This window comes from Hemitrygon akajei, chromosome 17, assembly GCF_048418815.1.
Source record: "Hemitrygon akajei chromosome 17, sHemAka1.3, whole genome shotgun sequence".
Classification (NCBI taxonomy): Eukaryota; Metazoa; Chordata; class Chondrichthyes; order Myliobatiformes; family Dasyatidae; genus Hemitrygon; species Hemitrygon akajei.
Window position 1 is genome coordinate 60443782 of NC_133140.1, and position 70717 is coordinate 60514498.

At 41.8% G+C, this 70717-nt stretch overlaps 2 protein-coding genes and 1 long non-coding RNA gene across 3 annotated transcripts in view; 2 read left to right on the forward strand and 1 right to left on the reverse strand.

Moving 5' to 3' along the window:
• Positions 1-4650: 4650 nt before the first annotated feature.
• On the reverse strand, positions 4651-48365 carry tmem231 (transmembrane protein 231). The gene is made up of 7 exons (XM_073070264.1): positions 48145-48365; positions 28596-28762; positions 26626-26754; positions 16884-17027; positions 10336-10417; positions 10108-10218; positions 4651-8249 (listed from the first exon to the last, which is right to left on the reverse strand). Exons 1-7 carry the CDS (start codon positions 48281-48283, stop codon positions 8092-8094), a joined length of 930 nt encoding a protein of 309 aa, XP_072926365.1. The 5' UTR covers positions 48284-48365; the 3' UTR covers positions 4651-8091.
• Positions 9794-19638, forward strand: LOC140740765 (uncharacterized). Its single transcript, XR_012101919.1, has 3 exons — positions 9794-9902; positions 12815-12994; positions 19501-19638. It is a non-coding gene; the product is annotated as an uncharacterized lncRNA (long non-coding RNA).
• A 14929-nt stretch (positions 48366-63294) lies between the features above and the next one.
• gabarapl2 (GABA(A) receptor-associated protein like 2) overlaps positions 63295-70717 on the forward strand; it is a 17504-nt gene continuing 10081 nt past the window's right edge. Inside the window, exon 1 of the mRNA XM_073070265.1 lies at positions 63295-63456. Within this exon, the coding sequence (XP_072926366.1) occupies positions 63423-63456 (34 nt within the window). The 5' untranslated portion in view covers positions 63295-63422. The remainder of the gene's footprint in view (positions 63457-70717) is intronic.

Here is a 70717-nt window from a genome sequence, read left to right on the forward strand (position 1 = left end):
GTCAATACTCCCCAATGCCATTAGGCTTTACAATTCTACCGCCAGGACTTAAGAACTTTTTAAAAGCTATTATTAATGCTTTTTGAGATAGTGATTTAGATGTATATCATATTTTTTACTGAGTTAAGTATTGTATGTAATTAGTTTTGCTACAACAAGTGTATGGGACATTGGAAAAAATGTTGAATTTCCCCATGGGGATGAATAAAGTATCTATCTATCTATCAGTGTAGAGGATCAGAGGAATCTTGGGGTCCAAGTCCATAGGACACTCAAAGCTGTTGACTCTGTAGTTAAGAAGGCATATGGTGCATTGGCCTTCATCAACTGTGGGATTGAGTTTAAGAGCTGAGAGGTAATGTTACAGCTATATAGGACCCTGGTCAGACTCCACTTGGAGTACTGTGCCCAGTTCTATTCACCCCACTACAGGAAGGATGTGGAAACCATAGAAAGGGTGCAGAGGAGATTTACAATGATGCTGCCTGAATTGGGGAGCATGCCTTATAAGAATAGGTTGAGTGAACTCGGCCTTTTCTCCTTGGAGCAACAGAGGATGAGAGGTGACCTGATAGAGGTGTATAAGATGATGAGAGGTTTTGATCGTGTGGATAATCAGACAATTTTTCCCAGGGCTGAAATGGCTAACACAAGAGGGCACAGTTTTAAGGTGCTTGGAAGTAGGTACAGAGGAGATATCAGGGGTAAGTTTTTTACGCAGAGGATGGTGAGTGCACGGAATGGGCTGCTGGCGGAGGCGGATGCAATAGGGTCTTTTAAGAGACTCCTGAATAGGTACATGGAGCTTAGAAAAATAGAGGGTTATGGGTAAACCTAGGTAATTTCTAAAGTAAGTACATGTTCAGCACAGCATTGTGAGCAGATAGGCCTGTATTGTGCTGTAGGCTTTCTATGTTAAATAATGTAAATAGTGTTACAGGTAACTAGGATCAAAAAAAAGAGTTTTTGGCACATAGCCTTCCATAAACTGGAGTACTGAGTATAGGAATTGGGATGTTATGTTGAAGCTGTAGAAGACTTTGCTGGTACCAAATTTGGAGTATTATATGCTGTTCTGGTCACCTGCCTATGGGAAAGGAATCAGTATTCAATACAGAGAAAATTTACAAGGATATTGCTGGAACTTGAGTACTTGAGTTATAGGATAAAGTTGAATAGGTTAAGACTATTTTCTCAGGAGTGTTGGAGAATGAGGCACAGAATTATGAAGGGTATAGATAGGATAAATGCAAGCAGGCTTTTTCCACTGAGGATGGGTGAGACTAGAACTAGAGATTATATGTTAAAGGTGAAAGGTGAAATATTTAAGGGCATTGAGGGGGAACGTCTTCACTTAGCGGGTCCTGCAAATGTGAAACGAGCTGCCAGAGGAAGTAGCAGATGCAGGTTCAAATGCAACATTTAAGATAAGTTTAGGTACTTAGACAGGAGGGGTATGGAGGGCTATGGTCTAGGTGTGGGACAATGGGAAAGGCAGAATAACTTCAGGACAATGGGAAAGGCAGAATAACTAAAGGGCCTGTCCTATAGTTCTTTATGACTGTATGACTCTAAATATAGAGCATAAGAAAATATGAAAGGTACATATAAAGGAAGTGGGTGTCTAAAAGAAATGTCGAACATTAAAGGACCTTCAGAGAATAGAAATTAACAAAGGGAATTTATATTATTAATAACGTTTAGATTCTCTTGTATTGAATATGGCAATTACTTTAGTAGTGTCAATATTCCTCTCATGTATCAGCCCATCATGTATGAATGTTGCCTTGGTCTCACATCTTCTCTTGTTGAGAGCTACCACCACTTGGTTTGTGAGTGATATCACTCCAACCATTCTTTCCAGTTTTATTGGGGCTCCTCAATGCCCACTTGGCACTCTCATTTCATCTCTGGAATTCAGCTTTCTGTCCATCTTTGGTCCAAGACTACGATGAAGTCTAGAGTGGCAATAGCAATACCACAGGCACAAGAGCAGGAGAAAGGCTGGTTATTCTGGCGAGTGACCCACCTCCTGAAATCTCAAAGCCTTTCTATCATCTTCAAGGCGTGTCAGGAATGTGATGAAATACTTTCCACTTGCCTGAGTGAGCACTGCTTTTATGATACACAACAATTATTCAGGATAAAGCAGTCCACTTGATTGGCACACCATCTACCATACTAGCCATTCATCCCTTTCACCAGCTGCAAAGTACTGTATATCACTTATGAAGTACATTTACTCCCTGAAGTTGCTTCAATAGCACCTCTCATGATAGAAACTCCACCCTCAGTAATAACATTGAGTATAGGAATAGAATCACTTGCATTTTCCCTCTGAGTCACACAGCATGATGACTTAGAAGTTTATCACAATTCATAAATTGTTTCTGAGTATAAATCATGTAACTCCCTAGCCAACAGTATCATGGGAGTAATTTTACAAAAGGAACTACCTAGTTTGAAGTGCTCAGCTCCATTTTCTCAAGGCAAAAAAGACTGGCCAATAGATCAAACACGAGGAAATCTGCAGATGCTGGAAATTCAAACAACAACACACACAAAATGCTGGTGGAACACAGCAGGCCGGGCAGCATCTATAAGGAGAAGCACTGTCAACGTTTCGGGCTGAGACCCTTCGTCAGGACAAACTGAAAGGAAAGATAGTAAGAGATTTGAAAGTAGTGGGGGGAAGGGGGAAATGCAAAATGATAGAAGACCGGAGGGGGTGGAATGAAGCTAAGAGCTGGAAAGGTGATTGGTGAAAGTGATACCGAGCTGGAGAAGGGAAAGGTTCATGGGACGGGAGGCCTCGGGAGAAGGGGGGGGGGGGGGGAAGCACCAGAGGGAAATAGAGAACAGGCAAACAACTAAATATGTCAGTGATGGGGTAAGAAGGGGAGGAGGGACATTAAGGTAAGTTAGAGAAGTCAATGTTCATTGCATCAGGTTGGAGGCTACCCAGCTGGTATATAAGGTGTTGTTCCTCCAACCTGAGTTTGGATTCATTTTGACAGTAGAGGAGGCCATGGATAGACATATCAGAATGGGAATGGGACGTGAAATTAAAATGTGTGGCCACTGGGAGATCCTGCTTTCTCTGGCGGACCGAGCGTAGGTGTTCAGCGAAATGGTCTCCTAGTCTGCGTCGGGTCTCACCAATATATAAAAGGCCACACCGGGAGCACCGGACGCAGTATACCACACCAGCCGACTCACAGGTGAAATGTCGCCTCACCTGGAAGGACTGTCTGGGGCCCTGAATGATGGTGAGGGAGGAAGTGTAAGGGCAGGTGTAGTGTCGTGGAACAGAAGGACCTGTGAGTATGAGTGTCCATTTCACTGAAGCTGGCTGAGCAAGTAGACAGGGAGGAGAACAAGGTGCTTGGCATGCTGGCCTTCAGTCAGGGCACTAGGTTTAGGATTAAATGCATTATGTTGCAGTTATACAGGTCATTCTTGGTGATACTCCACTTGGAGTATTATGTGGACAGTTTTGGTATTTTTGTTATGGAAAGGCAGTGTCAAGCTGGAGAGGGTGCAAAAGAGATTTACAAGCATGTGGCCTAGACTAGAGGGCTTTATTTGTAGGGAGAAGTTGGTCACACAGTATCTTTATTCCTTGAGGGGAGTGTCTGGAATGAACTACCAGAGGAATTGGTTGAGACGGGTACAATTGCAACATTAAGTAGTATCGTATAAATACATGGATGGGAAGAGCTTAGAGGTTTATGGGCCAAACATGGGCAACTGGGTTGGCGTGGACCAGTTGTGACAAAGGACTTGTTTCTGTGGTATTACTTTGTGGCTCTAAGGCATCACCAATGTTCACAATGCCTATCCTGGTCCAACCACAAAGATGCACAGCCAAGAAATCTCACCTGCACCTCTACTTAGTCAGGAAGCTAATGAAACTAGAATGCCCCTTTGACCTTCATCAAAGCATCTTATCTGGATGCATCAAACTTTGGTATGCAACTACTCTGCCCAAGGCTGTAATACAGAGTGTTGTGAACACTACTCAGAACATTACAGTAATCAGCCTCCATTCCGTGAACCCTGGCTATATTTCTTACTGCCTCGGTACAGCAGCCGACATAATCAAAGACCCTACCCACTCTGGGCATTTTCTCTTCTCCCCTCTCCCACCAGGCAGAAGATAAAAAGCCTGATGCCATGCATCATCAGGCTCAAAGACAGCTTCTACCCCTCTGTTACATGACAATTAGACAATCCCCTAGTACGATAAGGATTCTTGACCTCAACCTACTTCATTATGGCCTCATTCTTTCCTTGTGAGGCACTCTCTCTGTAATTATATTCTTACAGAGAGTGCCTTGCAGGTAGATAATAAGGACACAATATTATTCTGTTATTGTTTTACCTCATACTACACAATGCACTGTTTGAATGAATTAATCTGTACGGATGGTATGCAAGACTTTACATTGGTCCCTGTGGTAATAATAAATCAACTTACCATTGCTTCAAAGTTTCTACCATAATCTGAACTGTTCAATGCTGACAGTACCCAAATTTAGAAGCTGCCAGTTTGCAGTGCTCAATTGTTTATATATTAGTATAAAGTTGACCTACATGTTGACCCTTACAACTGTACCATTTGTCAAAAAAACCTTACTTCACAAGTAATTTCACATACAGTATAGGATTTATTACACATAGAACAAACAATTAACATGTAAAAAGAGATACACAGGGTCATGCAATTTCCTATAATATGAAAGCAAAATTTCAGTGATTTGCATCACTATTTAAACCCTCAATTGTGCTTTTACGCATTAACATATACCAACCTGAAAATCCTAAAAATGTATTCTTATACAGAATAAAAATTAATGTATAAAAGCATAAATTTTAGCTGAGTTTTGCTATTGTTTGTATTCGTCATAAATACTACACAAATATAGCATTTTCCCTCAATTATTTGCTAAGCATACTCAGCAGTCCAATCCACTGTCATTTTGGCCAGCAGTACATTTTTACACGTTGAAATACACTGATAGAATTATGTACCTTGATCAGTATTTTCCTTTGGTTTTTGAACAATGAAGATTAATGTTGCAAAGGTTTATATTTTTTGTATTTTTTCCAGTTATAGCACTACAGATCCAAACATATTCATAAACTGGTGGCAAATTAAATAAAAATTACATTTGTTTACTCTTTTCTCCAGTTGCACCTCCTAAGGTCCCACAAGTGTGGGGTAATACCCAGGCTGCAATGATTGCACCATCATTAATTTTCAGCCAGAGGTAAACAACAGTTTAATTTTATATTTCACTATATTTTTCAAGGTGAAGATTAAGGGAAATTGGTTTGGGGATACCATTATGAAGCAATAAAAATGGAAGAAAAACAAAAATAAGTTCTGTGGATAGAACTATCAGTTAATTCATTGTACTTAAAGGATGATATGTGGTAAAGTGAATCCCAAATGGATGATTAGATTTTAATTTGTAAATGCATATTAAAAAATTATAAGTTAAAATCAGAAATTATGTTCATATGAACTTAAACCATTATTTTAATCAAGGAAGTAAAAATGAGGATTGGAGAGAGATAATAGGAAGTCAGAAAGTTCTACATTGTTTATGTTGGAGAATTATAATACAACTAAGACTTTTAAATGGATACTTTTTATATGGTGTCATTATTGAAAGCAATTCTAAATTGTCAGTGGCAAATGAGAGAAAATTAAATCCTTAAAAATTAATAAAACATATACCGATACAGACTGAGAGCAAAGCTCATCAACATTGATAGGAAATATTGTATCAAATAAGTATTTCTGTAGCCTTTCTCATTACTGTGCAGAAACTGTAAATGTGCAACACTCATCTATTTTTTCATCATCTGTAAACCAAATCAATTAGGCAAGTTACAGAGCCACAGCTGAGCAGGAAGCCATCAGTTAGTTCTTCATTTTCACAGTTGTTTCAATCAAATGTCACTGTGTAACAACCTTGGTGCTGAGATCAATTGTAGTATAATCAATGTGACTTTGACAGACATCCATTAGGTAAAGACTGATCACAGATCAAATCTCAGATTACCTCATAGTAATAGTAAAATACATAATTATATAGGAAAAAGAGAAACCAATAAAAATATTAATGATGCACATTTCCATTGCTGTAACACTTCCTACAATAGGTTTATCATTTTTGTACTTTTATTGCATTTGTTGTCTACAAAATTGAAATAATTTTGACACAAGGCTGAGTGATATTTCTTTTATTTCCTTCAAGATGATCACCAAACACAAGTGAAGAATGTCAGTAGGCTATGAAGGCCAGTCTTCTAGCTTGGTCAAAATTCCTATCCCTGCTATATCACTTCAAACAATGCTCAATCTCTCATCTCAATTTCAATAAACAAGAGGACATATTGCCAAATTCCATTCTAGGATTCCTTGACTTTAAGCCCAAATTGTTTAGTTATTTAAAACATCAAATACAGTTGTAACTAATAAAATGGAACCACAGGGAAGAGTTAGCTCACATCTCAATTTTGCAAAACTCTAAAATAAATCAATATGCAGGGACTTAAATGACTCCATAAAACAGGAAATCCTTCTCTAGCATTTCCAGAGACACAAGAACTTATGAAAGAGAAAAACAGACTGAATGGCCCATTACCTTGCCATTGAATTAAACAATGGCTGTTTCTTTACCTCATATCCACCTTTCCACCCAGTTATCCAGGGTTTGATTATCCCTTGTGCTCAGAATAGAAACATAGAAAATAGGTGCAGGAGTAGGCCATTCGGCCCTTCGAGCCTGCACCACCATTCAGTATGATCATGGCTGATCATCCAACTCAGAACCCTGTAACTGCCTTCTCTCCATACCCCCTGATCCCTTTAGCCACAAGGGCCATATCTAACTTCCTCTTAAATATAGCCAATGAACCGGCCTCAACTGTTTCCTGTGGCAGAGAATTCAACAGATTCACAACTCTCTGTGTGAAGAAGTTTTTCCTCATCTCAGTCCTAAAAGGCTTCCCCTTTATCCTTAAACTGTGACCCCTCGTTCTGGACTTAACCAACATCAGAAACAATCTTCCTGCATCTAGCCTGTCCAATCCCTTTAGAATTTTATACGTTTCAATAAGATCCCCCCTCAATCTTCTAAATTCCAGTGAGTATAAGCCTAGTCGATCCAGTCTTTCTTCATATGAAAGTCCTGCCATCCCAGGAATCAATCTGGTGAACCTTCTCTGTACTCCTTCTATGGCAAGAATGTCTTTCCTCAGATTAGGGGACCAAAACTGCACACAATATTCTAGGTGCGGTCTCACCAAGGCCTTGTACAACTGCAGTAGAACCTCCCTGAATCTATTCACATGCTCAGTTACTGAGCATCAACCTCTCAATGGAATTCTTGATAAGAATTTTGGAGTTATGTACCCCTTGATGGTACAGAATTCCAAACATTTTCAACTCTTATCCCAGTACCTGGCCCTGTGGTTCTATGTTCTCTAATTTCCTGCAATATTTCTGTGTATTTATGCCTTAAAAGCCACAGCATAAAATCAACATATACCTAAAAAAAATACATCGTTCAGTTAAAGTATTGTACAAAGTATCATCAATCTCTTCTGCTCTGCGCATTTTTTTGTAATCTAATCAATTCCGGTAATGAAATGTGGAATTACTCTCCAATCATATAACTTATATACAAAAAGGTATCATAATTATGAACCATTATTGCTGTGATAAGTGGAACCATAGCAGTGCAAAAACAATTATTTGTCAGTGTTGTTTGCCATCATTGCTCTGTGTAGGATGTTAACAATTTTCAAACATCAATGCAATTAATAAAAAGATAGAGAACTATTCTATACGAGAGTATGTTGATAATACAAGATGAAATAAGGGGGAGAAGCCTCCTGTGGAATATTAGCACCAAATGTTTGATGCAGATTGCAAGATTAATTAATCTTCAGTTCACACTGGTATGCAAGTAATAAGTTTGAATTTACACTCATCAAGTGGCAAGATGTAACAGTATTGTTATTGACTACTTCTTATGGTTTTAGAACTCCTTACCAGCTGTCCTTTTTAATTGATTATGACTGGTGCTGCTTAAATGGTGGTATCATTATTGTAGTTAATACTTTATTTTCAAAGACAAATATCTTGATCTTTTCAAAGACCCACAAGAAGATAAGAAGAATACTGACATACTGGATCCACGCAGTCTTAATCAATTCCCAGAAACCAGGTCGATATGTAAAAACACTGTTAAGGAACATAAAATAGCAAGAAAATAACCGTGAACTAGGGAAATATTAATCACATAAGAATCAGCATTATTGATCAGTATTAATTAGAAACAAATTTAACTCAATGGTATCTAGGGCAGTTTACTAAAGGTACAAAGTTCACCATAATTTTTATTAATGATCTGAGTTATATACAGCTAGAGATTGTCCAAGCATTTTTTCCCCAAGGCAGATAACTTTTAAGTTGTTTCACAGAAAGCACAGGGGGAATATCACAGGTAGTCTGTCTTTTTCTTAAATAGAGAGTGGCAAGTCCATGGAGCATGCTGCCAGGCACAACATAGTGAGCTGAAGTCCTGTACTGTTCTATGTTCAAGGAACAAGTTATCTGGTTGACAATAAAGCAGAAATTATTCCAAATCCATAAATGATCATGACAGATGCTAAATAAATTTGAAAAGCCCTGTAAAGTGGTAATAGGGACATTTCAAGTTTCTTTAGCATACTTTCCTACTATATTTTGCGTCACTGGTATGCAAAGTTTATCACATGCTTATTTTCATACATGGACATCTGGTAATGTAAGGGTGCATGAACATGTAATGTGAATGCGCCTGATTAATTTGTTCTAATAAAAAGAAACATTAACATTAATGTTCATATGTTTGTATCAACCCCAATCCTTAACAGCTTTTCCTTCCTTACAGTTTTTGACAGATTTTTTTTTGATTTGTGGGAAAAGAACTAGAGTTAGGGAAAACAACTGCAATTCAAGTAAAATGTAGTTTAAAGATGGATTTATTCTGTCCATAGGCAACAAGGTAATTCACCAAAATTTTAAAAATGAACTTCTGTTTGCAGAGGCAGCAGAATTAAAAAAAATATTCATGGTAACACTTTCAGGAAGCACTGTACTGCTGCCAAAATAACAAATTTCATGACATGAGTAATAATTAATCATTTTGAACAACAATTGACAATTTAGCCCATGATTCCTGTTTTATCATACAATTATTTATGATGGAACTGTTCTTCACCTTCTTTTAAGTGCATTTTGCTTTACACTTTTGTAAATAAATGTGTTGGAATCAAGTTTATTCTATAATCTGAAACTTTTTAAGATAGAATTCCAGATGTCTACATTTGTTTATAATCACTTACATAACCCTTGCTTATTACAATACAAAATTTGTGCAAGAAAATGCTATCCAGTTCTCCCTAGCAAATTGTCCATCCTTATTTTCCAAATAACACTCTTCTAAGGGAAACACTTTATCGTATCAACGTTTAAAAATACCATTTACACCTTAAAACAAATTTAAGAGATTACCCAATAAATTCTTTAGATAGAAGAGTATACATTTACCCTCCAAGTCCCCAAAACATTCTAGCAAACCAGTGCTTTATCCCCCTCAATGTTACTAAATACTTCATGAAGTGTGGTGACTAAACTGAATGCAACGATCTGGGTATAGTTTTACAAAATGTTTTTTAAACAATCCATCATAACCTCCAGCTCAGCAAACATTCGTTACAATGAATATTATAACAATTTCATCACCTTTGTTTTTGCCTCTCTCAGATGACATAATGGTTGATGGAGAGGATAGGAGGGTGTCAAACCATCATGAATGTGGAGCAGGCCTGATGATCAGGTATTCCTTTCTTACCCTTCCCTTTTCTGTGTTGTTAACTTGAGTGCTAATAATCCTAATAAAATTACATGCAACATAAATTTCACTGAAAGAAACACATTCCCATCATAACCTAATGCTTTGGGTTTTAAAGTGAGCTCAGATTTAAGTTACTTAACATCAATTTTCAGTGTTAGATAACATTACTTTGCAATTACAAAAAAAGGATATGTGATAATTTCCACTGGATATTTCACGACAGCCTTAATAATAAATGGTACATTAGCAGCTCTCACTGGAGTCCACACAGCATACTGATTGGCAAGAATAGTTGTTACTGAAAGCAAGAGAAAGTTAGAAATAAAGTTGGATTCAGAGGGCAAAAATGAAGTACAAAACCGATAATTTTGTTTTGATTATTCAAAGAATAATGCCATAGTAATAAGAATCTCACCATTTCTATCTTGATATGATGCAGTGATATCTGCCAGGTCAAAGGAACTTGCAAATGGGCTGTCATCATTAACTACTGAAAGCTGTGAAGTAAAGATAACCTATTTTTTAATTTTTAATTTGTTTTTTCATCCATGCTTGATATCTTTTATGGCTCTATAAAACTAATCTGCAGTAATAACAATAGCTTGGTCATTGGATCAGTCTTTCTTCAAACTCCCTATCCCTCATTTTGGGTTTGAGATCCATTTACTTAATCACTTTTATTTTAAGATTCAGCTCTTTAAACACCTTAACTTCTGGCTTTAAAGGCAGGAATAAAAAATATTAAGTAGAACACAAATAACCAACTCTGTTGATACTGAAAGTTAGGTCGGAACATAAGCCACAAGGATATAAAAATATGGAAAGTTTAATTAGTGGTGACACAGAAAATCTGAAGTTAGCTTTTATAGAATAATACAAACCTTTTTTAAAAATTGCCAACATCAGAAATAGAAGCATGGGTTAGACCCTATTCCTAGCTAAAGAAATGATCCTCAAGAAATCCACCCTATCAGTTTTTTTCAGAATCTCACTTAACTCCCCCATAAGTTTAAGGCAACCTATTCAGCACGATTTCCTGATCTTTTTAAAAGTTATCCAGTTAGCATCTCTCACTCGTTCTATGACCCTAGCTCCAATAATGCCCTCCAAATTTAAAAAAAAACATTTTCAGATCTGCATCATTTCAACTCCAACCTCAGGATCATTTTATGAACTCCCAGTTTTGTTCACTAGCTGCCTTCAATTAACTTTGGATGCCAGTTTAGAGCGTATACTATATTTTGTCTCTAATTTGTAAATCAATGTTAAACCTCACAGCTGGAACAAAAGATGAACAAACTTTGGCTAATCAAATTCTAATTGAACACTAAATTAAAATCTTCCCAAATGAACGTACAGCACAACATGTACATACATATCTTTATACAGTCTTCTTCGTGCAGAATTCAGTGAAGAAGCACATACAAATCTGCTTCATAAGACTGCCTAGATGGCATCTGTTTACGCAGACAGAATAAAAGGACAGTTTTGGGCATCAGTACTTTTAACTAAAGTACATAACACCGATTGCAATCATAAGATTGGAATAGCATTTAAATGTACAATTCACAAACAACTTCATTGTGCTACTATTTTGTCTATAATTTGAAATCAATTTTTAAAAAAAGAGTCAATTCCTGGAGGAAAATCAGGGATTTGTTGCAGGTTATGATTTTCATTTGTTACGTACCAGCAGCAATAAATCACAAATTGAGTCCAGTTTTAATGTTAAAACCACTATATTTATTACTATCTACTTAAAATATAAGAGATTAAATGAAATAAACAGAAGTTAACCAGTGTTATGTATGTGTGTGGCTCCCAAACTGTCAAGCTTAGGAACAGTTCTTAAAGTCTTAAGATGGTAAACTAGAAAGGTCCAGTAATCCACAAAATAAATGAAGGGAGAAACTTATAAATCCACGTTATTGTGTAGAGAGGAGGATCACAAAGAATTCCACAGGTTCCACGCTGGGAAAACGAAGTAACAGTTGCCGAAGATCTTATCCATCAAGTCGTCCCGAAATCCACATAGAACTATCACAAGGTGACAGTCACACATCCAATATGCACTGTGTGCCGTTAATCAACCCAATCCTTTGGGCATGGGAAACTACTGTATCAGACTTTACCCACTGTCGCAGTAAGCTCCGGTCAGCAGCTTGCGGTCCAAAACTTCCACACTCTCTCTCTCTCCCCCCAAAAGTCCCAGCGGTCTGTCGCAGCTTGTTACACTGATGTCATAGTCCCGCCTCATCCAGGCATTTTAAAGTGACACCCACAGTAAATGATACCTGGCTGAAATAATGGTTGATTTAAAATAGACCTCAGTAGGATCAACTAATAAATTCCCACAGAGTTCAGATTCATTGTTACTGACAACAACCATCACGGCTGCTGTCTGTTTCTCATGATACCGCTTAAGCATGTTTATGTGGCAAAGCTACGTTGGCCTTCATCTATCTGGTATTTTGACTACATAATCCACATCACTGACTTTAGACACAACTTCATAGGGACCACGAAACTTAGCCTACAGAGGGTTTGTTTTCAAAGGGAAAAGAACCAATACCTTATCTCCCTGCTTGAATGACCTCATTCTGGCTTCCTTATCATACCAAGTTTTCATTCTTTCCTGGGCTGATTTTAAATTTTCCCTTGCTAAGTTGCAAGCCCTTTGCAATCTGTCCTTGAATTTTAAAACATAGTCCAACAAATTAATATGCAGGCCATTGTTAATCCACTGCTCTCTTAACAATGCCAAAGGACCTTGGACCTGGTGTCCAAACACAAGTTCACAGGGGCTACAACCTAGGGACTCTTGCACTGACTCCCTTACTGCAAATAAAAGCAAGTGAACTCCCTCATCCCAATCCTTCTTATTTTCAAAACAGAATGTCCTAATCATGGCTTTGAGGGTGGAATGGAATCTTTCTAAGGCCTCTTGGGATTCTGGATGAAACGCAGATGACTTAATCTGTTTGGCTCACAGTTCGTAAACTACCTGCTGAAATAATCCTGACATAAAATTACTTCCTTGATCGGACTGGATTTCTTTAGGCAGACCAAATAAGGTAAAAACTTTATGAAAGCCTTTGACACAGTTGGAGCTTTTATATTCCTGAGAGGTATTGCCTCGGGAAATCTAGATGCTGTACACATGATGGTTAACAAATACTGATGGCCAGCTTTAGTCTTTGGCAATGGGCCAACGCAATCCACAATAACTTTAGAAAAGGGTTCACCAAATGCAGGAATAGGCTGCAGTGGGGCCACTGGGGTGACCTAATTAGGTTTACTAACAACCTGACAAGTGCGACAAGTCCAGCAAAATGTCGCAACATCTTTCCTTAAACCAGGCCAGAAGAATTGTTTCAAAACCTTGTTCACAGTTTTATTCACACCCAAATGGCCACCTAAGGGTATATTATGGGCCAAAGTTAAAATCTCATTCCTATAGACTTTAGGAACTACAACCTGGTGAACAATTGCCCATTCCTTACTTGCCAGAATGTCAGGTGGTGTCCACTTCCTCATTAACACTCCAACCTTGATATAATACCCTACTGTCACTTTCTCAATCTCATCACTTCAGAGTGCTCTTTCTTTCAAGGCTGCAATCTCAGGGTCTCTGGTCTGTTCTGCTATAAACTCCTTCCTGGACTAAGACAAATCTTTATAGTCAGACTTAATACAAGGATCCTGGTCCAACAATGAAGGCAGGAAAGTCACTGTCAAGTCATCAAAACCTGGGTCATGATTTGGGCTATCATGGGTAGCAGAACCATGCTGCACAGAACCATCCGCTTTGGCAAGCTTCTTGGCCATAGCTCGAGTTACTGTGCAGGAGGAATAAACATTAGAATCCATCTTTGGGTCATCAGTGATTGGCTTCGTTGTCAACTGCATTGCAGGGACAGCTCAGCCACTTGCTAGGTCATTCCCTAACAACAAAGAAACACCTTTCACTGGTAAACTGGGCCGTAGTCCTATTTTAACCAGTCCTGAAACTAACTCTGACATCAAAATTACCTTGTGCAGAGGTACAGAAACAATGTTGTCCCCAATGCCTTGAATAAAATTTACCTCACCAGTGGCAGTCTCATCACTAAACTTTGAAACATTGTCTGACAAGAGAAACTGAGAAGCACCATTATCTCGAAGAATTTTCACTGGTACCGGGGATGAGCCCTTCATTCACTGAAATAAACCCCACTGACACAAAAGGAATTAATTCTTTCCCTAACCAGGTCAGACATCTCAGCCCCGACAGAGCTTCATCAGAATGTCCAGAACCCTGTGGGTTTATAGGTGTTTCAAGGTGTTGAATACAGGCATCTAGAACTGCCTCCTTTTCCTCCTTCTTCTTTAGGAGGAAACAGTTAGCCATAACATGACCAGGTTTCTTGCAATAGTGACAAGTAGAACCAGAATGTTTCTCCTTTAACTGCTTCTCTTCATCCTTACCTTTGTCATTAGTCCCATATTTGATTTCTGGTTTACCCAGACTATCCATACTACTCTTTTGGAAGGTCTTACTCGGGGTAAACTTAACCTTGTGAGTTAGAGCAAACTCATCTGCTAACTTAGTAGATTCTTGCAAAGTGGCAGCATCCTTCTCATCTAAATATGTCACTATGGATGAACCTTTCAAACTCTTCAATTAGAATCAATTCTTTCAATTTGTCGTAATCATAGTTCACATTTTGAGATGTGCACCATCGTTCAAAACACACAGACTTTTCATAAGCAAATTCCACATGACTGGCTCACAGATTTTCTCAAATTCCTGAACCTTTGGTCTAGGGGTATGGTTCTCGCTTGTGGTGTGAGAGGTCCTGGGTTCAAATCCCGGATGAGCCCCCAATTTATGTTACATACCAGCAGCAATAGATCACAAATTGAGTCAGGTTTTAATGTCAAAACAATTATATTTATTAGTATCTACTTAAAATATAAGAGATTAAATGAAATAAACATAAGTTAACAACATTATGTACGTGTGTGGCTCCCAAACTGTCAAGCTTAGGAACAGTTCTTTAAGTCTTAAGATGATAAACTAGAAAGCTCCAGTAATCCATGAAATAAATGTGGGGAGAAACTTATAAATCCACATTATTATGTAGAGAGGAGGATCACAAAGAATTCCACAGGTTCCACATTGGGAAAACAAAGTAACAATCACCAAAGATATTATCTGTCAAGTCGTCCCGAAATCCACATAGAAATACAACAAGGTGACAGTCACACATCCAATATGCACTGTATGCCATTAATCAACCCAATCCTTTGGGCATGGGAAAGTATCAGACTTTACTCATTGTCGTAGCAAGCTCCGGTACACCCACAGTAAACAAAACCGTGGTCACATAACAATTTTGAGACACTCTTGCATTTGATGCATAAATGCATAGACAGTAACTTCCAAAAATAATACACATCTAGATATCTCTTCTGGGATTTTCATTGATCATACACACCATTCATGGAGAAGGCAGCTTTCATAGCAGTCATAAGGTATGCTCTGATGTCAGTAAAAGAGGCTGTGCCTGAATAGGTTGTTGCTATTGAACCTATCACATAGAATGTAGGATTGGTCTCTTTAAGTTATAGACTTGTGTCATAATAACTCCTCTCAGACTTCCCCCTTCTCAACAAGCTTGTGATATTTTCCTCTCATACTCCATACGCTAACCACCCCACTAGATAAGTGACCCACAAGCTACCAAACTGATGTCTCATCCACCTTCTTCAAAATATGGTGGATTCCAGTTAATTGGCCCAACAGTCAATCAGGGCAGACACTCTTAAAGAACAAAACCAAATAGAGAAAATAGCTGAGATTTCCTTCATTTATTTGGGACACCATCCTGCTTAATTGGGACAAGAGACTGTTGGCAAACAGTTTTTAACTAACATCAGTTGCATGTACATATGTGGCCATTAGACACTACAACTTTTGAATGGTGTCGCTTGCATATGTTTGGATTCAAAAAGCAGTGATTTTTGTCACTGATGGCTGGCGAATAATAAGCAGTAAGACAATTTAGAACTTAGTGTTTTGCTCACTGCATTTTCAAACATTCAGGCTTGGAGATGTCACAAATGGCCATGAGCGAAAATGAAATTATTTCTCTACTTCAAAACGTTAGTAACTATGAAGAATTAGAATGATGCAATTGTTAAAAGCATTGGTTAAAGGCAATACATTACCTGCACTAGGTGTCTGTGTTGATTTTGTTCATTTACAATCAATAAAAAGAACACGGCAGCATACAATGGATTAATTCTTCTGTCAATAACCATTAGGAACTAATACACAGTTTTATAGTACTGTAATAGTATTGATAGTGTTCTAATTTGTTCTGTATTTCATTTAAGTGCATAATTTGTTATTCAGTTAAGTAGTACTTCCATGAAACTTCAGCTAATTAGGACAGCCTAACTGGGCCAAAATGAACTGGTCCCAGTGTACCCCAATTTAACTGGAATCTACTGGTGCATGCATTAATCCTATTCCCAACTATTGATCTATCAGCCCTAGTCCTGCTCTCCCCACTTCCCAATATAGGAAACTGACCTCCACGCCACTATTAACCACCGACCTCCTCGCCTGACCCAAAGCAAGCTCTCCATCAACTGCTTTGCTCTCATTACCCATCCTACTTCTCTCTGATGTCTTTACTTAAGAGTCCAGGCTTCTCTCTGCCATAATCCAAACCTAGACACTCAACTAATTGTCCTTCTATGCCCCATAAAAATTAAACTTGCCAGGGAGGAGGACCATCCTTGTGTAAAGTCTGTTCATTAGTGCACAATGTTTTGGATTTTGGGTGCTGCTTAATTTTACATGGACGGGTTATCAAACATAACATTTATTTGCTTGCTAAACTCTATCTCATTAAAGCACTTTTACTGGCAGCATAAAACCTTTCTGGACAAATTTTTGTTAAAAAGACTTACGTTGTAGCGTGTGTCAAGTCCTCTGTGTTTAAGTGGCTCTCGTTGATATAGCTTTAAGTCACCAATCACAGAAAGCTGAGCCCCAGATATGGGAGATGAGAAGTGGATATATGCCATGCTCTGCATAATGAATGTCGACATCCTCTGAAACCAGAAGGTTAAAAGATTTAAGCTACCATGATGTTATTATAGTACTCAGTTACACTGCTTTGTGCAAAGGGAAGACTTGTTCAGATGCAGACCAACTGGACTGGGTCACAATTGCATTGTGTTATTTGAGAGAGGGAAATCAATACTTCTTAATTTTACCTGCTCTGTCTGGAGGACAGCAGGTGGAGAAATATTAGCAAGGGCAATTAGAGAGATTAAAAAATAGTGTTTCAATGGAAATTATAACATTATGAAAGAAAAGAGAATGAGCTGAAAGAGATGTACTAAAATGCACACAGGCACATACATGGCACAGTTCACATCAACTGCCACATTAAAAAGCACATGGATTGAAAGTATGCAGAGTACAACTGTACGGATCTAACAAATGTGTATTGCCCACTTAGCAACAGTGAATGATACTGACTTGAAAAACTACACCCCAATAATGCAGCTAATGGCTGCTATTATCTGACCACACAACTTGTTTGGAAAGTGCACAGCTTAACTACAGAGAGAACCCTCAAGGTTGCTATTTAAATGGGCCATCAATTACTTCTGATTTGTAGATGACTGATTTGAACTTGAGTTGATTATCAAAAAATACAAATTACACCTCTGTCCATGTCCCTGATGGGCCGAATTAATGCTGTCAAAATGAACATCCTTCCTAAATTCTAATACCTTTTTCAATCCATACCAATTTTCATTCCTAAAGTCATCTTTGACTTGCTAGACTCAGTCATATCATCCTACTTACAGAAGGGCAAGTGTCCCCAACTGAATAAAGTCCATCTTCAAAAATCTAAAAGTGTTGGGGGCATGGCTCTGCCCAATTTCCGCTTATATTACTGGGCAGCTAACATACGCTATCTCATCTTTTGGTCTAATTTCCACAACCAATCTGACTGCCCAACATGGGTGGGAATGGAGCTGAACTCGATATAAAGAATTTCTCTATTTCCACACTTCTTGGATCTGCACTCCCTTTTCTTACGCCTAAACCAATTACTAATCCGGTTATCAGGCACACCCTGAGAATATGGGCTCAGTTCAGAAAGTATAGTGGTCTCTATGGCTTCTCTCTTTCAAGTCCTATTCTACATAATCACCTATTCCAGCCTTCTATATATGATCCAACATTTCAAGACTGGTATAGAAAGGGCATCAAGTGCTTTAAATATCTTTTTATAGACAACTGCTTTGCATCATTTGAACAATTGTCTACAAAGTTTAACTTACCCAACACTCATTTCTTCAGATATTTGCAAATTAGACATTTTATTAGCCCTTTGTTATCAAACTTCCCTGAGGTACCTGACACAAACGTTGTTGATATGTTTCTCTGCACGAATCTATTGCGCAAAGATGTCTACTATTTGTGATAAGGTAGCAGTTCTGAGGGAAGCCCGCCTTGACAAAATTAAAACTGCCTGGGAGCAAGATTTAAATTTTTCACTGTCAAATGATGTATGGGATTCAGTTCTCAAGTTAGTTAACTCAACCTCTTTATGTGTCCGCCACTGCCTGTTGCAGTTCAAGGTCATACACAGGGCCCATATGTCTAAAACTAAATTATCTCGCATTTACCCAGGTTAATCTGAGCTGCGACAAATGCAAAAGGGGCGAGGCTTCCCTTATTCACATGTACTGGACATGCCCTAGCTTGGAAAAATACTGGAAAGATGTTTTCCAAACTCTATCCCAAATACTTAATTACAATCTGGAACATTACCCTTTGATTGCTCTTTTAGGCACCTCCGGAGAGGGGGACTCACACCTAAGTCTGACCAAACATCAATACTGTCTTTTGCCTCTCTTTTGGCCAGGTGCACTGTCTTGCTCAGGTGGAGGGATGCTGCCCTGCCCACCCATGCTCAGTGGCTTAGGGACATCATGTCCAGTCTATACCTTGAGAAGATCCATTATTCAACTCTCAATTCAGACATAAAGTTCCAAAAGGTGCAGGGACCCTTTCTTGAATATTTTCAGAATTCCCAGCCAAACTAAAGGTTCAGTCCTTCTTCCTTTCCTCTGCACATAACTCTCTGACTTTCAGCATTCTCCAGTAAAATTCTACAAACTCAGACGTGTAAACATACAACAGTTTATGTGTTAGGAAGCTACACCTTCTCTATACCAATGCAGCTCTGTGGGGATAAAGGTTCTGTTTAACCCTTTTTGCTAATGCAATGATGGCTTGGAGATGGAAATTGGGAGGGGTAGGTCGGGGCAGGGAGGCAACCAAAGCATGATTGTATTACAGGTGCATCTCTTACATAGATGTGAATTGTACATTTGTTACATTTGTTATGTACTGCACAAACCTCCTTTGTCCTATGCTTTCTTGATTAAAAAAAACCAAAAATATTGCTGAGAAAAAAAATACAAATTACACCTGTAGATCTCAACATATTTCCATAATTATCTGATGAATGGTGTTGTATAATATTGTCTTGATTTCTAGGCTATAAAAATCATTTGCACCCAGTCATCAAACATTTTGCTGAGCATTCCTCTCCTTGAATGATAGATGACACAGAACAAAGTGACCAGAAAAAGGTGAGAAGAGCCCTCAGCACGAGGTCCTAAATACCAAGTGATACTAGGTAACATTTCTTACCTGAGTATCACAAGCAGAAATGTTTTAAAGACTCCAATATGGTGTCATGAATAAATGTCTCATATTCCAGCCATACTTACAGTTGCAGAATACGGCTTGATTCAATAGTTGCAATGTTCACTCTCTAATACCTTGGGCACTGGCAAACTAATACATGAAATATTTTTGATATTCCATCATTTCCAACACATAACTGAAATTGGATAGACCTGGGGAATTTCAATATACAGCTAGATTGAGAAAAATCAGGTTGTTGCAGGATCCCAAAAGAGGAAATTTGTAGAATGCCTACGAGATGGCTTTCTAGAGCAGCCCTTGGTTGAGCCCACTAGGATGATCAGCTATTCTGGATTGGGTATTGTGCAATGAACAAGAATTGATTAGAGAGCTTATGGTAAAGGAACCCATAGGGGAAAGTGATCACAAGATGATTATATTCACCCTTCAATTGAGAGGGAGAAGCTAAAGTTAGACGTATCAGTATTACAGTGGAGAAAAGGGAATTAAAGAGGGATGAGAGAGGAGCTGGCCTAAGTTGATTGGAAGGGGACACCAGCAGGGATGACAGAAGAGTAGCATGGCTGGACTTTCTGGGAGCAATTTGGAAAGCTCAGGATAGGTACATCCCAAAGAAATATTCTAAAGGCAGGATGACACAACCGTGGCTGACAAGAGAAGTCAAAGCCAACGTGAAAACATATAATAGAGCAAAAGTTGGTGGGAAGTTAGAGGATTGGAAAGCTTTTAAAAAACCACAGAAGGCAAATTAGAAGTAAAAAAAAAGGAAAAGGATGGAATACAAAGGTAAGCCAGCTGATAATATTAAAGAGAATACCAAAAGTTTCTTCAGATGTATAAAGAGTAAAAGAGAGGCATGAGTAGATATCGGACTGCTGGAAAATGAAGCAGAAGAGGTAGTAATGGGGGACATGGAAATGGCAGACTAACTGAATAAGTATTTTGCATTAGTCTTCACTGTGGAAAACACTAGTGGTATGCTGGAAGTTCTAAAGTGTCAGAGGACAGTGTGAGTGAAATTGCCATTACTAGAGAAGAGGTACTTGGGAACAGAAAGGTCTCACCTGAATCTGATGGTCTACACCTCAGGGTTCTGAAAGAGGTGGCTGAAGAGATTGCGGAGGTATTATTAATGATCTTTTAAGAATCTCTAGATTCTGGCATGGTTCCTGAGGACTGGAAAACTGCAAATATTCCACTCTTCAAGAAGGGAGAGGGGCGGAAGAAAGGAAATTATAGGCCAGTTAGTCTGACCTCAGTGGTTGGGAAGATGTTGGAGTTGATTGTTAAGGATGTGGCTTCAGGGTACTTGGAGGCACATGATAAAATAGGCTAGTCACCATGGTTTCCTTAAGGGGAAATCCTGCTTGATAAGTCTGTTGGAATTCTTTAAAGAAATTACAGGCAGGATAGACGAAGCAGAATTGGTGGATCTTCTGTATTTGGATTTTCAAAAGGCCTTTGACAAGGTGCCACACATGAGACTACTTAATAAGTTAAGAGCCCATGATATTACAGGGAAGATAGCATTGCCCAATTGGCATGGGGTAAAGAGTGGCAATAAAGGGAGCCTTATCTGAGTGGCTGCCAGTCACTAGTGGTGTTCCACAGGGATCTCAGTTGGGACTGCTTCTTTTTAATTTATTTGTCAATAATTTGGATGATGGAATAGATGGCTTTGTGGCTCAGTTTGCAGATATGAAGATAGATGGAGGGGCAGGTAGTGTTGAGGAAGCAGGGATCTCCATAAGAACTTATGCAAATTAGAAGAATGTGCAAAGAAGTGGTAGATGGAATACTGTGTCAGGGTGTGTATAATCATTCACTTTGGTGGAAGAATTAAAAAGGTAGACTATTTTCTAAATTGAGAGAAAATTCAAAAATCCATGATGCAAAGGAACTTTGGAGCCCTCATGCAGGATTCCCTAAAGGGTAATTTGTAGGTTGAGTCAGTTGTGAAGAGGCAAATGCAATGTTTGTAAGAGGACTAGAATTTAAAAGATGTAATGTTGAAGCTTTATAAAGTACTGAGAAAGCCTTGTTTGGAGTTTTGGGCCCCTTATCTAAGAAAGAATATGCCGACATTGGAGAGGGTTCAGAGAACGTTCATAAGAATGATTCTGGGTTACCATATGAGGAGCAATTGATTGTTTGGGGCCTGTATACATTGGAATTCAGAAACATAAGGTGGGATCTCATTGAAATCTATCAAATGTTGAAAGGCCTTGATAGAGTGGATGTGGACAGGATGCTTCCTATGGTGGGAGAGTCTAGGATCGGAGACACATACATTTAGAATGGAGATGAGGAGGAATTTCTTTCGACGGAGAGTGGTGAATCTGTGGAATTCATTGTCATAGGTGGCTGTGGAAGCCAAGATCATTGAATATATTTAAGGCAGAGGTTGATAGGTTCATGATTAGTCAGGGCATAAAGGCTTACAGATAAGGCAGGAAATTGGGGCTGAGAGGGAAATAGATCAGCCATGATGAATTGGCAGAGCAGTGTTGATGAGCCAAATGGCCTAATTCTGCTCCTAAATCCTATGGTCTTATGGTCACCACAGATTCCCTTTATTCTAGGAGTATTGAATTCTAGGAGAGTTAAATTTATTTCCTTTTCTCTGAAAGAGAGCATTATATAACAATTCAACATAGATTTTCCAGGTATGTGAGCTGTCTAATTATATAGGGTTCCATGAATGAACAGAAATCAAGCTGACAGCATCAGACTGAATCCTGAGATCTTGTACAATCATATTTAACAGATATGTTTATGAGTACTTGAAGAATTATAACCAGCAAGTTACGGTCTAAAAGCAAGGAAAGCTAAGGTCAGCTTTAGCTAACACGAACATGATGAGCTGAATGGTTTGTTTCATACCATCAGTTTCTGAACATGCACTTTATTCACATTCATACTGAGAAAATCACGATGATTCCTGATTGATACTTAGGTAGGACTCGTAACACATTTTTCATGCGACAATTCACTGAGCCTCCATCATTTAGATGATTAAAACGATTTATGGGTTATTTTTCTTTCTTCCACGAGGCATACAATATAACAGCAGGGAAGTTATACTAAGGATTCACACAACTGTAGTTAGGCCACAGCTGAAGTACTGTATACAGTTCAGATCACATTACAGAAAATATGACACAGAGATTGGAAAACAGAGCTATGAAGGAACACAACATAAATTACAGTTATTTTTCTTGGAGAAGGCAAATTTTCACCAGTTGGGTATGAAACTCACCACCCAAATGTTAGCCCTGACAGAAACTCTTATCATATTCAAAAATTACTTGGATATGCACATGAAAATCTATGACTTGCAGGGCTACGGATCTTGTTATGGAAGCTGGGATTAAATCGGTAGCCCTTTTGAAATAAGCATTGGTACGATAGGCTGAGTACCTTCAAAAAGTGTCACCACTTTTTTTTTAATTGAATCTTCATTAAAGGGTGGCTTCTTCTAACAGCTATTATTTCACCAATCCCTCTTGATTTTTTTGAGAACTACCCAAAAGAGCAGAGTGAGAATCATCCTGTCACCTGCAGCCACATCATATATTGCATTGCTAAGTCTCTGCCAAAATTACAAATTCCCCAAGCAATGGGCAGAATCATCTGACCCATCTCTCGCTGCCATTCCTCGCTGCATTCCTTAGTGTCTGATTTCCTCTTGCTCACTGTTACTATGTTTGGCTGTTCTTGGAGCTTATTATCCTCCCACCTATCTCACCTGTTTCTGCAGAAGGCTCTAAAAACTATTTTAAATAAGGAAATTACAGATATATTAAACATTTACTTCACACAGAGAGTGAAGGAACATTATGGCATTTATACAGAATAAAATGATAAAGAAACTAACATTACTAAGCATGACAAATCAAAAGGAACAGATCATTTTCACTCCAAGGCATTAAAGGAAATAACAGAGGTTAATGCAAATACACTAGGTTTCCACGATTCAGAAATTTTTCCTTTAGAATTGCTTCGCGACTTAAGAAAGGCGAGAGAGGAGATAAAGACACCTATAAATCAATTGGGCAAGATTTATTGCCAAGAAATGAGCAGAGTATGAACTAAAGATAGAGCGACTGAATGCTCAAGTTTCATCTAATTTGAATGATCCAGGCTGATTTGTAAAGATAGGTCATACTATAAATATTGACAGTGTTAACTTGATGACTCAGGTAATGGTCAGGGGAAGTCTGTGCTTGTCACTTATATGAACATTTAGAAAACATTTCATAAAGACTTGCATAAGGAATTACTGCCTAAAATCAAAGTACAATTGATGACTGATTATGTACATGATCAGAGTTTGATAGAGCAGCAGGAAATTCAAAACATGGAAAATATCAGAATCAGGTTTAATATCACTGCCATGTGTCGTGAAATTTGTTGTTCTGAAGCAGCAGTACTTTGCAATACATAATAATAAAAAAACTATAAACTATGTTAAGTATATATAAAAAATAAATTAAATAAGTAGTGCTAAAAGAGAGGGAAAAATAGTGAGGTAGTGTTGATGGATTTATTGTCCATTCAAAAATATGATGGCAGAGAAGAAGCTGTGCTTGAAATGTTGAGAACATGTCCTCAGGCTCCTGTTTCACTTCCTTGATGGTAGCAATGAGAAGAGGGCATTCCTGGGTGATGGGGATTCTTAATTATGGGTGTCGCCTTCTTAAGGCATCATCTTTGGAAAGTATCCTCAATGCTGGGGAGACTAATGCCCATATTTGGACCTGGCTGAGTTTACAACTTTCTTCAGCTTTTTCCAATCCTGCACAATGGCCCCTCCATACCAGACGGTGATGCATACCAAACAGTTAGAATGCTCTCCACGATACATCTATAGAAATTTGCAAGAGTCTTTGGTGATATTCCAAGTCTCCTCAAACTCCTAATGAAATTTAGCTGCTATTGTGCCTTCTTTGTAATTGCATTAATATATTAAACTTGACAAATTTTTAGAGATGTTGACACCCAGAAAATTGAAACTGCTCACCCTTTCCAGTGCTGATCCCTCAATGAGGACTGCTGTGTCAACTTCCCTTCCTAAAGTCCACAATAAATTCCTTGGTCAGAGTGACATTGAGTGCAAGGTTATTATTACTGCAACACCACTCAACCAGCTGATCTATCTCACTCCTGTACGCCATGTTTAAATTTCATGTTTAAATCATTTAAGTTCATTGGCCATATACAGAAAACAAATAAAGGCTAATTTAAGATTTGCCTTAATATTTGGATAACTAGAAAACTGAGAAAATGGCCTCAAGATGGAGGTAATCGTTCAAACATGAAAATAAGATGCACTATTACATGTACAGAAGGACAGAAATATTGAACTCTTCTGCAAATGGCAGTCAAAACTATGTTAATATTAAGTCCAAGATTTCTGATATCTGAAAGAATTAAAGAATGTGAGCAAAGGCATACACAGTTGGCCCTCCTTATCCGCGAATTCTGTATGTGCGAATCAAGAAAAACCGCAAGTGCCCTTCCAGCACTTGTTGTTCGAGCATGTACAGACTTTCTTTTTTCTTGTCATTATTCCCTAAGCAATGCAGTATAACAACTATTTTACTTAGCATTTACATTGTATTAGGTATTATAAGTAATCTAGAGATGATTCAAAGTATACAGGAGGATGTGCGTGGGTTATCTTGATCGGGATAGAAAATGCGTGGGTTATCTTGATCGGGATCGAAAAAAATCAGAAGTTCTCTTAGTCAGTAAATTGGAACAGATACATCCGGTATTATTTAGCGTCAGTTAGTCAAACGTTTGTCTTAGTATATAGTATATATTTTACCTTTCCATGCATATAAAACACTTAAGAACATATGTTTCAATGCTGGGCTCGGGAACTTCTTCCCAAGTTTGATCCAGTGACAGACCGCTATCGAGTGCGCTCTCCACCGTGCCGGGTTGATGTGGAGGATCAAAAACCCATAACCCCAAAACCCAATAATTAAACCACTGCATTGCTTAGTAATAATTGTAGCTTTCATTGGGACAGAGCCTTTCTCACTTTATCCATTAAAATTGTTCCAATCGTTGACCGACTGTAGCCTAACGCTTTTCCAATGGCCGATGGCATTTCACCTCTTACCAAACACTTTATTATTTCCACTTTATTTTCAGTCGCGATCGCTTCCCATCAATGGAACAGAAACACTGTGGGAGGCAGGTCCCAAGCTCCGCTGGGTCCCGAGGTCTGCTGGGTCCCAAGGACCACCGCACTGAATTCCCCGGGTCCTAAAGTCCACTGCACTGAGCCAGGTTAAATGGGACAAGTGGCGACTGTACTGGGTTTGGGTATTTGATCCTCCACAATATTCCGCATGGGAATTTAAACTGGAGGTGGCAATGCTTTTTTTTTACAAGGTTGAGTTGCGAGCTCGACATCAACCCAGCACGGATGGTACAGGAGTCACTGGATCAACATCAACCCGGCACAGGAGCGGTCTGTCATTGGATCAAACTCAGGAACCTCTGTTCTCGAGCCCAGCACTGATCTCACTGCGCCACCAGCTGACCAGAACGGGGGGGGAGGGGTGAATCTTGCTAAGAAAAATTTAAGCCAAATACAAAGTTACACACTCAACACAGTGTCAACGGCAACGACTTAAAATGGCAGACGGCATCATGATCCAACTTAAAATGGCGGACAGCGTTCTCCTTCCTCAGTTCGTAAGTACGAGTATGTCCGTAAGTCGGACGTTCATAACTCAGGGACTACCTATATATCACTAAAAACATTTCACATCAGGATAGCTAACAATATCATTTCTGAACAGAATGCATATATACTCAGATAAGATAAAAATGGAATGGATTATTTTCACAGAATGAGATTTGATAAATATAAGTCAGCCTTTATAAAGTGGACTTCAATGTAAGAGAAATGGAACTATAATGAACACTTACAAAAAGTTGGTATGAAAAGGTCAAAAGAAGTTGTACACTGTACACATGCTCTGATGATTGCAGTGGAAGCTCTAGGCGGAAATTCAGAAGGTCCATCTTCCCATCTTGATTTATGTCTTCTTCTAAAGCCTACAAAAATGTCATGTTAAATTACTTTAAATTTATTTTACTATATTTTTGAGTATGCAGAAGCAAATAAAATATCAGTCTAAAACAGTATAACATAGCATTATAGAACAGATCTGTACAGCACAGAAATGGCCCCTTCAGCCCATAATATCTGTGTCAAACATGATTCCAAATTAAACTAGCTCCAGTCAAGACAGCACCAAGCAGTGGTCTCCATCTAGATTGCAGTTTGGATTTAATTGTTTTTAAGTTCATAGTGATGGCTTTGGAGACAGAGCGGGGAGATTGAAGTCAGATTAGAGTTTGTGGACATGGATGTGGAAGAGTTAGAGGTAAGGCCTCTGCTCCGCTCTCGAAATCCAGTGACATAGGTAGGTGATGAACGATTCCAGAATCCAGGCCTCTGCTCTGCTCAAAAGCCAGTGACTTGGACAGGTGATGAAAGAAATACGTGGATGTCAAGCTGTCCCAGGTTGGTAGGTCCCAGGATCAAAAGTCCGTGCATGCAGGGGGCACAAGGACTGGTCAGTCAGTGAGCCAATCAGGGTCCTGTCATTGGCTAGTCTAGGGGTTGATACCAAAGACAGAAACCTGAAGATCAATTGGAAATCGAGAAATTTAAGCCTGACGCCGAAGCCTTGAGACTGGAGACTTATCCTGTAGTTGAAGGACTATCCCTGTGTATGGGTGGGTGTGAAGGATGAAAAGGGCGAATTTTGCTGTTCTTTTGTTGTGTTCTGTGCTGTTCTGCTGAGCAATGTGGAAATGTTACATTGGCACTGGAATGTGTCATGACACTTACAGACTACCCCCAGCACATCATTAGATGTGCTGATTGTTAATGCAAACAACACATGTTGCTATTTGTTTCCATGTATACATGATAAATACATCTGAATCTGAAACTAATTCCCTTGTGTCTCCACATGATCCATGCATGAGTCCAACAGCCTCTTAAATGCAACTATTGTATCTGCATCCACTACTCTCCTTGGCAGCCCATTCCAGGCTCCTACCACGCTCTGTGTAAAAAAACTCACTCCGCACATCTCCTTTGAATTAGCCTCAAATACTTGACATTTCTACCATGAGAAAAGCCACACTTCAATAAAAAAGCTAAAACATAAACAAAAATACAAATTGTACAATGTCTGACATTTTCATGATGGCCCTTTATTCATCTGGTACATGGCTTACACATTTATGCACAGTGATATGTTGCATGCCATTGAAGAATCACTTTATTAATTGTTTACTTGTGGCCCATACCAATGAAATATAATTTTGCCCTACTTAAAGGAAAGCTGCAAGCAGGTTGCCACTGTAAGCCAATTCACATAGGTCTCCTTTTTACAAGTTTACTGCCCATTTTTGCTTCAGGCAAGCCTTTATATATGAACAGGCTTTGGGACGACCAGCTGGGATGAATCTATCAACTGCCGTGGGGCGACAGGCATCCTCAGTCACCTAGGAACTCGGATGGTAGCCACGTTTCTGACTTGCATACTGCTCATTACAAACAGTTCACAGGATCAAAACATTAACAAAATCTTGGAAGGGAGGACATGTACAGGGTTTTGTTGCTGTTTCCTGTATTCCTCTTGAATTTGTGGACAACAAAGATCATGTCCATTGTTTTTCGAAATAAACTGAATCCATACTTCAGTAAACACTTCCATAGCCACTAGGAAATGATGGGGAATAGTACTTCTGTGGTAACCATGATTAGATCTGTTTCTGTTCTTGTGATTATGATGTCTTTGAGATCACGTGGAATGCCTTTCCTCCTTCCAGTGGATTTGCTTAGATTAATGACATAAATATCACATTGAATGACTTACTGTCACTAATGGAACTCGAAGATGGTCCCCTTGTAGATTATTGAAATTTTCAAATGTACTCCATGCCACAAAGTCACCACTTGTACTGGTTGCAGCAATCATTAAAACTTGGTACCGGAACTTAACATTTGGCTGCTCTTCGTATGTGTTTACCTTTAACCAAAACCCTGCAGGAACAAAATCAGGTTTAATCAATGGCATGTACATACCAAACACTAAGTTAAACTAAATTTAAAATTTTACAAACATCCCATCAAGCTCCAATGTGTACCTTAATTACATATCACAATATTTATTACAACTACAACAGTCTCAGAAAATCATGAAGCAAAAAATTGTTAACTAAATAAAGCAGAATGCCTAAGAAATAATACCTAGAGAGCCTAGCAGCGAAGAAGCAATAACTTGGCACACAAATAAAGAATTAGCAAGCAGACTCAGATATACGATCAAATAGAAAGGAAAAGCAAATCGAAATTGTTCACTGTCATTTCTGAAAATACTTCAGATTTCAGATTCATTCATCGTATTCCATCAAAGCGTACATTGAAATGCTTTGTTTGAGTTCACAACCATCAAACACACAAGTGTTACCACACACCCTGGTTCCAAGAATTTTTCCCCCAAGAAATTGAAGTATAACTTGCTATACAAGTTTGTGAAATAACAAACCACAGGTTGTAGCGATGTGCTACACACAGCGCTGAAATAACAGCACGCAGTTGGTAAGTCGTTTCGAGACTAGTTTATTCAAACTTCGCTGTGCTGGCATTTAAATCCCCAGCGCCCGCCCTCTCCGGGTGGAAATGACATCAGAGGTGCATTGCCAAAGTCTCCCCCCGCTCACTGGCTATTTGTGAGCCAGTTCGCCTGCGCAGAAAGTGGGTCGCCACATAACCCCACCCCAGAACCGGCGATACAACCCCCAATGTCCACAGTCTGGATCAGCCTCTGTTTGGGAGGTCTGCCTCTGCGCCGCGGTGCCTGAACCTCGACCGGCTGCGCCAAGTCCACATGGGCTGGTTTGAGTCGGTCCACTGTGAAAACCTCCTCTCTCCCCCCAATGTCCAGAACGTACGTGGACCCATTGTTGTTGATCACCTTGAACGGCCCCTCGTACGGCCACTGTAGCGGTGCCCGGTGTCTGCCCCTTCGTACAAACACAAACTTACAGTTCTGCAGGTCTTTGGGTACATGGGTTGGGGTCCGTCCGTGTTGTGAAGTGGGTTCAGGGGCCAGGTTGCCGAGCCTTTCGCGTAGCCTGTCCAGGACTGCTGCGGGTTCTTCCTCTTGCCCCCTTGGGGCTGGTATGAACTCTCCCAGGATGGCCAGGGGCGCGCCGTACACCAACTCGACCGACGAGGCATGCAGATCCTCTTTGGGCACTGTACGAATTCCAAGCAGGACCCAGAGAAGCTCGTCCACCCAGTTAGGTCTTCTCAGGCGGGCCATGAGAGCCGACTTCAAGTGACAGTGGAAGAGTTCCACTAGTCCGTTCTACTGTGGGTGGTAGGCAGTTGTGTGGTGTAGCTGCATTCCCAACAGGCTGGCCACAGCTGACCACAGGCTGGAGGTGAACTGGGCACCTCTGTCAGAGGTAATGTGGGCCGGTACCCTGAAGCATGCTACCCAGGTTGCGATCAGTGCTCGGGCGCAGGAATCGGCAGATGTGTCGGTGAGCGGGACCGCCTCTGGCTATCTCGTGAACCGGTCTACCATCGTTAGGAGGTACCGTGCTCCTCGGGACACTGGTAGGGGGCCCACAATATCCACATGAATGTGGTCGAACCTCCGGTGGGTGGGTTCAAACTGCTGCGGCAGGGTTTTAGTGTGCCGCTGCACCTTGGCTGTTTGGCACTGCGCGCACATTCTGGTCCATTCACTGACCTGCTTGCGAAGTCCGTGCCATGCGAACTTGCTGAAGACCAGCCGGATGGTTGTCCTGATAGATGGGTGTACCAAACTGTGTATGGCATATATGTCAAACTCAAGGCCCGCGGGTCAAATCCGGCCCGCGGTGGAATTATCTTTGGCCCGCGAGATAATATCTAATTACTATTAAAGCTGGCCCCAGTAATCGAAGCGCCTATGGCGTATGATATGGCTAATGCTGAGTTTATTCAGGTACCAGGTTTTCAGGGTTTTTAGTGTTTATTCGGCAGTCTTCTTCATAAGAAACAGAATTTGTAAAGTGAAACACTTTGTAGTTATAGCAGAGACTGAGACACATGAGAGCAGGCTGAAAAAACGGAGGCAATGAAAGCTGCGTTCGCGCGCATCCGACTGATCTGGCCCGCATGAAGCTGCATTTTGCTCAATCCGGCCCATGACCTAAAATGAGTTTGACACCCCTGGTGTATGGAGTCAAAAACTCGCTGCCTCCAGGCTGCCGGGACGATGGGGCAAGGTTGGCTGGTAGCCACGTCGCACAGGAGGGTCCTATCACCTGGGCCTACGAGAAAGTCCTGCAGCTGCAAACCCGAGACCGCGGTCCTGTAGCTGGGCATCTTGTCGTCTGCCTGCTGCGTCTCTGCCAGTGCTTCATAGTCCACCCCCAGGGACAGGGCCTGGACAGCTGGTCTGGAGAGTACATCCGCCACGATGTTGTCCTTTCCCGAGACATGCTGGATGTCCGTCGTGTACTCGGAGATGTAGGACAGGTGTCGCTGCTGGCGAGCCGACCAGAGATCGGACACTTTCGTGAATGCAAAGGTCAACGGTTTGTGGTCCGTGAATGTGGCGAACGGCCTGCCTTCTAAGAAGTACCTGAAATGCCAGATTGCCAGATACAGTGCCAACAGCTCCCGGTCGAAAGCACTGTACTTGAGTTCGGGTGGTCGTAGGTGCTTGCTGAAGAACGCCAGGGGTTGCCAGCGCCCCTTGATGAGCTGCTCCAGCACCCCATCGACTGCTGTGTCGGATGCGTCCACCGTGAGGGCAGTCAGAATGTCCGTTCTGGGGTGCACCAGCATTGCGGCATCTGCCAAGGCTTCCTTGGCTTTAACGAAAGTGGCCGAGGCCTCCTCGTCCCAAGTAATGTCCTTGCCTTTACCCGACATCAGGGTGTACAAAGGGCGCATGATACGGGCTGCTGAGGGGAGGAAACGGTGGTAGAATTACACCATACGAATGAACTCCTGCAGGCCTTTGACCGTGTTGGGCCGGGCAAAGTGGAGGATCGCGTCTACCTTGGCGGGCAGAGGTGTTGCCCCGTCTTTGGTAATCCTGTGGCCCAGTAAGTCGATGGTATCGAGACCAAACTGGTATTTGGCCGGGTTGATCGTGAGGCCGAAATCACTCAGGTGAGAGTAGAGCTGGCGGAGGTGGGACAGATGCTCCTGACGACAACTGCTGGCTATAAGGATGTCGTCCAAATAGATGAACGCAAAGTCCAGGTCGCGTCCCACCGCGTCCATTAGCCGCTGGAACGTCTGTGCGGCATTCTTCAGGCCAAACGGCATTCGGAGGAACTCGAACAGGCCGAACAGGGTGATGAGTGCTGTTTTGGGGATGTCTTCAGGGTGCACCAGGATTTGATGGTATCCCCGGACGAGGTCTACTTTGGAAAATATTCTTGCCCCGTGAAGGTTTGCTGCAAAGTCCTGTATGTGCGGCACGGGGTAGCGGTCTGGAGTGGTAGCCTCGTTCAGTCTGCGGTAGTCGCTGCATGATCTCCAACCCCTGGCTGCTTTGGGCACCATGTGCAGGGGGGAGGCCCATGGGCTGTCGGACCTCCGTACGATCCCCAATTCCTCCATCCTCTTGAACTCTTCCTTCACCAGGCAGAGCTTTTCCGGGGGGAGCCTTCATGCGCGGGCGTGGAGGGGTGGTCCCTGGGTCGGAATGTGGTGCTGTACCCCGTGTCTGGGCATGGCTGCCGTGAACTGCGGTGCCAGAATCGATGGAAAGTCCGCCAGGATTCTGGTGAATTTATTGTCCGACAGCGTGATGGAGTCCAGGTGTGGGGCCGGCAACTTGGTTTCATCCAGGGAGAATGTCTGGAAAGTCTCGGCACGTACCAGTCTTTTCCCTTGCAAGTCGACCAGCAGGCTGTGAGCTCGCAAGAAGTCCGCCCCCAGGAGTGGTCGGGCCACCGCGGCCAGTGTGAAGTCCCACTTGAACCGGCTAGCGCCGAACTGCAGCTGCACTGTGTGGGTGCCGCAGGTCCGTATCGTGCTGCCGTTTGTCACCCTCAGGGTGGGTCCTAGCTTCCTGTTGCGGGTGTCGTACCCCGTCGGGGGCAAGATGCTGATCTCCACTCCGGTGTCGACCAAGAAGCGGCGACCCAACTGTTTGTCCCAAATGTACAAGAAGCTGTCCTGGTGGCTTGCCGCCATAGTCATTAGCGGCAGCTGGCCCTGGCCCTTGCAGGGTGGGTGACAACAGCGGGCTTCTGTGCCCCACCACTGGTGGTAGAAACACCACTGTTCACTGGCCTCCTCACTCCTGCCTCTGTGCTGTGTGCGCCCCCCTGCCAAACCTGGTCTGGTCTGCTGTTAGGCGCATTGCCTGGTAATCTGACGGACGGACGCCACGCTCTCCCTCTTGGCTTTCCACAGCACGTCTGCCCGGGCCACCACCTTCTGGGGATCGCTGAAATCTGCGTCGGCCAGCAGCAGATGTATGTCCTCGGGCAGTCGCTCTAGGAACGCTTGCTCGAACATGAGGCAGGGCTTGTGTCCGTCAGCCAGGGCCAGCATCTCGTTCATCAATGCTGATGACAGTCTGTCTCCCAAACCGTCCAGGTGAAGCAGGTGGGCACCCCGCTCATGCCGTGAGAGGCCAAAGGTCCCAATGAGCAGCGCTTTGAATGCTTCATATTTGCCTTCTTCTGGGGGCGACTATATGAAATCCGCAACCTGGGCGGCCGTCTCCTGGTCAAGGGCGCTCACCACGTGATAGTAACACGTGGAATCAGAGGATATCTGTCGAATCTGGAACTGGGCTTCTGCTTGGCTAAACCACACGCATGGTCGCAACGTCCAGAAAGTCGGCAGTTTTAACAAAACTGCGTGAACAAATGAAGAGTCGGTCATCTTTGGTCCAAATCCTGTTTGGACCGTTGGGGTCACCAATGTAGCGATGTGCTACACACAGCGCTGAAATAACAACACGCAGTCGGTAAGTCGTTTTGAGATTAGTTTATTCAAACTTCACGGTGCTGGCATTTAAATCCCTAGCGCCCGCCCTCTCCGGGCGGAAATGACGTCAGAGGAGCATTATCAAAGTCACCCCCCGCGCACTGTCTATTTGTGAGCTGGTTCGCCTGCGCAGAAAGTGGGTCGCCACAAGGTAACCTTATATAATTCACTTTACTTACTAGACAACAAATTTGCTTGGAAAACTAAGTAACCTTTTCCACCGAGACATACTTGGCCCATCGAGTCTGCTCCACCATTTCATCAGAAGCTGATCCAATCTCCTCTTTAGTCCCATTCCCCCACCTTCTCACCATAACCTTTGATGCCCTGACTACTCAGATACCTATCAATCTCTGCCTTAAATCTCTGCCTCACCCAATGACTTGACCTCCACTGCCGCCCGTGGCAACAAATTCCATAGCTTCACCATCCTCTGGCTAAAATTTTTTTTCACATCTCTGTTCTGAATGGGCACCCTGCAATCCTCAAGTCATGTCCTCTCATACTAGACTCCCCCACCATGGGGAACAACTTTGCCACATCCACTCTGTCCATGCCTTTCAACATTCGAAATGTTTCTATGAGGTCCCCCCTCATTCTTCTAAACTCCAAGGAGTACAGTCCAAGAGCGGTCAAACAGTCCTCATATGTTAACCCTCTCATTCCCAGAATCATTCTAGTGAATCTTCTCTGAACCCTCTCCAATGTCAGCACATCCTTTCTTAAATAAGGATCCCAAAACTGCACACGGTATTCCAAGTGAGGTCTTACCAGTGCCTTATAGAGCCTCAACATCACATCCCTGCTCCTATACTCTATTCCTCTAGAAATGAATGCCAACATTGCATTCGCCTTCTTCACCACCGACTCAACCTGGAGGTTAACTTTAAGGGTATCCTGCACGAGGACTCCCAAGTCCTGTTGCATCTCAGAACTTTGAATTCTCTCCCCATTTAAATAATAGCCTGCCCGTTTATTTCTTCTACCGAAGTGCATGACCGTACACTTTCTGACATTGTAATTCATTTGCCACTTCTTTGCCCATTCCCCCAATCTATCCAAGTCTCTCTGCAAACTCTCTGTTTCCTCAGCACTACCACCTATCTTCATATCATCAGCAAACTTAGCCACAAAGCCATCTATTCCATAATCCAAATCGTTGATATACAACGTAAAAAGAAGCGGCCCCAACACGGACCCCTGTGGACCACCACTGGTAACTGGCAGCCAACCAGAATGGGATCCCTTTATTCCCACTCTCTGTTTACTGCCAATCAACCAACGCTCTATCCACGTATGTAACTTTCCCGTAATTCCATGAGCTCTTATCTTGTTTAGCAGCCTCATGTGCGGCACCTTGTCAAAGGCCTTCTGAAAATCCAAATACACAACATCCACTGCATCTCCCTTGTCTCGCCTACTTGTAATTTCCTCAAAAAATTGCACTAGGTTTGTCAGGCAGGATTTTCCTTTAAGGAAACCAAGCTCAGTTCTGCCTATCTTGTCATATGCCTCCAGGTACTCCGTAACCTCATCCTTGACAATCGACTCCAACAACTTCCCAACCACTGATGTCAAGGTAACAGGTCTATAATTTCCTTTTTGTTTCCTTGCCCCTTTCTTAAATAGCGGAGTGACATTTGCAATCTTCCAGTCCTCCAGAACCAGGCCAGAATCTATCGACTTTTGAAAGATCATTGCTAATGCCTCTGCAATCTCCACTGCTACCTCCTTCAGAACACGAGGGTGCATTCCATCTGGTCCAGGAGATTTATCTACCCTCAGACTATTCAGCTTCCTGAGTACTTTCTCTGTCGTAATTGTGACTGCACATATTTCTCTTCCCTGACACCCTTGAATGTCCAGTACATTGCTGATGTCTTCCTCAGTGAAGACTGATGCAAAATACTCATTCAGTTCCTCCGCCATCTCCTTATCTCCCATTACAATTTCTCCAGCATCATTTTCTATCTGTCCTATATCTACTCTCACCTGTATTTTACTTTTTATATACTTGAAAAAGCTTTTATTATCCTCTTTGATATTATTTGCTAGCTTCCTTTCATAGTTCATCTTTTCCCTCTTAATAACCTTTTTAGTTTCCTTTTGTAAGCTTTTAAAAACTTCCCAATCCTCTGTCTTCCCACTAATTTTTGCTTCCTTGTATGTCCTCTGCTTTGCTTTTAATTTGGCTTTGACTTCTCTTGTCAGCCACAGTTGCATCCTTTCCCCATTTGAAAATTTCTTCTTCTTTGGAATATATCTGTCTTGCACCTTCCTCACTTCTCGCATAAACTCCAGCCACTGCTGCTCTGCCGTCCTTCCCGCTAGTGTCCCTTTCCAGTCAACCTTGGCCTGTTCCTCTCTCATGCCACTGTAATTTCCTTTACTCCACTGAAATACCGACACATCGGATTTCGGCTTCTCTTTCTCAAATTTCACAGTGAACTCAATCATGTTGTGATCACTGCCTCCTAAGGGTTCCTTCATTTCCATCTCTCTAATCAGCTCTGGTTCATTACAGCCAATCCCCTAGTGGGCTCAACAACAAGCTATTCTAAAAAGCCATCTCGTAGACATTGTACAAATTTTGACTCTTGAGATCCAGTGCCAACCTGATTTTCCCAATCCACTCGCATGTTAAAATCCCCTACAATTATCATAACACTGCCCTTCTGGCAAGCCTTTTCTATTTCCTGTTGTAATTTGTAGTCCACATCACTACAGCTGTTTGGAGGCCTGTAGATAACTGCCATCAGGGTCCTTTTACCCCTGCGATTTTTTAGCTCAACCTATGAAGATTCTGTACCTTCTGATCCTATGTCAACTCCTTCTAATGATTTAATATCATTTCTTACCATTAAAGCCACGTCACCCCCTCTACCTACCCGCCTCCCAATACACTGTGTACCCTTGGACGTTCAGCTCCCAGAGACATGCATCCTTTAGCCAGGTCTCAGTGATGGCCACAATATCATACCTGCCAATCTGTAACTGTGCTACAAATTGACTCACATTATTTTGTATACTACGTGTATTCAAATATAACACCTTCAGTCCAGTATTCACCCTTTCTGATTTTGTCCACCTTTTATACTGCAACTCATCACGTTGACAGCAACTTTGCCCTATCATCAGCCTCTTCCTGCTAGCAGTCTCACTACACACTACCTCATCCTCAGTCCTATCACTCCACTTCCCATCCCTCTGCCAAATTAGTTTAAACCCTCCCCAACAGCTCGAGCAAACCTGCCCACTAGGATATCGATCTCCCTCGGGTTGAGGTATAATATGTCCATTTTGTACAGCCCATACCTTCCCCTGAAGAGATCTTAATGATCCTCAAATTTTAAACCCTGCTCTCTGCAGTTCCTCAGCTGTGCATTCAAAGGTTCAAAGGTTCATTTTTTTGACAAAATATGCATGTACAATACAACGCTGATATTTGTCTACTCTAGATAGCCATTAAATACAGAAAGACCATGAAAGAAAAGACATCAACTCCCCCCAACCGGCATGAAAAAGAAAAGAAACAAAACTCACAGACCCCAAAATCACCCCCTTGCCCGCAGCAAAAACACACAGCCACAATAACAATCAGCCACTCCTTACACATAACAATTCCGACCCCCTCACTCACAGCAACAGTAGCATCAAATCCCCAACCCCTTGCACACAAAATATTAATGGAAAACACACCCTCCATAAGAATGAAATCAACATTAAACTGAAGGAAACCAATGTAAAGTACAATCCAACAATCATATAAAACTCAGAACATGGGAAATGTCTTTTTGTTTGCATACAAGGAGAGCAGCTGCACGAATTCAGTCCTTCCATAAAGAGTGACTGACGACCTGGATCCAAACGCCACCGATCCGGCTGCTATTGGAAGCCATCGCTGACCCCTCTGCTTCAATCTTCCTTGCCGCTTCGAGATGGAATAGTCTATGACCCAGCGCCTCATCTATGGTATTTTCCACAAGTCAGCTTCTGTTCCTGGACCTTTTTAGCCCATCTCTGATCTCCACAAGGCAGCTCTCTAGACACAGCATAGCACTGGATCCTTCAATCGAGATCCAAACTGTATGTCACAGCCTCCAACAGTTTCCGTAACACAATCAAGACAAATAAAAAAACAAGCAGCAGATGTAGAAAAAGTGAAATAATTGGAAAGATTTGCTATCCGAAAGAAGTTGCTCCAGTAATCATTGCTCGCTGGCACTACGTTGACGGTATCATATTGCCAAATTAGATTTGATCAGATTCAACTTTATTGTCATTGTGCCAAATACAGATACAAAGCCAAATGAAATGCAGTTAGCATCTAACCAGAAATGCAAAAGATTAGTGTTATTTACAAAATAACTGCGAATAAAAAGTAAGTGCTACAGCACACAAATATAAAAGTTCTGAGACAGTACAATCTGGGTGCAATACTGCTTCGAGCTGTGATGTGAGGTTCAGCAGGGTCACAGCCTCTTCCTGTGCCTGCTAGTGTGGGAACGGAGGCTCCTGTAGCGCCTACTGGGTGGGAGGAGAGTAAAAAGTCCATGGTTAGGGTGAGATGCATACTTAATAATGCTTTTTGCCCTGCCCAGGCAGCATTTATGGTAGATGTTCTCAATGGTGGGCAATTGGGTGCCGATAATACTCAAATCATCCAATTCTTACCCTCACTGGTGCATGGCCATTAGCACTCCTGTTTTGGAATGACGATATGTGTCAAGAGATCACTATTCCCTAGCTTTCATGAACTTCTCCAGACAGACAGACAGACAGATGTACTTTAATGATCCCGAGGGAAATTGGGTTTTGTTACAGTCGCACCAACCAAGAATAGTGTAGAAATATAGCAATATAAAACCATAAATAATTAAGTTATTCCAAGTGGAAATAAGTCCAGGACCAGCTATTGGCTCAGGGTGTCTGACACTCCGAGGGAGGAGTTGTAAAGTTTGATGGCCACAGGCAGGAATGACTTCCTATGATGCTCAGTGTTGCATCTCGGTGGAATGAGTCTCCGGCTGAATGTACTCCTGTGCCTAACCAGTACATTATGGAGTGGATGGGAGACATTGTCCCAGGTGGCATGCAACTTGCAAAGACAGCCTCTTTTCAGACACCACCGTCAGAGAGTCCAGTTCCATCCCCACAACATCACTGGCCTTACCAATGAGTTTGTTGATTCTGTTGGTGTCTGCTACCCTCAGCCTGCTGCCCCAGCACACAACAGCAAACATGATAGCACTGGCCACCACAGACTCATAGAACATCCTCAGCATCGTCCAGCAGACGTTAAAGGACCTCAGTCTCCTCAGGAAGTAGAGACGGCTCTGACCCTTCTTGTAGACAGCCTCAGTGTTCTTTGACTGGTCCAGTTTATTGTCCATTCATATCCCCAGGTATTTGTAATCCTCCACCATGTCCACACTGATCCCTTGGATGGAAACAGGGGTCACCGGTGCCTTAGCCCTCCTCAGGTCCACCACCAGCTCCTTAGTCTTTTTCACATTAAGCTGCAGATGATTCTGCTCACACCATGTAGCCCTGTACTCCGCCTCATCTCCCTTGCTGATGCATCCAACTACGGCAGAGTCATCAGAAAACTTCTGAAGATGGCAAGACTCCGTGCAGTAGTTGAAGTCCGAGGTGTAGATGGTGAAGAGAAAGGGAGACAGGACAGTCCCCTGTGGAGCCCCAGTGCTGCTGACCACTCTGTCTGACACACAGTGTTGCAAGTGCACGTACTGTGGTCTGCCAGTCAGGTAATCAATAATCCATGACACCAGGGAAGCATCCACCTGCATGACTGTCAGCTTCTCACCCAGCAGAGCAGGGCGTATGGTGTTGAACGCACTGAAGAAGTCAAAAAACATGACCCTCACAGTGCTCACCACCTTGTCCAGGTGGGCGTAGACACGGTTCAGCAGGTAGACGATGGCATCCTCAACTCCTAGTCGGGGCTGGTAGGCGAACTGGAGGGGGTCTAAGCGTAGCCTAACCATAGGCCGGAGCTGCTCTAGAACAAGCCTCTCCAGGGTCTTAATGATGTGGGAGGTCAATGCCACTGGTCTGTAGTCATTGGAGCCACTGGGGCGCGGCGTCTTTGGTACAGGGACGAGGAAGGACATCTTCCACAGCACAGGAACCCTCTGGAGACTCAGGCTCATGTTGAAGACATGATTAAGTACTCCACACAGCTTTGAGAAGGGCACAGGCTTTGAGCACCCTGGGGCTGACACCATCCGGGCCTGCAGCCTTGCCTGGGTGGAGACGTTTCTGTTGTTGTTCTCATGTTGTTCTGCTGGAGTTTCCACTCAAGCTTCCTCCTATACCTGTCTTTAGCCTCCCTGATCTTGGCTTTCAGGTCCCTCTGTATAGTCCTCAGCTCCTCCCTATTTCCATCTCTAAACGCCCTCTTTTTAGCGTTCAGGATGTCCTTAATGTCCTTCGTTACCCATGGCTTGTTATTTGAATGACAAAGGACATACTAAACACAGATGGGAAATACTAATTTAAGACCACAACCACCTCCACATAGAGACCATATTGACCTCCAAGAGCCTTTATTCTCTCCCTAGTTACCCCTTTGCTCTTAATACACTTGTAGATTCTCTTAGAGTTCTCCTTTACCTTACCTTCCAAAGCTATCTTATGATCCCTTTTGCCTTGCTTATTTCCCTCTTACGTGTTCTCTACATTCATAGAAAAATAGAAAACCTACAGCACAATACAGGCCCTTCAGCCCACAATGCTGTGCCAAACATGTACTTACTTTACAAATTACCTACGGTTACCCATAGTCCTCTATTTTTCTAAGCTCCATGTACCTATCCAGGAGTCTCTTAAAAGACCCGATTCTATCTGCCTCCACCACCGTCACTAGCCGCCCATTCCATGCACTCATCACTCCCTGCATAAAAAACTTAGCCCTGACAGCTCCTCTGTACCTACTTCCAAGCACCTTAAAACTGTACCTTCTCGTGTTAGCCATTTCATCCCTAGGAAAAAGCCTCTGACTATACACATGATCAATGCCTCTCATTATCTTATACACCTCTGGCAGGTCACCTCTCATCCTCAGTCACTCAAAGGAGAAAAGGCCGAGTTCATTCAACCTATTCTCATAAGGCATGTTCCCCGATCCAGACAACATCCTTGTAAACGCAAACACGAGGAAATCTGCAGATGCTGGAAATTCAAGCAACACAGACAAAATGCTGGTGAAACACAGCAAGCCAGACAGCATCTATAGGAAAATGTACGGTCGACGTTTCAGGCCGAGACCCTTCGTCAGGACTAACTGAAAGAAAAGTTAGTAAGAGATATGAAAGTGGGAGGGCGAGGGGTAAATCTGAAATGATAGGAGAAGACAGGAGGGAGAAGGATAAAGCTAAGAGCTGGAAAGTTGATTGGCAAAATGGATACACAGCTGGAGAAGGGAAAGGATCATGGGACGGGAGGCCTAGGAAGAAAGAAAGGGGGAGGGGAGCACCAGAGGTAGATGGAGAACAGGCAAGGAGTGATTGTGAGAGGGACAGAGAGAGAGAAAAAAGGAGAGAGAGGAAAAAGGGGGAATAATAAATAAATGAATGAATGAATAAATAAATAAATAAATGGATGGATGAATGAATAAGGGATGGGGTAAGAAGGGGAGGAGGGGCATTAATGGAAGTTAGAGAAATCAATGTTCATGCCATCAGGTTCGACGCTACCTAGACAGAATATCAGGTGTTGTTCCTCCAACCTTGACAGTAGAGGAGGCCATGGATAGATATATCAGAATGGGAATGGGACGTGGATTTAAAATGTGTGGCCACTGGGAGATCCTGCTTTCTCTGGCAGACAGAGCATACATGTTCAGCGAAACGGTCTCCCAGTCTGCGTAGGGTCTCACCAATATACAGAAGGCCGCACCGGGAGCACCGGACGCAGTATATCACATCAGCCGACTCACAGGTGAAGTGTCGCCTCACCTGGAAGGACTGTCTGGGGCCCTGAATGGTGGTGAGGGAGGAAGTGTAAGGGCAGGTGTAGCACTTGTTCCACTTACAAGGATAAGTGCCAGGAGGGAGATCGATGTGACGGGATTGGGAGGAACGAATGGTCAAGGGAGTTGCATAGGGAGCGATTCCTGCAGAAAGTAGAAGGGGGGGAGAGAAAGATGTACTTGGTAGTGGGATCCCGTTAGAAGTGGCAGAAGTTACGGAGAATTATATGTTGCATCCGAAGGCTGGTGGGGTGGTAGGTGAGGACAAGGGGAACCCTTTCCTGAATGGGGTGGCAGGAGGATGGGGTGAGAGCAGATGTGCGTGAAATGGGAGAGATGTGTTTGAGAGCAGAGTTGATGGTGGAGGAAGGAAAGCACCTTTCTTTAAAAAAGGAAGACATCTCCTTTGTCCTGGAATGAAAAACCTCATCCTGAGAGCAGATGCAGCAGAGATGGAGGAATTGCGAGAATGGGATGGCATTTTTGCAAGAGACAGGGTGGGAAGAGGAATAGTCCAGGTAGCTGTGAAAGTCTGTAGGCTTACAGTAGATATCAGTAGATAAGCCGTCTCCAGAGATGGAGACAGAAAGATCAAGGGGAGGGTGTCGGAACTGGACCAGGTAAATTTGAGGGCATCCTTGTAAATCTCCTCTGCACCCTTTCTACAGTTTCCACATCTTTCCTGTAGTGAGGTGACCAGATATGAGCACAGTACTCCAAGTGGGGTCCGACCAGGGTCCTATATAGCTGTAACATTACCTCGCGGCTCTTACACGATTGATAAAGGCCAATGCACCGTTTGCCTTCCTTACCACAGTCAACCTGTGCAGCAGCTTTGAGTGTCCTATGGACTCGGACCCCAAGATCCCTCTGATCCTCCACACTGCCAAGAGTCTTACTATTAATACTATATTCTGCCATCATATTTGACTTATCAAAATGAACCACCTTACACTTATCTGGGTTGAACTCCATCTGCCACTTCTCAGCCCAGTTTTGCATCCTATCGATATCCCGCTGTAACTTGTGACAGTCCTCCACACTATCCACAACACCCCCAACCTTTATGTCATCAGCAAATTTACTAACCCATCCCTTCACTTCCTCATCCAGGTCATTTATAAAAGTCATGAAGAGAACGGGTCCCAGAACAAATCCCTGAGGCACTCCACTAGTCACCGATCTCCATGCAGAATATGACCCGCCTACAATACTCTGTGCCTTCCGTGGGCAAGCCAATTTTGGATCCACAAAGCAATGTCCCCTTGGATCCCATGCCTCCTTACTTTCTCAATAAGCCTTTCATGGGGTACCTTATCAAATGCCTTGTTAAAATCCATATACACTACATCTACTACTCTACCTTCAATGTGTTTAGTCATATCCTCAAAAATTCAATCAGGCTCATAAGGCATGACCTACCTTTGACAAATCCATGCTGACTATTCCTAATCATATTATGCCTCTCCAAATGTTCATAAATCCTGCCTCTCAGGATCTTTTCCATCAACTTACCAACCACTAAAGTAAGACTCACTGGTCTATAATTTCATGAGCTGTCTCTACTCCCTTTCTTAAATAAGGGAACAACATCTGCAATCCTCCAGAACCTCTCCCATCCCCATTGATGATGCAAAGATCATCGCCAGAAGCTCAGCAATCTCCTCCCTCACGTCCACAGTGGCCTGGGGTACATCTCATCCAGTCACGGTGACTTATCCAACTTGACGCTTTCCAAAAGCTCCAGCACATCCTCTTTCTTAATGTCTATATGCTCAAGCTGTTCAGTCTACTTAATGAAGCAAAGTATTTATTAAGTAACTCTGCTATCTCCTCCGGTTCCATACACACTTTTCCACTGTCACACTTGATTGGTCCTATTCTCTCATGTCTTATCCTCTTGCTCTTCACATACTTACAGAATGCCTTGGGGTTTTCCTTAATCCTGCTCACCAAGGCCTTCTCATGGCCCCTTCTGGCTCTCCTAATTTCTTTCTTATGCTCCTTCCTGCTAGCCTTATAATCTTCTAGATCTCTATCATCACCTAGTTTTTTGAATCTTTCGTAAGCTTTTCTTTGCTTCTTGACTAGATTTTCAACAGCCTTTGTACACCACAGTTCCTGTATCCTACCATCCCTGTGTCATTGGAACGTAGCTATGCAGAATACCACGCAAATATCCCCTGAACATTTGCCACATTTCTGCTGTACATTTCCCTGAAAACATCTGTTCCCAATTTATGCTTCCAAGTTTCTGCCTGATAGTTTTATATTTCTACTTACTCCATTTAAACGCTTTCCTAACTTGTCTGTTCCTATCCCTCTCCAGTGCTATGGTAAAGGAGATAGAATTATGATCACTATCTCCGAAATGCTCTCCCACTGACAGACCTGACACCTGACCAGGTTCATTTCCCAATACCAGATCAAGTACAGCCTTTCTTCTTGTCAGCTTATCTACATATTAAGTCAGGAAACCTTCCTGAACACACCTAACAAACTCCACCCCATCCCTTGCTCTAGGGAGATGCCAATCAATATTTGGGAAATTAAAATCTCCCATCACAACAACCCTATTATTACACTTCCAGAATCTGTCTCCCTATCTGCTCTTCGATGTCCCTGTTTCTATTGGGTGGTCTATAAAAAACACCCAGTAGAGTTATTGACCCATTCTTGTTTCTAACTTCATCCCACAGAGACTCAGTAGACAATCCCTCCATGACTTCCTGCTTTTCTGCAGCCATGACACAATCTCTGATCAACAGTGTCACACCCCCACCTCTTTTGCCTCCCTCCCTGTCCTTTCTGAAACATCTAAAGCCTGGCACTCTAAGTAACCATTCCTTCCCCTGAGCCATCCAAATCTCTGTAATGGCCACAACATCATAGCTCCAAGTACTGATCCACGCTCTAAGCTCATCCGCTTTGTTCATGATACTCCTTGCATTAAAATACACAAGCCTATCCTCCCTCTCGCACTGTCTACAAGCTTTCTCTATCTGTGAGCCAACCACCTCTTTCTCTGTCTCTTCAGTTCGCTTCCCAACCCCAACAAATTCTAGTTTAAACTCTCTCCAATAGCCTTATCAAACATCCTTGCCAGGATATTGGTCCCCTTCGGATTCAAGTGCAATCCGTCCTTTTTGTACGGGTCATGCCTGCCCCAAAAGAGGTCCCAATGATCCAGAAATCTGAATCCCTGCCCCCTGCTCCAATCCCTCAGCCACGCATTTATCCCCCACCTCACTCTACTCCTATACTCACTGTCGCATGGCACAGGCAGTAATCCCAAGATTACTACCTTTGAGGTCCTGCTTCTCAACTTCCTTCCTAACTCCCCGTAGTCTGTTTTCAGGACCTCCTCCCCTTTCCTACCTACATCGTTGGTACCGATATGTACCACGACCTCTACCTGTTCACCTTCCCACTTCAGGATAACATGGACGCGATCAGAAACATCCTGGACCCTGGCACCTGGGAGGCAAACTGTCATCCGCATTTTTTTCTTGCGTCCACAGAATTGCCTGTCTGACCCCCAACTATAGAGTCCCCCATTACTGCTGCCTTTTTCCCTTCCCTACCCATCTGAGCCACAGGCGCAGCCAATGTTGCTTCCCTCAGGTAGGTCGTTCCCCCCAATAGTACTCAAATAGGAGTACTTATTGTTAAGGGGGTCAGTCACAGGGGTACTCTCTAGTATCTGACTCTTGCCCTTCCCTCTCCTGACAGTTCCCCACTTACCTGTCTCCTAAGACCCCCATGTGACTACTTGCCTATAGCTCCTCTCTATCACCTCCTCACTTTCCCTGACCAGATGAAGGTCATCGAGCTGCACCTCCAATTCCCTAACCCGGTCCCTCAGGAGCTGCAGCTTGACACACCTGGTGCAGATGTGGCTGTCTGGGAGGCTGGGACATCCCAGACATCCCACATCTGACACCCAGAACAGAACACCAGCCTCACAGACTTACCTCCTGTTTCACTTCTTCACAAGTAACTTACCCGTTATTGCTGACATCCTGTTAAGCCAAAGCCCTCCCACTCCAACTCCCTCTACTTCGACGCCCACTCTTCCGCTCTATAAAGCTGTCTTCTTTTTAAACTTTTCATGCTGGTCTAATTCGCTGACATCCACGCACTTGAGCAGTCATGCCTCAATCAAACCGCTGAAGAAAAAACTGTGTCCTTTTAAATCCTTCCGACTGGTCTAACTTAGGGACTCCATGCGTTCGTGCAGACGTCCCTTGATTTCTACATCTCTACACCTCAAGGGATTCATTTCACCCTAGCTGGCAATCATTGGCTCTCTCTCGCTCTAACCTCCCCCCTTCCCAATCCAGGACATATGCCAGAAGCAGTACATTTACAGAGCACTCAGCATTGACCAGGACTCCTTCCATCCATCCCACAATATTTTTGACCTCCTACCCTCAGGCAGAAGCTAATGCAAAATAAGAACAAGGACTGTTGGGCTGGATAGTAGCTTCTTCCCCCAGGCTGTGAGACTTCTGAACACCCTGCTACCACCCAAAAAACATTCGAGTGACAGTAACATTATACTGTGGTAAACTTAATTATATATTGTACATGCATTTTATCTCAACTAGTACATCTACAAAATTTATTATCTGTTAATATCATTGTTATGATTATTTATGTGCTGTATATGGCATATGTATTGTGGTTTTACACCTTGGTCCCAGAGGAACATTGTTTTATTTAGTTGTATGCATGTGTGTGGTTGAATGCATATAAACTTGAACTTTACTTGATGTATGTCTTGTTTTCTGGGATCAAAAGCCTCAACATCTCTTATGAACCAGAGTTCTTTAATCCTCCCAGCCATGCTAACATAAATTTCCCTTGGTCAATTTAGGAATTTAAATTCTGCACCAGTCCCATCTTTTTCCATAACAATTTTAAAACTAATTGAATTATGGAGGATGGTGGGTATATGGAATGGGCTGCCGGGGAAGCTGTAGAGAAGGGTACAATTATAACATTTAAAAGACATAAAGGTAGATACATGGATTTTAAAAGTTTAAAGGGAGATGGTTAGCTTGAACAGACACCTTGTTCAGTATGAACAAGTTGGGCCATAGGCTGTAGAACAGTTATTCTTACAACTCCATGATCTCCTGACACATTGGTTTCTCTAATTCCTGCTGACTTTTGGGAACCTGTTGTACAATCCCATCAAAGTGATCCCTCTTTTATTTCTGAGTTACTCCAATATAGCTTCACGTGATGATTTACTAGGAATACCTTCTCTAAGAATGGCCATATTTTCCCCAATCAGAAATGCAACTCCTCCTTCTCTCTAATCTTCACCTCTACTAGGCCTGTAACATCTGTACTGAAGAACAGAGCTGCCAGCCCTATCCATCCCTGAATTATATTTCTGTTCTGGCAATAATACGATAGTCCTACATAGCTATTCATGCTTTGAGTTCATCCACCATAACTGTCAGGCTTCTTGCATTAAATAAATACAGTTTTGTCTATCAGAACTTCTTTGATCCCTGTCCTGCCTACTGAATTTGCTCGCTTTAGCTTCTACACTTACCTCAGCTTTTCCATTCTGCCCCACTTTGGGACCCACCCCCCTTGCCAGAATAGTAACCCTCTTGAGTAACACTGCAAATCACCCTGCCACAATATTAGTCCTCCTCCAGCTGAAATCCAACTCATTCCTCCAAATAGGCTACCCCCTACCCCAGAAGAGATCTCAGTGGTCCAAGAACCTGAATTTCTCCCTCCTGCTCCAGTTCTTCAGCCACACATTCATTTGCCCCATCCTCTTCTCTCATCACATTTTCTATCAATATGTACAATTACTTCTGGCTGTTGTTCTCCCTGGAGAATGTTCTACAACCACTGGACATCCTTGACCCTAACACCTGGGAGGAAACTTATCATTCAGAAGTTTCATTTGCAGCTACAGAATCACCTGACCATCGAATCTCCTATTTCCACAGCTCTCAACTCCACCCTCACTCTTATGTTCAAAGTAAATCGTGGAAATCAGACAGAAGTAGTGCACAGTCAAACGGGCCTACAAAGGTGGTCGTTTCCAATCTACTTCAGTAAAATTACTAGGTTACTGAAGCTCCTATATAGAATTCCACTTTTCACAATTGAACTAGTTCTGATATCTTGGACAGGTTCTTTTCAAAGGAGTGAGACAACTGCTGGGCCACAATGAAACAAGCATACAATTAATTCTGATTGTCATTCTGTCCATCTTCATATATAAAATACGGGGATTTCAAGGCCTTCTATTGTACTTCCTTGCTTGGACCAATAATAATGAACGTAAAATGAACTAATAGTCGGAACAATTTTCATTTATAACATTTTGCTATTCGCCCTTATGCTCATTAGACATGAGCAAAAACGGCATATCACTCACCGTGACTCCTGTAGGCAACCAAAAGTGGGGATATGTACGTAAGCGCCAAAACTATTAATAAAAACAACGTTGCTTTAGTGAAAATGCTTGTCCTGTACCGGATTAGCGAGGGGTGCGAAAAGACTTCATAAATGGCCATCTTTTACGAGGGTTTTCGATAAAGGTTTTTTTTTAAGATTGGTGTGTGCGGGTTACCATAGCTTCCCTGGGCAACCGATGCCGGCGGGAGCGGGAGGTGGGATTATTATGATTGACAACAATAATGACCAACAACAGGGCGTAAATCCTCCGTCATCACGACCATCCAATCAGGTCATGGGAAAGGCGGGTAAAGTTGTTTAGCGCTCTGTACCATTTGTGTGCTTTTGATGTTACTGGGTATCATTAAAGTTCGTTAATGTCATATTTATTTGAGGGAAGAAATTTTGTTTATAAATTTTAGATTAATTTGTATTAGTTAATCCGGTGGCAATAAGGAAACGTTTCACGAGCCATATACAATGTAGGGTACTAGTTGAGCATTGTTAATTAGGTTAAAATAATTTGTCCTTATAGTGCTCTCGTACAATTTTGGAAGTTCAGCAAGAGTCAACTAGACTCTCTGATGGCCAAAGAGTGGACAGAATCAATGAACAAAATACTGGTCCTGAAACAGCGACAGTGCTTCTCCCTATAGATGCAGCCTGGCCTGCTGTGTTCCACCAGCATTTTGTGTGTGTTGTTTGAATTTCCAGCATCTGCAGATTTCCTCGTGTTTGAACAAAATAAATAGTATCAATGGAGAGGGTTAGCAACTTTAAATTCATGGGTGTTCTTGTTTCAAATGGCCTATCCTGGACAGCGTGTTGTTACGTACCCTGTAACTGGGTGTCTTACCAGCAAAGATAGAAGTGTCCATCGGAGTCTGGTGGTACTATTTTCAACAGTGTTTATTAGTAAAATATACAAAACAATATCAATGCAAATATACAGATAATACACGTTAGCAATACTAAACCTAAAAATGTGGGTATAATAATAATCAATAATAAATAAGCTCTATCGTTGTCTAGGGGATAATGAATTATCATATGTGAATATAAAGTTCAGTTCAGTTCATGCAGGCTGAGGTAGTTGTTGGTCGATGTGTTGCAATTGTTGGAGAGAGAGAGAGAGAGAGGGAGAGCGATCAAACAGTAACAGCTATTGTTAGAGAAGCTAGACTGGACTGCCAACACAGATGCCTTGTGCAGGAAGGCACAGAGTCGACTGTACTTCCTTAGAAGGTTGGCGTCATTCAATGTTTGTAGTGAGATGCTGAAGATGTTCTATAGGTCAGTTGTGGAGAGCGCCCTCTTCTTTGTGGTGGCGTGTTGGGGAGGAAGCATTAAGAAGAGGGACGCCTCACGTCTTAATAAGCTGGTAAGGAAGGCGGGCTCTGTCGTGGGCAAAGTACTGGAGAGTATAACATCGGTAGCAGAGCGAAGGGCGCTGAGTAGCTACGGTCAATTATGGAAAACCCTGAACATCCTCTACATAGCACCATCCAGAGACAGAGAAGCAGTTTCAGCGACAGGTTGCTATCGATGCAATGCTCCTCAGACAGGATGAAGAGATCAATACTCCCCAATGCCATTCGGCTTTACAATTCAACCACCAGGAGTAAGATATGTTAAAGTGCCGGGGTTAGGACTCAATGTATTTAAGTAAACTACTTAAGAACTTTTTAAAAGCTATTATTAATGCTTTTTGAGAGGATGATTTTAGATGCATATCATATTTTTACTGAGTTAAGTATTGTATGTAATTAGTTTTGCTACAATAAGTGTATGGGACATTGGAAAAAATGTTGAATTTCCCCATGGGGATGAATAAAGTATCTATCTATCTATCTATCTATCTATCTATCTATTGTCTTGCAAACCTTCCTTTACGATCTTGATCCGTCGATGTGTTGTTGTGGCCATTCAAGCATGACCCCTCTGTCCTTTAGCTAGACCGTTCTTCCGTGGTGGACTCATCACCCAGGCAAGGGTGGACACACACACAAGCCCCCACCGGCCTCGCTATAAACACTGTGAGTTAAAATTGACGGATCCTTCGTTCGGCCTCTGATGCCCCACACTTTCTCGTGGGTTTCTGATGCTCACTGGTGTGTCTCCTGGTGCGTCTGAGGGGTGTCACCCCAGACCTCACTTTTATCCCCACTCATGGGGTCTCAGGTATCAATTAGGTTTGAATGACTTAACCCATCAAACCAGCCCACTCTGGCTGTCCACTGAGGAATTTTAATGAGCAGGATGGTACCACGTAAACAACCCTCTCCGCAGCCATAAGTCTTTCGGGAGTCATAACATGGTGGATAAACATAACTCTCTCTCAAGCTGTTATCAGTAACAGATGTCCTGGCATGTTTTCTTTTGTCTCTCTTACTCTCTTGTTAGCAGCATCGAAATAGTACCGGTTTGCGATTCTCCAAAAAGGGGGGGGGGCATGGGCAACTCTGCACCCTTCTGCCCATCAGAGTTGTTCATCCTTTGTAACAGTGTAAATGCATTTGCAAAGAAAGCACAGCGGCTCCTCTACTTCCTTAGGAGTCTGCGGAAATTTTATTTCTTTCATCACATTCCCAGTGGGTCAGAAGTTTACATACACTTTGTTAGTATTTGGTAGCATTGCCTTTAAATTGTTTTTCTTTTAACCAGGGCCTCAATATCTCTTGAAAGCCAAGGCTCTACACTTGTTATCTTCACCTTTTATTCTGACAAGCACATACAAGTTTTGTACTCTCAAAATTTCGCTTTTGAAGGCTTCCCACTTACCAAGCACACCTTTGCCAGAAAACCGCCTGTCCAAATCCACACTTCATCCTGATACCATCAAAATTGGCCTTTCTCTAATTCAGAATGTCAACCCACAATCCAGACCTGTCTTTTTGCAACTTCACTCACCTTCACTCAACTCACCTCAGCTTCCACGACCCATGAACTCACTTTCAAGGACCCTAGAACTCATATTCTCAGTAATATTTATTTAGTAATTTTTATTATTTTATAGTTGCATCGATTTGCACATTGGTTGTTTGATCTTTCTTTGTAGGTAGTTCTTTTTCATTGATTCTATCATATGTCTTTGTTCTACTGTGAATACCTGCAAGAAAATTAGTGTCAGGGAAACATAAACACAAGAAATTCTGCAGATGCTGGAAATCCAAAGCAAACCACACAAAGTGCCAGAGGAATTCAGCAGATCAAGCAGCGACAATGGAAATGAATAAACAGTTGACATTTCAGATCAAAACTTTTCTTCAGGAGTAAAAAGGAAGGGGGAAAGATGACAGAATAAAGAGGTAGGGGAGAGGAAGGAGGTGACAGATGAAGCCTGTTGGGTAGGAACGGTAAAGGGCTGGAGAAAGATAAAGATAGGAGAGGAGAGTGGACCATAGGAGAAAGGGAAGGGTGAGGGGACCCAGGGGGAGGTGATAGGCAGTTGAGAGGAGGTAAAGGGTCAGAGTGGGAATAGAAAAAGAGGGGAGAAAGAGGGAAGTTTTTTTTTTAAACCAGAAGGAGAAATCGATATTCATGCCATCAGGTAGGAGAGTACCCAGGTGTAATATAAGGAGTTGCTCCTCCACCCTGAGGATGGTCTCATCATGGCACAAGAGAAGGCCACAACCGACATGTCAGAACAGGAATGGGAATCGGAATTAAAATGTTTGGCCACCAGAAAGTTCCACTTTTGGTGGATGGAGCGAAGCTGTTCGATGAAGCGGTCCTCCAATTTATGACGGTTCTCCCCAAAGTAGAGGCGGCCACATTGAGAGCATCAGAACAATAGATTCATGGGTGAAGTGCTTCCTCACCAGGAAGGACTGTTTGGAACCCTGAATGGAGATGAGGGAGGAAGTGAATCGGCAGGTAGGTGTAGCACTTTTCCCACTTGCTCGCTTTGACCGAGAGAACAAGGAGGTCACCCTCAAAGCGGATCTCCCACCTGGTGAACTGCCTCTCTCACTTTCTACCTCCGATGTTTGCGCCACCCTGAGCAGGGTGAATGTACGGAAGGCGGCTGGTCCGGATGGAATACCTGGCTGTGTGCTCAGAGTCTGTGCAGGGCAGCTGGCTGGAGTCTTCACGGACATTTTCAATCTGTCCCTGGTCCAGGCAGTTGTCCCCACAAGCTTCAAGATTGCCACCATCGTGCCAGTGCCAAAGCATTCCACTGCAAAGTGCTTTGAGAGACTGGTTCTATCACATCTGAAATCCTGTTGTGCCAACCCTCAAACCCTGCCTCCCATATAACCCCACACCTTAAATTCCTCCATATACCTGTCTAGTAGTCTCTTAAATTTCACTAGTGTATCTGCCTCCACCACTGAATCAGGCAGTGCATTCCACACACCAACAACTCACTGAGTAAAAAACCTTCCTGTAATATCCCCCTTGAACTTTCCATCCTTTACCTTAAAGCCATGTCCTCTTGTATTGAGCAGTGGTGCCCTGGGGAAGAGGCACTGGCTGTCCACTCTATCTATTCCTCTTAATATCTTGTATACCTCTATCATGTCTCCTCTCATCATCCTTCGCTCCAAAGAGTAAAGCCCTAGCTCCCTTAATCTCTGATCATAATCCATACTCTCTAAACCAGGTAGCATCTTGGTAAATCTCCTCTGTATCCTTTCCAATGATTCCACATCCTTCCTATAGTGAGGCGACCAGAATTGGGCACAGTACTCTAAGTGTGGCCTAACCAGAATTTTATAGAGCTGCATCATTACCCTGCGACTCTTAAACTCTATCCCTCGTCTTATGAAAGCTAACATTCCATAAGCTTTCTTAACTACCCTATCTACCTGTGAGGCAACTTTCAGGGATCTGTGGACATATACCCCCAGATCCCTCTGCTCCTCCACACTTCCAAGTATCCTGCCATTTACTTTGTACTCTGCCTTGGAGTTCGTCCTTCCAAAGTGTACCACCTCACACTTCTCTGGGTTGAACTCCATCTGCCTCTTCTCAGCCCATTTCTGCATCCTATCAATGTGTCTCTCAGCAATCTTCGACAATCCTCTACACTATCCACAACACCACCAACCTTTGTGTCGTCTGCAAACTTGCCAACCCACCCTTCTACCCCCCACATCCAGGTCGTTAATAAAAATCACAAAAAGTAGAGGTCCCAGAACAGATCCTTATGGGACACCACTAGTCACAACCCTCCAATCCGAATGTACTCCCTTCACCACGACCCTCTACTTTCTGCATACAAGCCAATTCTGAATCCACCTGGCCAAACTTCCCTGGATCCCATGCCTTCTGACTTTCTGAATAAGCCTACCATGTGGTACCTTGTCAAATGCCTTACTAAATTCCATGTAGATCACATCCACTGAACTACCCTCATCTATATGCCTAGTCACTTCCTCAAAGAACTCTATCAGGCTTGTTAGACACGATCTGCCCTTCACAAAACCATGTTGACTGTCACTGATCAGACCATGATTCTCTAAATGCCCATAGATTCTATCTCTAAGAATCTTTTCCAACAGCTTTCCCAACACAGACGTAAGGCTCACTGGTCTATAATTACCTGGGCTATCCCTACTACCTTTTTTGAACAAGGGGACAACATTCGCCTTCCTCCAATCCTCCGGTACCATTCCCGTGGACAACAAGGACATAAAGATCCTAGCCAGAGGTTCAGCAATCTCTTCCCTTGCCTCATGGAGCAGCCTGGGGAATATTCCATCAGGCCCCGGGGACTTATCTGTCCTAATGTATTTTAACAACTCCAACACCTCTTTTCCCTTAATATCAACATGCTCCAGAACATCAACCTCACTCATATTGTCCTCACCGTCATCAAGTTCCCTCTCATTGGTGAATACCGAAGAGAAGTTTTCATTGAGGACCTCGCTCTCTTCCATAGCCTCCAGGCACATCTTCCCACCTTTATCTCTAATCGGTCCTATCTTCAATCCTGTCAACCTTTTGTTCTTCACATAATTGAAGAATGCCTTGGGGTTTTCCTTTACCCTACTCGCCAAGGCCTTCTCATGCCCCCTTCTTGCTCTCCTCAGCCTCTCCTTAATTTCCTTTCTTACTACCCTATATTCCTCAATAGACTCATCTGATCCTTGCTTCCTAAACCTCACGTATGCTGCCTTCTTCCATCTGACTAGATTCTCCACCTGACTTGTCACCCATGGTTCCTTCACCCTACCATTCTTTATCTTCCTCACTGGGACAAATTTATCCCTAACATCCTGCAAGAGATCCCTAAACATCAACCACACGTCCATAGTACACATCCCTGCAAAAAAAATCATCCCAATTCACACCCGCAAGTTTTAGCCTTAACTGTGAATAAAAAGTAAGTGCTACAGCACACAAATATAAAAGTACTGAGACAGTACAATATTGGTGCAATACTGCTTAGCGCTGTGATGTGAGGTTCAGCAGGGTCACAGCCTCAGGGAAGAAACTCTTCCTGTGCCCGCTGGTGCAGGAGCGGAGGCTCCTGTAGCACCTACTGGATGGGAAGAGAGTATAAAGTCCATGGTTAGGGTCAGATGCATTCTTGATAATGCTTTTCGCCCTGTCCAGGCAGCATTTATGGTAGATGTTCTCAATGATGGGCAATTGGGTGCCGATAATCCGCTGGGCAGTTTTCACTACACACTGCAGTGCTTTGCGGTCCGATATGGGACAATTGCCATACCACACTGAGATGTAGTTGGCGAGTATGCTTTCAGTGGTATAGAGGTAAAAGTCCGTCAGTATCCTGGGACAGAGGTGAGCTTTCTTAATGTTCTGCAGGAAATAAAGGAGGTATTGTGCCTTTTTGATCAGGATGGAGGAGTTCAGGGCCCTGGTTAAGAGAAAAAAGGTGGTGTGTATTAGGTGTAGATGTGTAGGAACAAATGAGTGCTTATGGAGTATAAGAAATGCAAGAGAACACTTAAGAAAGAAATAAGGTGAGCTAAAAGAAGGCATGAGGTTGCTCCAGCAGACAAGGTGTAGGAGAGTCCTAAGAGATTCTACAAGGGACAGAATTGGTCCGCTGGAAGACCAGAATGATAATCCATGTGTGGAGCCAAAACAAATGAGGGAGATCTTAAATTTTTTGTTGCATCTGCATTTACTCAGGAGACAGAGTCTATAGAAGTGAGGCAAATTAGTTTTGCCTTAGTTCAGGGACCACGTGAGATCCTCAGAAGTGTGGACACCAAGGAATTTGAAGCTTGATACACACTCCACTACAGCTCCGTTGATGTAGATGGGGACGTGAGTGTGGAGCCTAGCATGCCTGAAGTCCACAATGATCTCATTGGTCTTCTGAGTGTTAAGGGCCAGGTTGTTGTCGGCACACCACGTGGCCAGGTGCTAGTCCTCATCCCTGTAGGCCATCTCGTCATCCCCTCTGACCAGGCCAACCACCATGGTGTCGTATGTGAACTTGATTATGGAGCTAGAACCATGTACAGGAACTCAGTCATAGGTGAAAAGGGAGTACAGGAGAGGGCTCAGCACACAGTTTTGAGGCACGCCAGTGTTCAGGGTGAGAGTGGAGGAGGAAAGGTTGCCTAGCTTAACAGATTGAGGTCTGTTAGTCAGAAAGTCCAAGGTCCAATTGCAGAGGGATGAGCTGATACCAAACTAGCGAAGTTTGGCGATCAGATTGGAGGGGATCACAGTATTGAATGCTGAACTAAAGTCAATGAACTGCATTCTGACGTAAGAGTTGGGGCTGTCCAGGTGGGTCAAGGCAGAGTGAAGTGCTGTGGAGATGGCGTCCTCTGTTGACCTGTTGGTGCGATAGGCAAATTGATGGGGGTCCAGGGTAGTGGGCAGACAGGATTTCAGATGTGATAGAACCAGTCTCTCAAAGCACTTTGCAATGATGGGGATGAGTGCAACTGGGCGGAAGTCATTCAGGCCCATGAGTTTGATGCCCTGAGGCAAATTAGGGTGGATAAATCCCCAAGGCCTGACAACATGTTCCTTTGGACCCTACGGGAGGCAAATGCAGAAATTGCCAGGCCCTAATAGTGATACTTATATTGTCCTGAGTGACAGGAAAAGTACCAGAGGATTGGAGGATAGCCAATGTTGTTCCGCTGTTTAAAAAAGGCTGTAAACGTAAACCAGGAAACTATAGGCCAGTGAGCCTTACATCAGTTATGGGGAAGTTATTTGGATAGATGTGGACAGATTAAGGATAGTCAGCATGGCTTTGTGTGTAATATGTCATGGCTAACCAATCTTATAGTGTTTTTTGAGGAAGTTAAGTTACCTGGAAAGCGGATGAAGGTAAGGTAGTGGATGTTGTCAACATGGACCATAGCAAGGCATTTGACAAGGCCCTGCACAGAAGGTTGGACAAGGAGGTTCAGTCACTTGGCATTCAAGATGTATAGTAAATTGGATTGCACATCGGCTTTGTAGAAGAAGCCAGAGGGTTGCCTCTCTGGAGGCCGATGAGTAGTGGTGTGTCACAGGATCAGTGGGTCTTTTGGTGATTGTCATCTATACCAGTGATCTGGATGATAATGTGGTTAACTGGATAAGCAAATTTGCAGTTGACTCCAAGATTGGGGGTGTAGTGGACAGCGAGGAAGGCTGTCATGGATTGCAGAGGATTCTGTATCAGCTGGAAAAATGGGCTGTAAAATGGCAGATGGAACTTAACACAGACAACTGCCAGGTATTGCACTTCGGTAGGACCAATGAGGGTAGTGCACTGAGGGGTGTGGCAGAAGAAAGGAATCTGGAAATACAGGTCCATAATTTGTTGTAAGTGGTGTCACGGGTAGATAGGCCCAGATATAAAGCTTTTGGCACATTGGTCTTCATAAATGGATATATTGAGTGCTGGAGATGGGATGTTATGTTGAAATTCTATAAGACACTGATGAGGCCTAATTTGGAGTATCGTGTGCAGTTTTGGTCATCTACCTACAGAAAAGTTATAAATAAGGTTGAAGAGTACAGACAAAGTTTACAAGGACATTGCTGGGCCTGGAGGACCTGAGTTATAAGGAAAGATTGAATAGGTGAGGACATAGAAGATCGAGAGGAGATTTGATAGATGTATATAAAATTATGAGGGGTATAGATACAGTAAATATAAGCAGGCTGTTTTCATTGAGGTTCAGTGGGGCCACAACCAAAGGTCATGGATTAAGGGTGAACGGTGAAAAATTTAAAGGGAACATGAGGGGAAATCTCTTCACTCAGAGGGGGGTTGTGAGAGTGTGGAATGAGCTGCCAGCTCAAGTAGTGCACGTGAGCTCAATTTCAATGCTTAAGAGAAGTCAGGATAAGTACATGGATAGTAGAGGTATGGAGGGCTTTGGTCCAGGTGCAGGTCGAAGTAGGCAGTTTCAATGGTTTTGGCATGGACTAGATGGGCCAAAGGGCCTGTTTCTGTGCTGCACTTCTCATCGACTTTATGACTCTTAAGGTATCCACACGGGTTCAGGAAAGTGAGGGTTGAAGAGTAATAAGTGTACCTGAACTTGCGGTGTGGTACCTAAGGCTCTTGTACTACCTTGCCGATGGCAACAGTGAGAAGAGAGCATGACCTGGATGATAGATGCTGCTTATGGCAATGCCACTTGTAATGTACTCAGTTGGGGGGTGGAATACAAATAAACTAATTTACCACTATGCTCCTAATCCATTGCAGTGTATGCATTGATCTCAATCCTGTCCTGCCAGTGTTATTGAGATAGATAGACATAAGACCATAAGATACAGTACCTATGAAAAGTATTCACCCCCTCCCTTGGAAGTTTTCATGTTTTATTGTTTTACAACATTGAATCACAATGATTTAATTTGGCTTTTTTCACACTGACCAACAGAAAAAGACTCTTTCGTGTCAAAGTGAAAACAGATCTCTACTAAGTGATCAAAACTAATTGCAAATATAAAACACAAAATAATCACGTAAGTATTCACCCCCTTTAAAATGACACACCAAATCATCACTGGTTCAGCCAATTGGTTTGGGAAGTGACATAATTAGTTGAATGCAGATCTGTTTTTGGAGACCTGTGAGCAGTCAAAAGGTGTTTCAATTGACTGCGGTGAAAATATCCCTGGATCATCTGGAAGGTCCAGCTGCTGGTGAGTCAGTGACCTGGCAAAAACTACACCATGAAGACAAAAGAACGCTCCAAGCAACTTGGTGAAAAGGTTATTGTAAAGCACAAGTCAGGAGATGGATAAAGAACATTTCCAAGTCACTTAATATCCCACGGGAGTACAGTTAAGTCAATCATCAAGAAATGGAAAGAATATGGCACAGCTGTAAATCTGCCTAGATAGACCGCTTACCAAAGAGTACGTTTGTATAAACATTGAGATTTCGTGTCTCCTGTGTCTTGGTAGCATGTAGTTGTAATTATTATAGTATTATAATTAGGAGGCTGGAATGTAGGAGCCATGTAACTGTTCTCTATCTGCATTGTATTCTGTGTTGTGTGTTTCTTATGTTTATTATGGTAACTGGTCAAATCAGTGAACGTGGTAAAAGCAAAGGAGATAAGTTGCTTATTTCATGACAGTTTGTAGCTTGGTGCTATGGACATAATGCTCAAAGGTGCTTAATTGTATGTTTGCTAATTGCTAATAAAGGATTGGAATAGGGAATTTGACTCTCTGGAGCAATCAATGGAGCTGCAGGTGCATCACACCAGTATAACAACCCCGTGGAGTCAGAGGCCAGTGGCAATTGTTTTGTTTTGATTTTGGACAAACTTTTGCCACTATGGTGATATTGAATCTATTATATGTTATTGAATCTTCTATTCCACACTTTGCTTATCTCTTCTCCTCACCTGGTTTCACCTGTCACCTTCTAGCTTGTACTCCTTTCCCTCCCCCCACCTTATTGTAGCAGCTTCTCCCTGCCTTTCCAGTCCTGATGAAGGCTCTCGGCCTGAAACATTGACTGTTTATCCTCCTCCATAGATGCTGCCTGACCTGCTGGGTTTCCCCAGCATTTTGTGTGTGTTGCCCTGGATTTCCAGCATCTGCAGAATCTCTTGTGAAAGTGACACTGAAGGTAGGACTGGTCAACCATGACCTTGTTGAATGATGGGGCAGACTTGAGGAGCCAAGTCGATGACATGTATACTTGCTTCTTATTTTCTTATGTCACTGCATGCTTCTGAGACTGACGCTGCCAACAGGCACATTGATGGAGAAAAAAAACTCTATCTGCTGTAAAGCGATTAACGTCTGCAACCTCTCACAGGGCAACATTCCTAACATCAAGAAAACTTGGAAAATTGCAAATGTTGAAATAAAAATCAGAAGAAATGAGTTGGAAACACCGAATGCTCAATGTTTCCATTATTTTTCCTGTCCCTCTACCTCCTCTATTTCAAGGCTGTATCTGTTGACTCCAAAGGGGCCACATGCCAAATCCAGACTCCTGAAATCTGCCTTCCAAGCTCCATCCGTGCACATGGAGTGGCATAGAAAAGGAAAAAAAGAAAAATCGAACAATGAGACAGTTGCACCCTGGATTCTTACAATAGCATTAGTGTTTGTTCCTCTGATTGCTAATTACATGGGTTGGTTGGTTACCTGCATTCAATTTTCTAATTTATATTCAGTATTGCTAAGCCGCTCCCTCTCATAACAAACTGGAAAGCCAGTTGCATACCTTGGGAAATCAAGCATCTGAAGGCAGGGAAACGGCCATGCCCTTCAAAGCAGCATAAAAGTACAATAAAAATTACTGTTGGCATGGACTGAAATCTCATTTTGTTTCACTGTTTGGGACTAAGTACAAGCCAGCTCTAAGAATTACTTGTCTAAGGATCTTTGTGAATAAGCCTACAATCTTTTGACTATAGGTAGCTTTTCTGTTTTATTTCATATGATCGGTAGTATATAGTTTGTTCAATGGGTTTCATTGGTTTAGCTTAAGCCCATCTAATGAATATTTATAAAATACTGCTTCAGCCACAAGGCTTCTGTTAATGTTGATTGTGTCTGGTAAATTCTCTAGTGGAACTCATTTCATTCACAGTTTTTCTATTCCGTTCAAATGGCCAAATCCTGTAACATTATCTTGATAGGCTATATATGTGAATGAATATGGAAGACTTTATAAATTATTCACCTTTTATCTTCATAGAGACAAAGCAGGGAGTGTTGATTTCATAGTGGTTATGTTAACGTAAAGTTGAGATTGTTCACCTCAATCGATAAACAACAATATATACAAAAGCAGAAAATGTTGCCGTACTCAGTGAGTCAGGCCGTATAGCTTGCAAGTGGAAGAGTGCATGTTTTGCATCAAGAATCCTTTATTCGTGTCCTGGAAGGCAACTTCTGCCAAAACAAATGTGGCTAGAGTCATACACAGGTGTTAAAATCCTTTTGACATTTCTTGTATGGACACTCCAAGCATTTAATTTGACAATTCAATCAGGGTGTGAAAGGCATTGTGGAAGAATGAAAAGCAGAAACAAATAGCAGATCAATTATCAGAAGGATTGTAGAAACAAAGTCACATGAAACTCACTGAGAAGGGAGTTATGTGATGAGGGTCATTATCAACTGAGCATTTTGTGGTTAACACAGATGTCCTGGAAAGACTAAACATTGAAAATGTTATTTTAAACCTATTTCATTCAGATATTTATTTAATAATTGACATTCACTGCATCTCAGTGTGGTATGGAAATTGTCCCGTATCAGACCACAAAGCACTGCAGCATGTGGTGAAAACTGCCCAGCGGATTATCAGCAGCCAATTGCCCACCATTGAGAACATCTATGATAAACGCTGCCTGGCAGTGTGAAAAGCATTATCATGAATGCATCTCGCCCTAACCATGAACTTTTTACTCTCGTCCTATCCGGTAGGCGCTACAGGAGCCTCCACTCCCGCACCAGCAGGCACAGGAAGAGCTTCTTCCCTGAGGCTGTGACCCTGCTGAACCTCACATCACAGTGCTAAGCAGCATTGCACCCATATTGTACTGTCTCAGTACTTTTATATTTGTGCACTGTAGCACTTACTTTTTATTCGCAGTTATTTTGTAAATAACACTATTCTTTGCATTTCTGGTTAGATGCTAACTACATTTCCTTTGGCTTTGTATCTGTACTCGGCACAATGACAATAAAGTTGAATCTAATCTAATTAAATCTAATTTATGTATAATGTTACCGTAAACTTGTATTTTGCAGAGCACCTTCTAAATAACAACAGAGATGTAAATGAAATCTTCGCCTTGGATTAGTTAACTCCACTATTTATAAATTAATTAAAATCAAACTTATTCCCATTCCAGGACAATCTCGGAATTTGTCACAGAATAAATTGAATAAATTTATTATTAAACAGAATAAATTAAACAGAATGCATCTCAGGCAAAGGCAGAAGTGGTGACGTTGACTTCAGGATTCACTCATCGTGGGGCACAGACATCCTGATTCTGTCTCAGTCCCACTCCCCTGGAACATCAGGCACTTTTCCCACAACCTATGAACTCACTTTCAATGATTCTTCATCTCATGTTCTCAACATTTATTGCTTATTTAATTATGATTATATTTTGTTGTTTTGCACATTGGTTGTTTGTCCTGATGGGTGCAGCTTTCATTGGTTCTATTGTGTTTCGCAGATTTACTGAGTATGCTCATAAGAAAACAAATCTCAAGGTTGTATATTGCAACATATATGTACTTTGATCGTTATGGATAAATACTCTATGTGTCTTCAAGACACAGCAGAAATACTAAAAGCCCTGGATGAACCAGGAGATTCACAGTCTGCTGTGGGCTAGATCTGTGGTGTTCAAGGCTGGTGATCCAGAACTCTACAAGTAGTCTAGATTTGACCTACAGAAGGCTTTCTTGAACAAAAAAGCAATTTTCAGTGAAGTTAGAGACTATATTGGATACACATCCGAAATGACAGGGTTTGCAAGGGGAAATTTGGAGAACACACAACAGTTCTCATTGGGGGGGGGGGGGGTCGGCACTGGAAGGGGTTAGCAGTATCAACTTCCTGGGTGTCAACATCTTTGAAAATCTATCCTGGGCCCAACGTACCGATGCGATTACGAGGAATGCACGTCAGCAGCTATATTAGGAGTTTGAGGAGACTTGGTATGTCACCAAAGGTCACAAATTTCTACAGATGTACCGTGAAGAGTATTCTGACAGGTTGCATCACAGTCTGCTATGGAGGCTCCAATGCACAGGATTGGAAAAAGCTGCAGAGCGTTGTAAATTTAGTCAGCTCTATCAAGGGCTCTGGGCTCCCCTCCACGGAGGACATCTTCAAATGGCAATGCCTCAAGACGTTGACATCCATTACAAAGGAACCTCACCACCTAGGGCATGCCCTCTTCTCAGTACTACCATAAGTAAGGAGGTGTAGGAGCCTGAGGACGTGTACTGAACATCTTAGGAACTGTTTATTCCCCTCCTCCAGTAGATTTCTGAATGGACACTGCCTCATTATTTTGCCTTCATTTTGCAGTATTTATTTATTTTTAATATATTCTTATTGCATTTTGTAGTATTTTAATGCATTGCACTGTACTCTTCCTGCAAAATAACAAATGTCACCACTTATGTCAGTGATAATAAACCTGATTCTGATTCTACCACAACTGTTTTGCCAAATTCAGACAAACCAGATTGTTTTAAAAGCGTAACACATGCCCTGATGTCCTTTACCAAAGGGGGACGAGCTGTCATCTTGTCCCCATTTAGCCTATATGTGACTTCCGTACATTTAAACATTAAATGGCTTTTTATCGCCTACGGAAGTTGAATCAAATAACTGATTCTTGCGGCACAAGAGGATCTCCTATCATCGAATTCCCAGGCCAGACTCTTCCACCCGACTCAGGAATCTATCGTGAAGGACAAAAAATGTTTCAAAATGTTTTCTTTTTAAAGTTATATGAATGATGCAATTTGACGGCGGAGCTCAAGTTCCAGAAGAAACCATATCGTTATAAGGGGTGCATTAATCACAGCAAATCAATCGTGCGAGACTTAAAGATCTTTTGACTCTATCCCGCAAAAACACCCTACAGATTGAACCGTGAACTGTATAATACAAATATGTGGAAACCAGCTAGCTGTCTGAATTCTCCTGGTAGAGTGGGCCGAGGCAGGCGCCCCTCTCTATGCTGAAGGGTAGTTGAGACCGGCAGGCCGTCCCTGAACTGGATACAACGCCGAGCTCTAAGCGTTACGTTGTAACGGGGTTTGTTTCTCTCCCCAAATAGATACTTCAATACAGCGGGCAACATGAAATGGATGTTTAAAGAGGACCATTCTTTAGGTGAGTTCGTCGGTGGCCGTTAATACCTGTGGCGATGCGAATTAATTCCTTCAGCCTTTGACGGACTCAGTCAGGGCCTTACAGTGACCTGCGCAGTTTGTATCTTGTTTGTTTTTCTTTAGGGTGTATAAATTGTTTAATTCAAGTTACCCTCATGGGTTTTGGAAATGGGTCGCCTTACATCTTAACGTTACATGTTTCACGTTAAAACATGTTCTGTGCAATAATTTCTGTTTGTCGATGTTTTGAAAACTGTTGTTTATTTGCGTTCATATCTGTAATAGCCTGCCCAACCCTTTTTTTTATTTCAACAACCCTCAGACTTCTCGTTCCCTCAAAATACAAGTACCATAAATAGATCTGTAAGTGTGGCCAGAGATTACACTTAAACCTGCACTTATATAATGACTTCCGTCAAACTACATTGCAAAAAGGTAATCAAATATTGTACAACAACCCGTTATATACATACAAGGTTCATTTGTCACATGGGGGGGAGGGGGATCTACCTCATTAGTGGATAAATATTGGCAAAGCCATGGAGAAATTTCTTGGGATTGAGGAAGACATGTTCCTATACCATTTTTTTTGTGGGTTCTGAGTTGACTAAAGAGAGCTGGCCCAAATCTTATGCAGTTATGGATGGAGCAGGCCTTGTGTTTTGGCCTATGATGGTTAAGCATATTTTGCAGTGCTTTTGGCTGCTTGCACGTGGTCTTTCCATGCTCGCATGTGAAGATAACAGGCTATCGCTGAGCTGCTGGATGATGTTCCTTCATTTTGAATGTCAAAGGCCAGAGATTCCCAGAAGTTGGTGAGAGTGTTGGACTTCTTTTCAAGGAGGTTTTGAGATTATCCTTGAAGCAATCACACAGTTCTCCTGGAAATTTCTTACCCTGATAGAACTTGGAGTTGAGTGCTTGTTTCGGGAATCTGGAGTTTGACATGAAAGGCGCTGGTTGAACCTACACTGCTGGGTATGTTATTTTGAAGAGGATGCTGACATTACTTTGTCTATTCTGCTAATGCATTTGACAACCTTGTGGTTTAGGATCAATACAAACTTACAGTCAATTAGACTTGAATTTGGCTTAACACTCACATCCACTACCAAGATTTTTCTTGTAATCTCAAAATAAATTGTTGGTGGTTCATATTTCTACCTCTGCACCTTACACCTTTATCCTGTACCTCCACAGCAACTGAAGCTCAGCCACAACTTCATCAGCACAAGAACCGATTTCTCTACCTAGTTCCCAATCTGACAACCACATTCTGTACCCTTTCTCATTTATGTTTTTATTGTTTTTTCACTGACTCCCCATTCCCTAACATATTGAAATCAAACTTCTAATTTCTGTGATGTTGCCTTTTCCTTTGACTGCAGTCTGCTGTACTGGTAGGAATCTGTATGTACACCAACAAAAACAACAGAAAAGCTTGAGTCACTTGGCAGGTCAGGCAACATTTGTAGCTGACCCAATTCCCACACTTTTCTCTTCCAATGATAGGGTTTCCCTTGTCCTTGCTTTCCTCCCACCAGCACATTCGATGGATTATCCAACATATTTACTGACTATTTCCCTTCCACTCTCAGTCTAGATCAGTGGTTCTTCATCTGGGGTCCACAGGCTGTTCGGGAGTCTGTCGTAGATTCCAGGGGGTCTGTGAATTTGGATGGGGGAGAAAGTTTGCATCTTTATTTTCACTAACTTCTAATTGAAATTTGGCATTTCCTTCGATTATGAATGTAGCCAACAAACAACATGTCTCTGCGAAATCAGGATTTTGAATACTTGTAACCATTGAAACAAAAAATCAAAATCCATTGGATATCCAACACGACCTGCTTTGTAAAAGACCACCCCCAATTTAATATACTCATTCAAATTGAGCAACAGCCTTCACACTGATGTCCTTAACAGTAAAATTCAATTTTCTTTTTCAATCTTTTTATTAATATCAACATGATAAGATTAGTACATAGATAATGGGATTACAAACTTACAAAATTAAAATGAACATAAAAGGATACACAAGCAATAAGTACAATATAGTTAAGTCTTCCCAAATCATGAATGATACAAATGTCATATAAACGAAACAAAAAAAACTAAGTAATTCATGTTGGGGGGAAAAAAGAGAAAAAGAAAAAAAAATTAATACCCTAAGAAAAACTAAACTAACAAACTAACCACTAACTATTAAGAAAAAAAGGAAAGAAGAAAAAAATTACAAAATCATCAGTGTCCCCAACTCCGATCCTCTCAACATATATATATATATATATGTGTGTGTGTGTGTGTGTGTGTGTGTGTGTATGTGTGTATGTGTGTGTATATATATATATATATAAATAAAATCAAAACCGGAAAAACAAATAGGATTGGAATAGGGTCAAATTACATCATGTGAAAATATTGAATAAATGGCCTCCAAATCTTTTCAAATTTAATAGAAGGGTCATATACGACACTTCTAATTTTCTCCAAATTTAGACATAACATAGTTTGAGAAAACCAATGGAATATGGTAGGGGGATTAATTTCTTTCCAATTCAACAAAATAGATCTTCTAGCCATTAATGTAAGAAATGCAATCATCCAACAAGCAGAAGAAGATAAATGAATTGACTCCATCATTGGTAAACCAAAGATTGCAGTAATAGGATGAGGTTGTAAATCAATGTTCAGTACCGTGGAAATAATATTGAAAATGTCTTTCCAATATTTTTTCAAAAGCAGACATGACCAAAACATATGAGTTAAAGAAGCTATCTCAGAATGACATCTGTCACATATAGGATTTATATGGGAATAAAAATGAGCCAATTTATCCTTGGACATATGAGCCCTGTGCACAACTTTAAACTGTATCAATGAATGTTTAGCACATATAGAGGATAAGTTAACTAATTGAAGAATTTTATCTCAATTCTCAATAGGGATAGTAAAGTTCTCTTCACACTGATAAGTCCTTACCAGTAAAATTCAATTTTAACTTGCCTGTATTTTAAATGTATAGTCATGTTATTTAATGAGCTAATAAAGAAGCACATATTACTATTTCACAAATCTGTTCTTTTTAATATTTTGCTGTGTTTCAATATAATTGGTTTCTTTTGTAATCTTAAGTATTTTATTTTGTATATTTAGATAGATAGATAGATAGATACTTTATTCATCCCCATGGGGAAATTCAACTTTTTTTCCAATGTCCCATACACTTGTTGTAGCAAAACTAATTACATACAATACTTAACTCAGTAAAAAAAATATGATATGCATCTAAATCACCATCTCAAAAAGAATTAATAATAGCTTTAAAAAGTTCTTAAGTCCTGGCGGTAGAATTGTAAAGCCTAATGACATTGGGGAGTATTGACCTCTTCATCCTGTCTGAGGAGCATTGCATCGATAGTAACCTGTCGCTGAAACTGCTTCTCTGTCTCTGGATGGTGCTATGTAGAGGATGTTCAGAGTTATCCATAATTGACCGTAGCCTACTCAGCGCCCTTCGCTCAGCTACATTTAACTACATTATTCTGAGAAGGGGGCCATAGACTTCACCAGACTGCTAAATGAGCCCATGCAATTTAAAAAAAGGTTAAGAACCCCTGGTCTAGATGAAGGGTTTTGTCTGAAACATTGACTCTGCACTTGCCTTCCACAGATCTTCCCTGGCTCAATTTTGCTCCAAACTCCAGCATCGACAGTATCCTGTTTAGCCATATTTATTGATACCACTGACAGGCATGTTTTCCCTTCTATTCAGCATTTTGATGAGTCTGTTCCATGTGCCCTGGTTTAATTTTGCATCTCTGCCAATTCCTGCTCTCCACACAACAATTTACCATGTTGCTGTGAATCAAGAGCAACTTCTTTATCATCCTTCCTTTTCTGATGAAAGGTCATTTACTATTTCTCTCTTTGCATATCGTGCATGAGTTATTCCTGCACAAGATGGCTGGGGGAGCTCGGCAGTTCAGGCAGCATCTATGGAGGGAAATTAAAAGTTAATATTTTGGATTGAAATCCTTCATCAGGACTGGAAAGGGAGGGTCCTAATCCAAAGTATCTTGGTCAGAAACGTGGACTGTTCATTTCCCTCCATAAAGTTTGCCTGAGTTGGTAAGATCCTCCAGCATTTTGTGAATATTACTCAAAATTTCCATCATCCTGCACAATCACTTATATCATTCCAGCACACTTTTATTTCTGATTTCCATCAATTGCAGTGTGTTTGTATTTCATAGTTGTACCCTTACTCTCTCTCCTATCATCATTATTTCCTTCTGTTTTAAATATCTTCTCCAGACAGATGATCCACGATTAACACGCCTTTACCATTCTTCTTTTCTAACTTTACCAGTCCAGATAAAAAGGCATTAAACATCAAATATTAACTTTTCTTTTGTCCCCCACATGTACTGCCTGAGCTAGTAAATATTTACATTTTTTATTTTACTAAAAGTTATCATATAATACAGTACAAGTCTTTAATGTTATAAAGGACGTTACTCTGATACATGCAGTACATAATCACCAGTGGCTTTGATGTAATAAGGGATATTTATACATTGATTTTGGTTTAAGAAAACTTACTGTATTTAACACAGCAGAATAAATAATGTTATCTGATTATTGTTGGGTTAGTTTTCTTTCTGATAATTAGATGGTGCGATATACAGAAGGTTATATTATTGAGCATAAGGTCTTGCAGTTCCATCAGAAGATAGTTTCCTTGACCCTCTTCCATTTTCTGACTTGATGCTTTAGAACTAGGAGTAGGTGTCCACAAAAGCAGTGCACTATTAAAGCATGTAATAAGAGCTTTCATTATATTTTTTAGATCTTGTCATCCTTGATTATTCAACACCCTAATTAATATCAAGATTAAAAGAAGAATAGTACACTGCGAAGATCTTAATTTAAATTTGGCATTCACCAAGTTTAAATCAGATGATAGGTTTAGGTGATAAATGGAAATAAATTGATATATGTGAACAAGATATTCTTAATGATCTCTTTAATAGTTGGTAGTAGTTTTCTCATTAGCCTACATTAATAATTACTTACATTTCTGCAGGGCACAAAAATTGACATGGAAAATAAATGAGGATTAAGATGAAATATTTTAAGAAACTGATTCAATGCAGTCTATATTACAGTTAAAATAATCAGTAAAGGTTGTGTGTTTTATGTGGATGAAGATTGAGTATAATTCCAGGAAATGCTAAATTTGTTGTTTTCCCCATATACATCTTGCTAATATAATTTTTAATATAACCTTTCACACTTCAAGCGTCAAAACTGTGTCTGCATGTACAAAAGCAAAATGGTGCAGATACTGAAAATCAGAAATACGAACAGCAAATATGCTGAAACTCAGGTTGATCAATATTCGTGGATAGAGAAATACGGTTAACGTTTCAGATCAATAATCTTTAAACATACTAGAAAAAATATATAAAATAAATTATTTATCATGTCTTCCACTAAGTGTTTCAACAATGTGAAGGTACTCAAGGGTCTGTGAACTGTCCTCTAAACCCCAAAAGAAAACAGCTGACGGCAGTACTGTGCCATCTGCTAATGTATTTAAAATGTGTCAAGAGTCTTTAGCGTCATTTCAATTCGTGCAGTCAGTGATGACCTCATTCTTTGGTTGCAATTCCCTATGACTAGTCCCTGCTTTTCATGTTGCTCTGGGTTATTAAAGGCTGAAGTCCCTAGTTGAAAAGCTGACCAGTTTTCAGAATGCGAGATAAACAGAAGGGAAATTAATGCTCCTCTTCTCTGTATGGCTTTTCTGTCCACATCTCTGCAACGTCCTGGCTTACAACTATCCAAGTGCCCTTCCGATTGTTTATCTCCAAATTTACTACCCTCTACTTTCAATGTACTAGGTCCTAAGGTCTAGAATATGCCTCAACATACCTTAAAATCTACTTCTTTGTCTTGTGATTGTGAACTGAGTCACTGAAGCTTATTGGTACAAGTCTTTCTTCATCACAATAAGCAGGCATTCTCTTGGAGGCCTTCTTTCCAAACTTAAAATACATTCATGAAGTTTTGATACTCATAAGCACGTGGATAACAGCAAGTGATTCAATGCAACTTCAAAAGTTCAAAGTAAAGTTATTATCAAACTTTACATAATTCTCCATATACTATCTTGAGATTCTTGCAGGCACTCACAATAGAACAGAGAAATACAATAGGATCAATGGAAAATCTACACATAAAGACTGACAAATAACTAACGTGCAAAAGAAGACAAACTGCGCAGATATAAAGAAAAAGTAAATAAATAATACTGACAACATGAGTTACAGAGTTCTTGAAAGTGAGTCCATAGGTTGTGGAATCTGTTCGGACTTGAGGTAAATGAAGCTATCCATGCTGGTTCAGGAGCCTGATTGTTCAGAAGTAATAACTATTCCTGAACCTGGTGGTGTGGGACCTTAAGGCTTCTGTACCTCCTTCCTGAGGCAAGATGGCAATTTCAATAGCTACAACGACATCATTGACTTTGATATTTTGTGTCTAATAAATGGTTCAATTGAATGGCGTATTTGTGGTGGGTGTACACCATAACTCGGATTACATCTATGCATGTTTGAGTACCTTTGCTGTGACACAGAGGTGGTCTGTAAGCTTTGTGGACAGTGAACCCAGACACCCAAAGTTAGTGTTGTGAGGGCTGACTGTCTGAGTATACAAATATCCCAGTTATTGTTAGACAGAGCAAGTATGTTTATGGCCATGTTGGATGTGTTAGTGCCAGAATAAGTTGAATGGTGCTGGATCTGATGTAGACCAATTAAACTAGCCCCATTGTTTTGTGTCTGGTGACTATCTCAATCACATCAGTTTGCAGATCATATCTCTGAAGCAGCATACTGCTGCGAGCCAGCCAGCGCTTTGTAGATAGAACTGTTTGCTTACAAAACAGTGCTTTTCATTTCAAGCTATTAACTGTTGACATTAGAACAGGTTTTCTTGAAGATTGGTTCTCGTTTGAATTAATACCTGCTGTATTTGCATAATAACTTAACTCCTGAGTCTCTTTAACAGTGTAATGGATAAAACTTCTGTGGCAGGAGCACTTTACCGCTGCATTTGAGATTCCCTGTTTGTTCAAGGAATCCAGGTTGTTAGAAATCCTAATGGGTTTTGAATACTGATTGCTGTCGACTTACTGCTCATCAAAACTGGTGTGATGCTCATGGCTAATTTTAAACTTGATACCAGACCTC

Excerpts from the sequence above, each read along its gene's own strand:
- tmem231 (XM_073070264.1), bottom strand. The coding sequence starts at position 48,283 with ATGGCCATTTATGAAGTCTTTTCGCACCCCTCGCTAATCCGGTACAGG. Across the intron at positions 10,418-16,883 it reads GACTTGACACACGCTACAAC|CTTTCAGTAGTTAATGATGA; the intron begins GTAAGTCTTTTT and ends TTTACTTCACAG. Across the intron at positions 8,250-10,107 it reads AGTGGAAATTATCACATATC|GACCTGGTTTCTGGGAATTG; the intron begins CTTTTTTTGTAA and ends TTTTTACATATC.